Source organism: Python bivittatus, unplaced genomic scaffold (genome assembly GCF_059951505.1).
Source record: "Python bivittatus isolate LINGU-HERP-01145 unplaced genomic scaffold, Pbiv_v1 ctg000310_np1212, whole genome shotgun sequence".
NCBI lineage: Eukaryota > Metazoa > Chordata > Lepidosauria > Squamata > Pythonidae > Python > Python bivittatus.
In genome coordinates, this window is record NW_028277054.1 from 12,582,513 (window position 1) to 12,633,489 (window position 50,977).

General features: G+C 44.1%; 1 protein-coding gene across 4 annotated transcripts; it reads right to left on the reverse strand.

Annotated features, from left to right (window-relative positions):
• Positions 1-2,639: 2,639 nt before the first annotated feature.
• SESN2 (sestrin 2) lies at positions 2,640-39,347 on the reverse strand. Of its 4 annotated transcripts, none has more exons than XM_088140137.1 (10): positions 38,920-39,347; positions 20,655-20,720; positions 16,197-16,394; positions 15,028-15,210; positions 12,916-13,128; positions 11,711-11,861; positions 11,398-11,516; positions 10,849-11,039; positions 8,953-9,097; positions 2,640-7,289 (listed from the first exon to the last, which is right to left on the reverse strand). In XM_088140137.1, the coding sequence occupies exons 1-10, from the start codon at positions 39,007-39,009 to the stop codon at positions 7,203-7,205; spliced, it is 1,443 nt and encodes a 480-aa protein (XP_087996263.1). In that variant the 5' UTR covers positions 39,010-39,347; the 3' UTR covers positions 2,640-7,202. The 4 variants fall into 4 exon arrangements, with proteins under 4 accessions (XP_087996263.1, XP_007438474.2, XP_007438473.2 ...); XM_007438412.4 differs by lacking the exon at positions 38,920-39,347 and adding an exon at positions 37,933-38,750 and having other exon boundaries at positions 11,398-11,513; XM_007438411.4 differs by lacking the exon at positions 38,920-39,347 and adding an exon at positions 37,933-38,743.
• Between the last annotated feature and the right edge of the window lie 11,630 nt (positions 39,348-50,977).

Below are 50,977 nucleotides of genomic sequence, written 5' to 3' on the forward strand. Positions count from 1 at the left end.
CCCTGTTAATTAGGATCAACTAAATAGGTTACCGAACAGACAACAAAGTTTGTGGGATTCCTTTAGCAGCAATGAAAACAGCAAAAACACTCTCTTTTGTCAAAGAAGTCCCAAGGTGGCCCATAGGGTCATTACAGATATGATGAACATGATTGCAGAATTAAAATCAAAATGTAATTCCTCTGACATTTAAGATTGCATTGCCCAGAATAGGATCACAGTCCCCAAAGAAGTGATGCAGAACCAACTTCAGGTTTCAAGGAGGCCTGCAGTCCTTTTCTGTAGGAGCATCAACTTACCAGTTGCCTTTGAAGTTGGTGACAATGCTCAGTAGCAGACGCTGGGCCAGATGCTATATGTCAATGTTTCTCAACGTTGTGAACTTTAAGATGGGTGGACTTCAACTCCCAGAGTTCCCCAGCCAGCCATGCTGGCTGGGGAACTCTGGGAGTTGAAGTCCACCCATCTTAAAGTTCACAACGTTGAGAAATACGGCTATGGGTTATCGGGGGGAAAGCTAAGAATGGAAGATTGGTGCATGCATTCCTTGCCCTAATGTCGCTAGAGAAACCTGCAGCTGACATGGGAGTGGCTGGGAGAATGAGAAGGGTCCAAATCAAGGCAAGAGCAATTCGTGCGGGATTGTGGGGTGGGGGGAGAGGTTGCTTTGCTGGGTCTTTGGCAGCTGCTTAAGAAGCCTGGGTCCCGATGCCTGGTCTGAAATGGTCTGTGAGCCACAGAACCCTTGTGCATTATCTCAGTCCTGCAGGATGCTTTTCAGATACAGGTTTGCAGTAGGGATAAACCGGCAGCAGGCAATGCCCATCTCAAGTGCCTTCTAGTTGGAACATGAATCCCCTGCTTTAGCTTGGCTCTTATCTCTAGCTCATCAGCTGCTGCTCTTTCTTCATAGCACTGAGGTCTTCTGCCTCTGCCTGTCTCTCTCTGCTGCTCATCACTGATAATGCTCCTCATCCTAGCAGCACCACACTGGTGTCTTGATTAAGTCCTGCAACCAGCAAGACTGGCCAGTCTTAAATACTGACTCTCCCGGGTGCATTTTCTGGATCGGCCTCTTGGGGGGGTGGGGTCACAGCCCCAAAGCAATGAAAGATTTCTTCTTGCTGCTAGAAACATAGATCATGCCAAGGCCTCTCTGCTTTAACCATTGTTGAATCATAGTGGGCTGGGTTCATGCATTGTGCTGAGTTGTAAGCTGCGGTTTGCAAAGCATAATGCTCATGTTTGTAAGTTTGAAACCTTGTAAATAGAAAAGCACGATTTAAAATATTTGCAATAATTAAAACCAAGCCACAGTGCGGCCGAATGGGTCATGTAATCCCAGATCCCAGTCTGTATTCCAGGCAATCCAAAAAGGAGACGACTAGTCAGTTGCATAATGGATATTATGCAAAAGCAGCTTTCAATTCAGCTACGTGACAAAGATAACCAAAGAGTGCCTGGTCTGGTTCACACTTCACTTTAAGCCATGATTTGCCTATAGTTGTTTGAATAAGTGGCAGGGTTCACAGAACATGTTAAACATGCCATAAGCTGTGGTTTACAAGCCAGAACAACCAGGTTCCATTATGACGCCTGACTAGGAAAAAGCAAGGTCCACTCTGTCTTCCTATTCACTGAATTCAAGAAGATGTACTCCCAGATAACAATTTTGCTTTTTTAAAAAAGAACCAACCACAAAGGCCCCAGTCATAGACAGGATGCTGTGATAAAATACCACACAGACTGGCTGATGTCAATAAGGGAGCAGTGACATGCCTGTTCATGTAGATCAGTGTTTCTCAACCTTAGCCACTTTAAGATGTGTGGACTTCATCTCCCAGAATTCCCCAGCCAGCATGGCTGGCTGGGGAATTCTGGGAGATGAAGTCCACACATCTTAAAGCGGCTAAGGTTGAGAAACACTGATGTAGAGTCAAGCAGCCAAGTTGAATGTATCAAGCATAGCTGTTATGGAGAGAAGGCTCTTGAATTAATCCATCCAAAATCACTGGGCTAGAGCAAGAACCATGGCTGATGTCCCACCCAGAATGCCGAGCTCCACACACTTGCCTTACTCTGATCAAAAAAGGCCATTCTTGGGCTCTAAACCCCAGCTTTTCTCAATGAAGCCCACACTGTCAGGAACGTCATTCAGAACTGGTCTTTGGTAACCAAAAAGACAATTTTATTTCTCCAAAAACAAACAACACATTGAACCAGAGTCACGACGACGATACAGTAAATACATTAACAACAAACAACGTAACTTAGTGCGGAGCAATGGTTGAATTCGGGGGACGGGGGCTGCCAGATCCGTAGATTCTCGGGTGATTCTACGATGGGTAGGAGAGAGAAGAGGGGGGCCATCTGGGAGCAGGACTGGAGAAGAGGCTACCAGATGGCGAGGGATCCATCAAGGATCATTTCACAGAGCTGGCACCAACGTGAAATGTGGTGGCACTCTCAGGCAAAAGCTTCAGACATTGTGTTCTCTCTGCCGCACGTACACACAATTGTACCATTTCAAGGCAAGTGGGCAAAATGTCCATCAGAAAGAGGCAAAAGAGAATATCACTTGGACGCTCAGGGGCAGCAGACCTTTTGTTAAGCCTGAAGTGACAACGTAAAAAGGAGGATTGAAAAAAAAAAGAGGAAAGAGCTGAGTTCTGCCCAGTCTAATCCTAGAAAATGAGACAGCCTTTGCATTTCACAGTGCATTTGCCCCTTGGATGCACAATACAAGTAGTCCTCGGCTTATGACCATTTGTTTAACGACCATCCAAAGTTACAACACTGGAAAAAGAGATGACCAGTCCTCACACTTACGACAGTTGTAGCGTCCCCGTGGTCACGTGATCACTATTTGGGCACTTGACAACCAGCATGTATTTACGATGGTTGCAGCATCCCGGGGTTACATGATCACCATTTTCAACCTTCCCAGGGGCCTTCTGACAAGCAAAGTTGATGGGGGAAGTCAGATTCACTTAACGACTGCGGTGATTTGCTTAACGACTGAGGCAAAAAAGGTTGTAAAATCGGGCACGACTCACTTAACCATCATATCACTTAGTGATGGAAGCCCCGGTCCCAGTTGTGGTCATAAGTTGAGGACTACCTGTACTGCCACAAGTCAAGGAGAAGAAAAGTATGCTGTACAGGAGCCTTAATTCTGAAGAGAAGTTATGGGGGAGCTCTGCTGGCAAAGTTATTTCAAATACATCCCACTGCAGAAAAGGGGTATAGCTCAGCCTTAAATCCTGCAGAAATTATGATATTTCACAGAGTCCAGCCCTTGTGACCAAAAGATACTTTCAGAAACTTGCTTTGCAGTGCAGGATAGGTAACAACTATTAAATGCCAGGCAGTCCAAATAACACTGAAGTGGAGTCAACCAAAGAATTAAATATAATAAACCCCCAAGCACTTTTGTCTCAGTTTAAGGAGTAAGTTTCAACTAGTTGGAAACATTCTTTTACACTCTTCTCAAGAGAAGACCTGTGCAGAAAGTTTGCAAATGTTAAGTCCATGGCTCTTGTGAGTTCACAAGAAAATATACGAAGTAAACACAATATATATATGGTATACCAAACTGGAATTTCTGAAAGGAAGCCTGCAATGTGTACCCCAAATGCCTGAAAAGCCCTGTTGGTGGCATCTGACTAGCCTGTCTTATAAGATAGGTTCCACAAATGAATCCTATGTACCATTGCTTTGGCTTAAAACAAAACAAGGCACCGGCAAACACTATTCTGGGTTCTCTGGGTACACTGGCTTCAGGGATAATTGTTCCTGGGACTTAGCATAAACCGTAACACTTTGGACTGCTGTCATGGAGGACTTCTGAGACACACTCCTGGTATAGGGATCTGGCCAATGGAAAAAGTAATGCAGATTGCATCTCTCACCCAAGCAAACTCTGCACCAAGGAGGTACCAGAAGAAGCTGTTTTGGCTATTAAGCTCACCCCCCGCCCCCAACTATACAGTCTAGCTGGAGCAACCTTTGGCCAAGCCTGCAACAGTTAAATTTAGCTCTTGTAACCCGAGTTGTTTGCTCCAAAATGAATCTTATGTGTATTTCAGAAATGCCTGGAAAGGTTCAAATTTTCCTGGGAACCCAACTTCATCATAGTTACTATTTGAAGCTGGTTATTGCTGAGCAGTAGTTACAAGGGGGGAAGGAGGGGGCAGATTCTTGCTTGTTGTGTATGACTTCAAGGCTTAATACCAGTCTAAAACTTAGATTTGAATCCCAAGATTTCAAAGAAAAAGGAATTGGCAAACTAGTGGTGAGGAACTTGTGGTTCTCCAGATGTTGGCTTATGACTTCTATAATTTCCAACTTTTAGGCCACAAGGGCTAAAGCGCACAGATGTTAGCAACCCATAATACCTAAAGGAGTTCCCCTCTCCTGTACTAAGTATACAGAGTGAGCAAAAAGGCATCGCTGAAGTATTCCAGGATTTAGTAGAAGTTTTCACATGGGAACACACTGAAATGTAATACTGGAGAAAAAATTTAAAAAGGAGCCAGGCGCCAGAATCTAACGGACATGTAAGGAGACTTCTAGTCTTCCAGCTGTTGGACTCCAACTCCTACCAGCTCCTGCCAGCATGCCCAAATGCCAAGTCCATGGGAGTTAGGATAAAAATATTTTAAACCCTCACATCCCTAGATGCTAACATTTGAAATGACGGACATTTAATTCCTTCTCAAAGTAGAAAGAGTAAGCAATAGCGGGAAGGAGAAATTGCTTGACAGAAGTAACAAGCTCAAATCATGTTTTCTTTCAGCTTAGTGAGCAACTCTCTTTTGAGCAGGCCTGATAGATTTGCCCAGAGAAATGAGTTAAATAAAACTATGGACCCTCTGTAATATTGCTTGAGGCAAGGGTAGGGGTACAGGAGGGAATGAAAGAAACATAGTTTGAATCTTCCCCACCCTGCTCTCTAGTTGCCAATACCCTGATGAATATCATAAGGGCACGATGTTTAGGTCCATTTGACCATAGCAGAAGCCCCTGTGTTATCTACGTCGGGCAAGATTTGCTGTGCTGCTGTTGAGGGATCACATTTTTGCATCTGACCGTTCCAACATTAAGGCCCTGTTCCTCCCACACACAAGAGAGGGGTCAGCACTTCAAGAAACAGCAGAATCCAATCAATGAGATATAGGGAGTTAGCAGATCAGTGGAGAGTTCACATGATCAGGCTGATCAGCACAAAGCTATGTTCTGTGAGCACAAGTGGGTTGATGCGAGGTCAGTCTCCCATCTGGCTGCCAAAACAGACAAAGGTCTAGGGCCTCAGACAAAAACAGCTTCTCTAGGCATCTCTGTTCTTTTTATTGCTTCCCCCTCCTCCAGCCAAACAGGGCAGGGCAAGGCAGAAAGGGCTGAGGACAAATAAAAGCTCATTCTACTCTGATTGGGGTAGTACTGAACCCAATTGGGCCCTGTGGATTTTTAAACATTTTTGTTACAATGGAAAGAGGAGGGGAACACCACTAGCAAATGTCAGTGGTGGTTAGGGGACAACAAATATGGGGACTCACCACCTGACCATGTCCTCAGTGATCGTATGCTGCTAGCTCAGGCGGATGAGTCAATTGCTCAAGGCAGTGGTGACTTGGGCTGGCTTGTTGTATGAACAAGGTCTAAAAATTCCCTGCAAATAAAACACCAGCACGCAGGAGAAAGAAACTAAACCAAGCTTCTTTCATGCTAAATTATTTTATTACAGAGGGTAGGTTTAAAAAAAAGTAGGAAAAAGTTTAAATTGCACTTCTGGCACCTATCATCTGAAATGATACAGACCACTTCTCAAGTCTAGTGTCTCATTTCACTGCATGAATAGATCAGGTGAAGATCTTTCAACAATATCTCTTCCAGCCACCAAATTTCTAAGTTGTCTGGACTATGCCATTACTATCTCATCGAAAAGGAGATGGGCTTTACAGGTGGGTGGAGACATTCCCATTTCTAAAGCCAACAATGCAAGCTTTCAGAATAGCAGGGAGCAGACTGTAAAGAAGATAAGAGTTTCACAATGTCCAAAGCTCAAACACTTGAGCAAGAGCAGATAATGGGATCTGTTGATCAGCCAAACAACACAGCATTACATCAGGAACGGATCTTCTTAAAAAGGGACAAGAAAAAAAAGAGGACAGAAGCAGATGTCCTCGGGGGATTGAGGGGGATTGGGAACAGAGATTCCTATACTTTAAGCTAGTTTTTTGATCTGGGAAATCAATCCCATGTTAAGATAGTCTTCTCTCTCATTGGAGGGTGGGAACAATAGGAGGAGAGAATATTCCAGACAACCTAACAACAAACCCACATTCTTTTTCTAGTTTGACCTCATCTGCAAGCTACCACTCACTCTGTGGCTGAGAGATTTCCACATTCCCAAGGAGAACATTTGAAGTACAGTCATCTTGGGATCTGAAGTTTAGAAAGAAGAAATGTAGTGTAATCACCAGTTACACTAGTGACCAGTTTGTTTTAAATCCAGCACATCCATTGCCATCACCACACACCCAGGGCACATCTCTGTCCCCTACTCTTAAGAGAGCTTCAGGGGTTACCCGCTTGAAATGTTCAAAGTCCTACATTCAAAGTTCTGCAGCAAGTTGAGACCAAAGAGAAAGAGCAATGCCGTGTCCATAGCAGAGGGATCTCTTTGGTGATCTTTGCCTCAGCTGGTTCAGGACCACCTTCATTGCAAAAGACATAGACAGGACACTGGGTATTCATTGCACGATTCACCAAAATGCTGCCTACGCCAACTTTGGTGCACATCAAGCCGATCATCAAGAGACATCAGCATGGAACCCAATGACTTTCCCAAATTTTCCAAGAGTAGCTGGCCACCTCAGCATCAAGCTTCGAAACCATGGGCCACCATTGGCAAAACCAAGAAACCCCAGACGGAAACCAGGTGACGATGGGAGAGAAGTTGGTTTCCTTCACACATCAAGGGAACAGTTCACTCTGAACCCACCTCTGCCTCAGTGTCACTTTTGGCAGAGCTGCTGAAAAGACCATCCCCACACAAACACTTCCAAAAACAGCCACAGGTAGAAGGGTGAGGTAACTCGATTTTTTCACAAGACATTCCAGAAACAAGTCTTTGGAAGAAAGCTCCCTTGTCCAGGAGCAAGGCTGCCTCGCACAAGAACAGGGGGAGTCAAGTCCAGTCAGGTCATGTAGCGGGTGATGGCACGCAGGGCGTATAATAGGGCCGCCTGCATGCGGGCCTCCAAAAGAAGCAGATTGACGTGCACCTGAAAGACAAGGAGAGGCATGATGGAAAGCTGTGTGAGATTTGCAACAACCAGAGACCAAACAAGGCCTGGCACCAAACCTTGGCATCCCAGAACACTGCTGAGATCTCAAAGGGATCCACTGCTAACTCTTGACCTAGCATGCCCTTTGTTTGGTCCTTGTTTTATTTTCTTTTAGGGATTACAGCTGAGTGCTTTGCAGCTCCATTTCTAAATTTTGACATGTCCCTACGGCACGGGTAAGCCAAGTCTTGGCAGTTGAAGATTGCATTTAACCTTTGGGAGGAGCTCAAAGATCGCACAGGGCTCGGCCGATGATGCAACTTAATGGGTGGGGCCCAGATGTTTATTCTCCTGGGTTTGCAGGTGGACTTTAAAGCCTGTCTTTTTGTTGTCGTTATTCTGCTGCATTATGCGTACGTTAGGCTTATACTTCAATTGTTATGTGCTTCCTGCCCTAAAAGATCAGAAAATCATGCCCTTCTGAGAAATTGAAATCTTTTGCTCAAAGCCCTGCAGAAATCCAGAGTACTGTTGTTGCTAAGTAGGAAAAAGGCCACCAAATATAGACACACACCCCCAATCTAGATTTTTTAAAGATATTTCTTTATTAAATCGATTTATATAGCCGCCCATCTCATCACAGGCAACTCTGGGCAGCGTACAACAAAACTAAAAACAGTAAAATCCATTAAAAATATATAAAAATAAAACAGAGACTAAAAGGAAGTTAAAAATAAGGGAGCCACCTCACTAATTCCCTTTATTTATTAAATACTTATCCCATCTTTATTAGTTTTATAAATAACTCAAGGCAGCAAACATACCTAGCACTCCTTCCTCCTCCTATTTTCTACACAACAACGACAACCCTGTGAGGTGAGTTGGGCTGAGAGAGAGGGACTGGCCCAAAGTCACCCAGCCAGCTTTCGTGCCTAAGGCAGGACTCAAACTCAAAGTCTCCCACTTTCTAGCCTGCTGCCTTCACCACTAGACCAAACTGACTCCTCCTATCGCTCCAATCTTCCTTCTTCTCTTCTTTTCCCTGTCCAAAACAGGGCCGGTTCTGTGCCATCTTTTGCTAGCCATAAGTAAGAACTCTTGCCAAGAGCCAATATGATATCATTAATGTATGAATGTCTTTCATATAGCTATAGGGAAATGGTATAATACTAACACACCAGATGGAGACCAAAGGAAACCAAGTCCCCATCTCAGCCCTCAAGCTCACAAGGTGACAATTGGCCAGTTCCTATTTCTTAGTGGCTGGTTTCCAACAACTAACTAAGCTTCAGTTGGCTTGTTGAATCTACCATGGGCAGGTTTCATAGGACATGCTCAACCAGTGTTTTTCAAACTTGGCAACTTTAAGATGGGTGGACTTCAACTCCCAGAATTCCCCAGCCAGCATGGCTGGCTGGGGAATTCTGGGAGTTGAAGTCCACCCATCTTAAAGTTGCCAAGTTTGAAAAACACTGTGTTAAACCATAAACTGGGATTTACATACTGCAGTGGCTGAGTTCATCTAGCAGGCTAAGCCAAAAAGCAAAGAAAGCACATTCTCATTTCATGTGACATGCTAACCCAAGGTGGGTCAATCAGCGATTCGAGTGTGGAAGCCACCAAAGCAAAACAACCCCGAGCCCAGTGCAACTTGGTTTACCTTTTCCGAATGTTTGAAGTGTCTCCAGAAATGAGTGTACATTCTTTTAGTGGTTTTTTCTGGGTAGCAGGCTACGGTTTTGATATAGATTTTCAGGCTACGCTCCAAAAGCTGGTTCACTTCCCTGTAATCATAGTCATCATACCTGCAAAGAGATGAGACATGGGCTTTACAATTGATCTGCAAGCCCAGATGATCAACCTTTTACAACCCCAACACCTTTTAGGTATGCTGGGCTATAACGCACAAGGCCCTTGATCGTTGGCTGAGATGCATGGGGGACCCAGCCTGTTGTCTTCTGCAAGACACCGTGTTGGGGAAGGCTGGGTGGGCAGCAGAATTCTAAATCAGCATTCAGCAGTCATTTTTTTTAGGTTGAGTACTGTCTTCCTTGGAAACGGTCAACTGGAAGCAGAGCATCAATACCAGGTGAAATGTAAGGAAGCAACGGTACCACTTATTTTCTGTATTTACACCTCTGTTTTTCTCTCTTGCATTTTCTGAACCATCTTCTCATCTATCTTCTTGTGCAGGAAGCATGGAGAAATTGCTTGCAGAGGACTTCTGAAAGTAATTCAGGAGTCTAGTTCAAGAGCCCTAGAGCTGTGGATTGCCCATGCCAGTTCTATTATCTTGGATAAAGAAGTTCCTGCCAAGCCCAACCACAAGATTTTTTTTTAACCTTGTAGTGCCAGAGCTTGAACTGGGAGCTTCTTCATGCAAAGCAGATGGCCAAGAGAAGTGGTTAGGAGAAATTGTGCCTTTAATCCCAGCAAGCCAACAATTGCGTCATTCCTCTTTCTTTCTTTAAGGCAAGGGGTGGGGGGCAAGGGTTGGTTTTTTGTTTTGTTTTTTGTGTGTGTGTGTGTGTTTTTGGAGGGGGTAGCGAAGGGTGACATGTGATTTCTTTTTAAGTTGAAAAATAAAAATTAGATCTCTAAGGAGCTGTAACCTGTGACGCAGAGGCATCAATGGAATGGGTGAGGCTGAATTTTTGGTCCATGGGGCTTCCTAGGAAAACAGGCTCATTAAAACTAGCAAAGGTTTAATTAAAGAAGGAGAAAAATATAGTCCAAAATCAGTGATTCTTCATTACATTTTAGTGGGCTGATCTAGGGAGCCTTCTGAAACTATAACAAATGGAGGAGGAGACTGTATGAGGTCCACTGGCTGCTTAGTCCTTGCTGTAAGGGAATTCCTCAGTTCACACATATGCAATAAGAAGACAAGTTTTCCCACATCCTTTGAGCGTGTGTTACTTCCTACCTTCCATAAATTAGATGACTCAGTCCTTTAGTCACACCAATTGCCATGGTCCTTGCATAGCCATCCACTCTAGACTCACCTGGCCAAACCGCACACAATTGTTTTTCCCCAGGCAATTAGTTTGACAGGACAAGGATGCTCAGCCAGTTGTTCACTTGCAGTGCCAAGCCATGGTTTTGAGTTACACACTGAACTTTGGACTCACAGCTTCAGTCCATCTCTTGCACACTCTGCTTGCTCAGTTATTTCCTGCTCTGAGGCAAACCTTCTACTGCTTTGTACATACTGGCAAACAATAGCTCAGCCAGTTGGATGAGGATGGCTGAACCAGCAAATAATGATTTAAAACCAGAAAGTAACTAGCTATGCAGAGCAGGGGAGAAGAGAAGGGAAGTTGTAGACCCAAACTCCTCTCCCTAGACAGCCATGGCTTGCCACTACAGGTAGAGCAGGCTCTCTGGTTTCCAAGGGTTAATCAGCCAGTTAGAAAAAAAGGACGGACACTGGTAATTGGTTCATGGAAAAGCAAGGCAAAGGGAAAAGTCTGGACATAGTTTACCAAAATCCACCAAATGTGAAGAAAAAGAATTGCAGGAGGGATCGAAAAAATAAGACGCTCAATCAACCTACCGAATGCCAAAGACACAGTGGACGTAATTCCAAATAGCCCTCCGGAGCATGGACGTGTCGACCCCACTGTGCATAGCTATGGTGTTATAGGTCAGATTGTAGACCACCTGGAATTTCTCATCCAGCAGTTGTCCCACATCAGGATACAGGCGGTTGATAAGCGAGTAGCCATGATCTTCCCACGTATAGTCCTGTAGAAGGTGAAATAAAGGTTGGATCCACAAACTGCACTAAACCAAGGTTAGTTTTACAGAAAAGGTAACATCTCCTTCAAGCCAATACCATCCAGGAAGTCACTATGGCTAGATTTATACCCAAAGCTAAACTATAAACCACAGTGTGCAAACTATTGTGCTAAGCCATGGTTTATAACCTGGTTCACATCTAGTATTAAACCATGAACCATAGTTCATAAAACCAAAGGCTGGATTCCACATAACATATTAAGCGAAAACGAAATGATCCACCTTTTGATTAGTGTGTGTCGTGGGATTTTTGAGAGTGTTGGGGACAGGGATAAGCACGCATCCAAAGCGTGACTCATGGTACCTGGGCTCGGAAAGTGGGAGGCGTCTGCTCTCCTCTCCTAGTGAAATCCTTGTAGCCAAACTCTGGATCCTCCACAAAGCACAGGACATTGGGGGGCAGGGAGTGTTCAGCAGTGTCTACTGGAGAAAGGAGCCAAAACAAACACACATAAACCATGATGTGATGCCACCAAAAAGGCTTGGTTGGGCTTTTGAGGAGTTGGATGAAGCTTACAGACCAGAAGTTCTCCAAGCCATTCTCCACCAGATTGTTTGACTAAAGGTCTGGATCGGTGGAAGTCTCAGCTCTCTTCAGGAGCTTGGCCCTGCCTCACCTGAGGGAGTCACAAGCAGGCTCTCTCTTTTTTCCATCTCAAAGCGGGTCTCCATCTCCTCCTGGGTGACGCCTTCCTCCTCCAGCTGGCACTCCTGTAGCAGTTTCATCCTCTCCATCAGCACTTCCACATCCTCCATAGCATCTGTACTCTGAAAAAGTGAGGACAGGGAGGTCATTTCAGGCACCGATCCATGGCAGATGGACCCACAGGCCTTGCTTCACAATTCTGGGGCACAGCTGCATGACTATGTTCTGCCTGTACCATCTCTTAAACTCTTCTACCACTGGTTAAACCCTGATGGGGATGAGTAGGGGGGAAACAAGCAGACTGGTCCCAACAATCCACATTCTGCCTTCTCTGTAAGAATGCATCCTTCTTCTCTAAACCTTATGCCATACTCTTTGGACCTCCCCGCTCAAAAAAAAACAAAACAAAACCCACAAAACAACCCCACCCACCCCCGAACTGCTTCACCAAGAAATTCTTGCAAGTTTGCCCAGCGCCTAAGCAAAGACCAACCAGGACTTTTCAGAGTTCCCTTTCTCTCTAACCACCAGATAATAGTAAATTACTGAGTTTCTGCCAATTGCTTTTGCCTTGCACTTCACTCAGAGTTCATCTTGGCTTTGCAAATGATAAAGACTCTCCCTTTAAGCACAACTTGGCAGGTGGGGTTTACATGCTGTGCTAAGCCATAACTTGGTGGATTCTACGTGAGTTCTGCGAACTCCAGTCTTGTGCCTGAATCCAGCCCCCAGACAGCAGAAGACAGAAGAAGCCTATCCATTTGCGGCATCTTATTATTTATTGGTTTGGTCGATTGTTGTTGTGGAAAAAAAGCAGGTTGTCAGTCAAGGGTGGTAGGCTGGGCTGAGAGGGAATGACTGGCTCCAAATCACTTTCAGTGGCTGGAAATGAGGTTGAACCTTGGTCTCCCCAGTCATTAATCTCATATCATCACTAACTACACTATGGTGTGACTGTTCTGGTAGAAGGACGAGGAGGAGGAGAAGTAGTCGTGGAAAAATCAGCAATATTGTCCAGCTTCCCGGGAAAAGGCATTGTGACTGCATACTTCAGCTTCGCTTTGGAAGATGGTCTGTTCTCCCCCAACCCTTTTGGGCCAGTTTTTCTTCAATTTTAAGAGCTCCCTAATGCATTGTAAAAAAAGAAGAGGACCCCATTCCCCACAATCAGCTTACACTGGAACTGTTCGTCCCATCTTCCGAGCTGGGGCTGCTATCGCAACTGCGTGGCGAAGGTGGTCGGAAGATGTGTCCTGCTTCCTGGTCAATCTCTAGGTTGATGCCGCAGCCAAACACGAAGGAGGCCAGCGAGTGGTAGTGGGTCAGAAGGACCAGGGCCTGGATGAGTTCGGCTAGAGACCAACTGTTTTCCCCTGTTTTTAGCAGTGCCTGGAAAAAACAAACCCAAAGATCTCTCAGCTCTAGGCATCAGAGACAAGACCACGGTCCTCCTCTAAAGCTAGAAATGGAGGCGGTGACAGGCAGCCTAACCCTAACCTGAGTCATGGTTGCTTCACTCAGTAAACTCTGCAAATACTGTCCGTGACTTGTCAATAAACCATAGTTAATCCATTCCTTAGCATGCCGTGTGAATTGAGGAATGTTAAAATAAAGTAAGATAAAGAGCCTTTTTATACTGAACCAAACATTGATCTGTTAAGACTCCATTTGAGGCCTGAGGTAGGGATCCTCTGCTTCCCAAGAGTGACCTCAGGCTGCGTGAGCTGGAGGAGGTTCTGCCATTTCAGCGACAGATTTCTGTCTTCATCCTTCCTACTTGACAGAGGCCATAGCCAGAGAAAAGCCAGTCTGGTCTAGTGGTGAAGGCACCCGGCTAGAAAGCAGGAGATGGTGAGTTCTAGTCCCCATCTAGCTGGGGGACTTTGGGCCAGTCCTCCTCTCTCTCAGCTCAACTCACCTCACAGGGTTGTTGTTGTGGGGAAAATAGGAGGAGGAAGGAGTATTAGGCATGTTCACCGCCTTGAGTTATTTATAAACATAAGAAAGGCAGGATAAAAAAATCTTAAAAGAAAAAAAAGATTGTAACTCAGAATAAATTGCAATTCCAATACAGTCCTTGGCCCATTCCCAATGATATATTTGCATTATCCTGGTTCTGCTGGCCAAATAATCATGGCTTCTTTGGACAATTTCTGGTTTGTTTTCCTTTTATTTAAGCTTCTCTTCTCTTCTAAGCATCTCTGGATTGTTGAGAAGCTTGAACAAGACATGAAGACAAGCCAGGAATAGGCCAGGAAATCATAAATTATCCTAACTGCAGATTGCAGTAAATCACAGCTATGAGCAGGAAGCTAGCAGCAAAACATAATTTCAAAGTGAGGTTTACTGCCTCATCCAAACCATGGTTTATTTACTAATTCTATTTACCTTTCACAATAAAGCAAACCACATTATGGTTTTAATGCTATGTGGATACTACTTTCAGTTTATTTGATTACAGTCCAAGGCCAATTTAAAAAAATGCATCAAATACCGCAGATAAAGACAGAGGAGGAGTGAAGATAGTGATGGATCAATCACCCTAATGCAGCATTTCTCAACCTTGGGAACTTGATGTATGGACTTCAATTCCCAGAATTCCCCAGCCTGGCTGGCTAGGGAATTCTGGGAGTTGAAGTCCACACATCTTCAAGTTCCCAAGGTTGAGAAACACTGCCCTATGTGTAGTGTATCAATTCAGGCCACGGAGAAAAGAAAAATCTCCTATGTAAGACATGTAAAATGTTTAAAAAATATTTAGGGATACTCCAGGAGAAGAGGTAAATTGCATTATGAAGGAGACGGGAAACTCTGTTCCATTGGACTGGATATCTTGGTCCATATCCTCTGCTTAAATTTGGCCAAAGTTTTATCAAGGCTGAAAGTGAATATTGCCGGAAGCAAAATGAAACAGTATTCCCAAATCATGATTTGTTTGTCTCCTTAGGGAAGAAACAAAGCTATCTACAAAGGTCAAATGAACCACGGAAGTTCCCCAAATGATTTGCTTCAACCAGAATCTAAGGCGCACCAACTATTGAGATGGCTCCCCCCTTGAGCAACACTATAATTTAGTTTATTTGGTTTTGTCTTAGTATGTCACATGAACCCAGGCACTATGGATTGTAAATGATAGTTTATGGCTTAGTGTTGAAAGAACCAAGCTGCTATGCATGCTTAACAAACTGGTTTTAAAAAAAGATGGGAAAATGGAATGTTTGCTATCTTTCAACGGCATGAAACAAAAATAACTTCTCCAACCCACTTTCCACAACTCTGGCAACTCACCTCAATGTGCTCCTTGGTGATCAGCCAAGGCCGGTGGGCTAGAATCTTGTTGATTTCATTCAGGTTCCTGAGTTTCTGCGGGGCATATTGCAAACCCCGCAGCCAGGCTGGATCCCCTCCTACCTGCAGAAACTCCCCCATATGGAAGCCAACCAGGTAGGAACACTGATGCCTGGCAACTGCCTGAAATAAAAGGAAAACACTGTAAAGGAACTCCAAAGCGCAACCTGCGAGGATCTAATGCAGAGGTGCAAAATGTGCAGAGATACCATGACAGGGATGAAGTCAGAGGCTGGTGGAGCCCAGTTACTTTTCACGTTCCCTGGTGGGCAGGGCTCAATCTCCAGAAGAAGGGAGAGATGCATAGGAATCAGCTTTACACCAAGACCGTTGGCTACTACTCCGCCCAGTCTACTGCTACCCACGCTAACAGCAGGAATTGAAATGGGGGTCTTTCTTCAGCTCTGTTTGGAAATCCTGGGGAATGAAAGCCAGGCATTTGCAAACATGCACTGTCCCACTGAGTCACAGCCTTTTCCCTAAAAATAAAGCCTCCAGTCCTCATGGTTTGAGGAAGGAAGGAAGGAAGGAAGGAAGGAAGGAAGGAAGGAAGGAAGGAAGGAAGGAAGGAAGGAAGGAAGGAAGGAAGGAAGGAAGGAAGGAAGGAAGGAAGGAAGGAAGGAAGGAAGGAAGGAAGGAAGGAAGGAAGGAAGGAAGGAAGGAAGGAAGGAAGGAAGGAAGGAAGGAAGGAAGATTTAAACCAGTGTTTCTCAACCTTGGCCACTTTAAGATGTGTGGACTTCAACTCCCAGAATTCCCCAGCCAGCATGGCTGGCTGGGGAATTCTGGGAGTTGAAGTCCACACATCTTAAAGTGGCCAAGGTTAAGAAACACTGGTTCAAACAGCAGAATAGGAAAATGCTTTATGCAAAATCAGACCGCTGTTCAATCCAGCTGATTTATTTTTGTTTATTTATCCACCACAATCGTATCTCACCTTTTGCCTGGGAGCAAAAGCTAGCATGGACAGTGATTTCTATCCACAATAACCACCCGGTAAGCGGGGGAGTTATGTTGAGATTATCACCCACCCAGTTTCCCAAGGAGCTGCTTGCAACCGCCTGCAGCCCAGGTTTGAATCTAGGTCCCCGTTCTGCTGGCCCACTCACCATGATCGCGATGTAGTGGCGCTTGTGGTAAGGCAGGGGCCCATCCATCCGCAGCAAGAGGTACTGAGTCTTCCAGAAGCTTGTCAGGTACTCTGGATGCAGCCCCATCACCATGGTGATGTTATCCACTCTGCCCGTCGAAACGAAGGCTTCCACGAAGAGGCGTCGCTGGGTGCTCTCAACTCCTTCTTGTAAGATCTATAGTGAGGAGAAGGACCGAGGAGCAGGGGAGGGAGAGAATAACTCAGCTGTGCAGAGCATATTCCAGACTGCCAAAGCACCTCAACATATACAGACAATGGGCAAGCTTGTCAACAACAACCCTGCAAGGTAGAACATCATCATAACCTCTCTACTGCTGGGGGAGTGGGAGAGGAAAATAGTTTACTTGCCGAAAGATCCCTTGGGATGAATTTTGCTAGCTCAAATGGGGGAAAGGGAGAAAAGGGTGAGAGACAGTTTGGAATAGTGAAGGCACCAGGCTAGAAACCAGGAGATGGTGAGTCCCGCCTTAGGCTCAAAGCCAGCTGGGTGACCTTGGGCCAGTCCCTCTCTCTCAGCCCTAGGAAGGAGGCAAGGGCAAATCACTTCGGAAATCTTGCCAAGAAAACTGCAGGGACCTGTCCAGATACTTGCCAAGGATCAACACTGATTTGAGGGGAGGGGAGGGGAGGGGAGGGGAGGGGAGAGGAGAGGAGACTCTTCTTCAAGATCTATCCAGAGGAAGCCCACCATGGGGTGAAGATGGCAGCTTGGTGCACACATCCTTAGGCGAGTAAGGGAAAGGTTTTATGGATCCCAGAATGCTCAGCAGGACTTAGATCTGGTTTGCACTTGGGTCGAAGACCACCATGAAATCCCACGAGGATGGACTAGGAACAAAAAATCCCATGGAGTGGTCATGGCCAACCACTTCCTGACGCCTGCCGAGAATCTGAATGTGCCCATGTTGCCACCAGGAGCCTTTAACTTTCAACTGCTTGGGGATGAGCAACAAGTGTCAAATTTGAACCTGTTTGTACAGCTCTTGCTTTTAGTTCTTTGTGATTTAAATGACAAGTCACACAATTTCCTCAGTTATCTTCACACTCCTGATGAAGTAAGACTACTGATTGAGATTAACCCTGCAGCATACTAACATACTCATTGACAGGAGCCACACAATTCACCAAACCATGGTTTGTCTAGTCAGGGTTTGTTGCATCAGCCACAATTGGCTTAAGCCATAAAGCATAGTTTACAAACTACTATGATTAAAATTGCACACTAACCCAAAACCAAGCATCCCCTTTTAACTTTGTGCAATGTGTGAACCTAACTGTGGCTTTAAACCAGCCTTCAAATTTGCCCAATAAATAAATATATATATAAATATATTCAATTTGGAGTGAATATAAGGCAGAGCAGGGTGCTGGATTTCTCTTGGATAATTTGCAATTTTCTTTATACCTAATTATCTAACAATAGCAACCAAACTGCAGTTGCAGAAACAAAACATGGTGGGGGGGAGAAACAGGAGAGGGTTTTTATATGGAAAGATCTTCAAACTTAAGTTTATTTATCTGCAGCACTAACTTTCCATAGCCTCTCAGCTATTTACAAAAATCGGGATGCTGATCAACCGTTCCAGAGTAGCTTGACCCTGAAATTGTTCTTCCTTCTTCCTGTTTTGAAAACAAGATAATGCTCTCTATCCAGTTCTTTTCAAGCATGAATGCCCAAGCTATAGCTGCCCAGAGCCCCTTCAAAGTCATTACTGAACTGTCATGGTTTATTGTAAAAAAAAAAAAAAAGGGGGGGGGTCATTAAATATCCTGGAAGTAATCATATGAACTGAGTGGAACGTGGGTGTAATTAAATTAAAATTAAATCTGCCTTTTTGGAGCATACCCCACTGGACGCTTTTTGCCACTGCTGTTCTAAATGGACAGAGTTCAAGACCAAACTTCTTCTTCTTTTCTAAGGCTCCAATATCCAGCAGCTGAAGCCCAGTGCAAAGGACACGGACTCAATGTGTTCAATCCAGGAATTTCTTTTTAAGGGTCAACACTGATTTGCGCAGAGAGGGAACGAGTAAAGGCTAATTCTGGCTATCCCCCAGGAGCTTGTTTAATTTCAAGGGGAGCTACTTTTCGGCTGCCTTGAAAAACAATGTGGACGTCAGACATCCTTGCTGATCTTCTGCCAGTTGCCTAGAAGTCAGCCAGGAGATCAGTTGCTGACCTACCCCCTTTATCAGGGCATCATTTAAGCCAACTTTTAAGAAGAAGGGGGAGAGCAGCAAAGAAAGTTAGCCATTCCCCACTGCAACAGAAATGCTCAGCCATCACTGTACGCTCAGTTTCCACGCTGGGGGGGGGGGGAGGCGGGACAAAGCAGCCAAAATTGCAGGGCAGGGGGGTCTCAAACCCCAGCTGACTACGGCAAAATTCTGCCTACTGAAGTCTTTGGAAGCCCAGACTCCCTCTGCAAGTCGCATTGCCAAACTGTCCAGGAACATGAGGATCCCCTTTCCATGGCTGACAGCGATGAGTTCCGCAGGAAAGGGGGCAGAGGCGCTGGCTTTGAACCAGGGGGAACGGGGAGGGCCGGCTGCCGGCAGAGGGGAAAATCGATGGCAGGATCAAGAAGAGCGGAGCCTTCCCGCTGGGTGAGCTGCCCTGCCAGAGGAGAAAGTCCTCTGGCTTGAAAGGGAAGGAGCCGTGGAATTTAGCAAGCAGGGTGGGAGGCGCAGGAGAGCCAGCCAGCCAGCCGGAAGAGGCAGCCATGGCTGGCTTTCTGATAAGTTGTTTGTGCACACAGGGAGGGAAGGTCATTTGATAAATACAAAGATGACGACACCGCAGGGCAACGCTATCACACCTCTCCCTCCCTCCCTCTCTCTCATCCCACAAGCCAAAAAATAATAAGGAAGCCAAGGTCTTAGCCGCTGCAATGAGCAAACATCACGCATATCCTATGTTGCGAGATGCCCAGCTTACTGGCGAATTAACACCTCGCAACGCTGCCCCATCAACAACTTTATTGCAACACTGGCCTATGTTCGCAGAAGGGGGAAAACAAACCAACTGAACCAACGATTGCTTTGGCCAAGCACCCTCGGTTTGAAACAGGAGCTTCTGTTTGCCAGCTTGAGCTCATACCGTTGGAAGTGGGGCACTCCCCAAGCGCTTTGGCGATAGGGAGCAAACGAGATTTCCTCCTGCAGGGAACTGGACAGAATAGCTCATTCCAAATGCCAAGCCCCTAGTCTGGTTTACCCAGGACTCTGTTAACCAGCATTCCCAGCAATGGACTGGAGAAATTCAGAGTCTAGTCCTCACCTGATGGTGGAGTGCACTGGGAGATTAGGGCTACTTTCATTCTCTTAGCCCAATTCCCCAGGCTGGCTGGGGAATTCTGGGAGTTGAAGTCCACCGGTCTTAAAGTTGCCACGGTTGAGAAACACTATCTTAGTCCAATCTGTTCTTGGGGTTGTGAAGATAACAGGTGAGCCCTGCATACCCTTGGGAGCATCTTCTCAGAAAAAGGGGAGAAACTTGGAAAAATTCAGGAAGGTGGCTTATAAGCTTTGGGAGCCTATCCAATTCAATAAACTTTGACAGCACGGCTGAGTGAGAGATTGATGCACTCATATACAACAAAAGATTTCAGGCTATCTCAGAAGGTCTCAACAAACACATTGGGTTTTTAGCATGTAATATTACAGCAGTTAATTGAGAAGGTACTTGTAATCTGTCTCACATGTAACCTGCATCTGCGTAACAACCTCCCTTCCCCCCCCCCCCGTTTCCAGTTTAAATCCTACATTGGTTTAACCACTCTCTGCATCGGATGAAGTGAGCTGTCATTCAAGAAAGTGGATGGCTTTTAATAAATTTGTCAGTCAGAAAAGGTGCTACCAAATGCCTTCTGAGGCTGGCTACCCTAGACTAAGATGGATTTCCTCCTTCAACTTCAATAAGCCATGAGTAAACTAACCATGGCTTAGGGGTTAGATGAACCCAGTTGCTCTGCTCTGTATCGTTCACTGCAGTTTATTCTGCAAACCATGGTTAGCCAAGCCATAATTTAGTATGATGCACACGTGAAGTATGCCTATTCTCCAAGCGTTTCGTAGTCTCCGGGAGAAGGACGTGGCTGGACTTGCAGGAACTTGGAACAGCCAAGAAATAAACTGCAACGTTTTGTTGCAGATCTTATTGCATGCCAAGCTCTTTTCCTGCAAACCCATCCATGCCCACTCCTTCCCAGCAAGGGAGAAGCCTCTTCTCCTCCAAATACATCCCCCATCCCCAACCTCTGCCCTATCAAGCAAAGTAACTTTGAAAAGGTGTGCCTTAGAACAGATTATCCTGGCCTCCAGGGAGAGGAGAGGAGAGGAGAGGAGAGGAGAGGAGAGGAGAGGAGGGGAGAGGAGAGGGAAATTTGCAAGCTGTGCGTGCCTTACTGCCTTACCTCTTCCACCGGGATGAAGGAACTGGGGCCTCTTCCCAGCTGCTGGGGGATTTTTATCCCTCTATCCTGGGAATAAAAGAAAGGATGTTAAAGACACTCCCATCCTGAACATACCCATTGCTCTCAAGGCTTTAAAGGAGAGGCTCCCCACCCTCCTCTCTCGCCAGGATGCAAGGAGGAGGAAGACAAAGCCACAAGGCCAAAGGCAGGGTGGGGGGGCAGAGAGAAAGTGAGGGAGATGCCTAGCCAGGAGCAAACCTTACACCGATTCTCAGGAAAGTTCTGCTGATAAATCTTTCCTAGCCTCCTCCCCTGGCAGAACCGCTTTCAGCAAGAACCCGGAGGAATTTCATCAGAGGCACCTGCCCAAAACTGGTTAGCCCACAGAAGGACCTACTCAAGTTGCAGCCAGGCGCACGGCAGCAGCGAGGCTGAGGACCAACTCCCCAAATAGCAAGCCCCAACATTACCTCTACTGCTTCCCCCTGCCAAGGAACAGGATTCCTTGCTATTGGGTGAAACAGCCATGCCATGCAATAGAACTAAAGCTTACATCAGCAGGAGATGCCGATCATTTCGTTTCGCTCCCCACCCCCTGCCCCAGACAAGCTGGAGATCTTTAACCTAGTTTCTCTTTCTTATTCCACAGAGCTGACAGTGCCAATTTAAAAAAAAAAAAAAAAACCCTCCAGGCTATTAGACTATCAAGGCCGCTGATCCTAGCCATCTCTGGGTGAATTCCATGATTAGGTAAACAGAAAGCAGATGTTTCTTTCTTAGAAACACCTACCTCCCTGCTCTACCAACTCAATGTGGGGCACCAATTCCACCGTAGGCTATACAGACTGGCAGCTCCAGGATATTTTACCCAAGACGCCTGCAAAAATTCTACGCTGCATGAGTGGGATGTGTATGATACCTCTAAATTGGAGGAGAAGGCTACATAAATCCAGAGTTAGGCCACTTTTGCAGCAATGCAGTACAGATAGTCCTCAACTTATGACCATTCGTTTAACAACCATTCAAAGTTACGGCGGTGCTGAAAAAAGCAACTTACGACTGGTCCTTGCACTTATGACTGTCACAGCATCCCCGCAGTCACATGATCAAAATTCGGGCTCTTGGCAACCAGCATGTATTTATGGTGGTTGCAGCCTCCCGGGGTCACATGATTGCCACTTGCAACCTTTCCAGGGGGCTTCTGACAAGCAAAGTCAATGGGGAAAGCTGGGTTCACTTAATGACCGTGGCAAAAAAGATCGTAAAATTAGGCGCAACTCACTTAATGAGCACATTGCTTAACAACAGAAATTCCAGTCCCAATTGTGATTGTGAGCTGAGGACTACCTGTATGGATGGATGGATGGGTGGATGGATGGACTGATTTATACAGACTTATCCCCGCCCATCTCCCTGCAATGGGGGACTCTGGGCGGTTTACATCAAGTTAAAACAATAAATACATGATTAAAATTTATAAAAAGACAAACACATCTACACAGATGGAAAGAAGAGGGGGGGAAAGTCCAAGAGACTGATGGAAGCCACCTTAGGCCTCTAGGGGGCTAGCCAACCCCATTTCTGACAACCTCCCTCCCCGCCCCAGGCCAGATGGCAGAGCCAGGTCTTCAAATCCCTCCAAAAGGCTGGGAGTGAGGGGGCCTGTCTCACCTCCAGGGGCAAGATGTTCCAAAGGGCGGGGGCTAACTGCTGGTTCACTGTGGCTGGTGCAATTTTCTTCCTGCCATGCTTAAAGGGAGTTCTTCTCCGTCACAGTATTCAGTGTTTCTCAATCTCAGCAATGTGTGGGCTCCAACTCCCAGAATTCCCCAGCCAGCAAGAAGAAAACAGGGCACGGTCCCAGCAAAGGCTCTAGCAATGCCCTTGCAGAGGGCCTCTTCTGAATCTGGTGGGGGCAATTTCCAGAACAGTATACCAAGTTTTGAAGGCCCTTCCTTTGAAACTCAAGCGTCTCACCCCAGAAGGCTGGCTTGCTTCTCTCTCATTTCCTCCCTGAACTGGGAGGAAGAGAGCGGCTTTCTACTCACACAGCTGAACTGGGTCTTTGGCAAAGACCAAGGGAAGGAACCGTCACTGTCCTTCCCTAGACATGGGAGCAGAATGAGGCTGTTCGTGGTGGAAATTCAGGGGCCAATCTAAGCACCCCCAGCCTGGAGACCCTTCAAAATTAATTTTACCAGGATCTTAAAAAAAAAATTAAAAAAATATATAAATCAGCACACCCTTCCTCTATCCTCTCTGCTGGAGACATTTTACACAACCCCAATACTCAACCGAAGGGGAGAAATGCAACACCCCTACAGACCCCTCTATTACTTTTAAGACTGCAATTTGTATTTCAGCATCTTCATCGGATGTGCTTAGCTGTGAGACAGAAGTTACGAAACAGGTATGGTTCACTCCAGGGGCTTTTGTGGTATAAGCTATTTCTCTGGAATTTTTTTTTTTTTTTTACTATGGAAAAATACAGAAGGAAACCCTTCTGTACCACTGTAGAATGCTTTCTATTTGCCAGTGAAAATTTACACTTGCGCACAGACTGCTGGGGTTAGGGATAACTAATTTCTCTGTTTCAAATCTTCATAATTCTAAAAAAGAAAATCTTCATTAAGATTTTGCAGCAGCCAAATGTCACAGGTCATTGAGCAATTGCTATGATAAAGTCAGCCGAATGCTTAATTCAGTGTTTCTCAACCGTAGCAACTTGAAGATGTGTGGACTTCAACTCCCAGAATTCCCCAGCCAGCCATGCTGGCTGGGGAATTCTGGGAGTTGAAGTCCACACATCTTCAAGTTGCCACGGTTGAGAAACACTGGTTTAATTGATACAACTAGATTATGATTGGGATGGGCAAATTATGACTGGGATTGGGAAATAAAATTGAGATGTAATTCTGAGTTCAAGATTTTAAAATATCAGCCACTCTTATTGTGCAACTGTTCATTCTGCTTTGTGGATAACATGAGGGTAACCAAGAAGGGGGAGGTTCAAGAGAACTTTCTCATTAGAGACACCTCTTATAGGTTACATGCAAATGGTTGCCCCAGATTTTTCAAACCATCACAGGCTGAACAAGCTATAATGCCTTGGTTCGTACTAATAGGGGATAGGCAACCTGTTGGTCTCCAGATGTCTGGGACTATCACAGCCTCTGTTGGTTGTTTGGTTTTCACACTAAAATCAAAACAAGACAATTAAATCGTGGCTTGAGCGTTACATTCAAAGCAGACTACAGAAAAGTTAACTCATAAAAGATAGAAACATAAGTGATGTCACTGGCCTTCCTTTGTCCCTGTGGGAAGTCCATTCTCCTACACGAAGTTGGGGCAGAACTAAAATTGGAACTGGTTCACCTCTTCTTAACCAAAAGGCTAGATCAACCCTCCCTTATAGAACTGTTTCCCTAAGCATGTCTCTTCAAAGAATGAGCGTTTTTATGCACTCAGCAACCGCAGCTTCCCATCTCTTACCACAGTGAATCTTTCAAGAAGAAAATTATATCCAGCAATGATATGTCAAGTCGATCAGCTTGAGGGCTTGTTAAGCCTCTTTTGATGTGGCTCTGTAGCAAACAAGATCCAACCAAGGGACACGATCAACCTTGTGATTTCTTATGCAAACTTTATCTTTTTTTTCTCTCTCTCTTATAGTTGTTTTTAAAGTCTTACAGCACTATAAAAAGGTAAAGGTAAGCAGTCACAGAAGCTTTTACAGCACTGTGAGATACCAGCTTAGTGCACTGTGTGCAACCAGCCACTGTAGTTTGTACATTTATGGTGTATCACTTAGGACAGGGTTCCTCAACCTCAGCAACTTTAAGATGGGTGGACTCCAACTCCCAGAATTCCCCAACCCATCTTAAAGTTGCTGAGGTTGAGGGACCCTGACTTAGAACAGTGTTTCTCGTGGTCCTAGGACCCCTGGGGGTCCCCCAAAACCCTCTCAGGGGTCCTCAAAATCAAAATTATTTGCCAGACTTTGTTGAAAAATAATAAAATATTAAAATCCCACCAAACCATTGTGAATATTGATCAATATAACCCATACAAACAAAAGGTCTTTTGGGGTCTTCCATACTTTTTAAAAGTGGGAAGGGGTCCTGAGAGAAAAAAAGTTTAAACACTGACTTAGAATATTGTGCAGACCCCTGCTCCTGATTTAGTCAACGAATCATGATGAAGAATAATTATGCTTCACGTGAATCCAGCCTGCAAGAAATTTAAAACAGCTACCCCTTCGGAAACTATCTTAAAAAACTGGTACTCAAAGGCACAAGTTCTATTTGGAAACCAAAATCTCACAGAGACACACCTGTTTGGCTGGTATCCATGTTGAGTGTAAAGGGAACTCAGATATGTAATGTGTGAAGCTATACTCCTCTTACAGATGTCATAATATACCTAAGTAATGCTGAAAGCGTCAGAAGAGCTCTCTTGGAAACTGAGAGATGGACCAGGACCCTCTTTTGCTCCTCATCCCATGAAGCAAAGATCTCAAATCCACATTTTTACCCACTCATGGTTCACTAAGAAGATAAAAGCTACCTGTGTCAACAATCTACAGAAATGCTGACTCTTGGATCGCATTCATATGAAAAATGGAGACCAGCCAGAAACCCACAGCCAGAAGCCCAGGCAAGACTTTCTGGAAGACCAGCTTTTACCACGTTTCTTCTCCCCCCACCCCCCAGCAACACACATATCTGAAGTGAGCAAGTGTGACTCCAATGGAAAATTAAGCCTCCAGAACCGCTGACTCTGCAGATGTCTTTTCCAGCCAGCCCGAGAGTGAGCGAGTGAGAGCAAGCGCACACGTGATACTGCAAGATGGATAAAGGGGCAACAGCCAAGCAGCTGGCACACGCTGCCAAATTGCTAGTTCAAGAGTATTCTTCTGTCACCAGGTGCTATGGCGAAGTATACCTGTATTTTAAAATCAGGGTTTAAAATGGAGAGAGTGTTTCAAAAGATAAATCACCACAGTGGGTTACATCATATCATATTACATTGCACATTATGTTATATAAATGTAATACCACACTCACAAAACTCTTCTGCTTTAAATAACCAACCTCTACCAATAAGGAATGGGTCTGTTGTACTTAAAGAACCAGTATGTTTCACTTAAAGCTGTAAGTATGATTTTGTATTCTAAAAATGGAGGATCAGGCACTGGACTGTTGCCCAAGTAAATTTAACTAAACTAATTAGGACTTTTGAAATTGTGGTTTGCTGATCAAGTTGCAGTCATCTTGTTCTTGCATAACATTAAGCTGTAATGGTGATTTTACAGATTCTGTTGAGCTAACAGTCAGTTGCATTATGGGCTAGTTTTATGAGTGAACCAGGCTGTTATACATTTCTTAAACACAGCATGGTTGTTTTGGAGATTAATAAAATATCTTCATATTGTTCAGAACCACGCAAACTTTTTCACATTTAATACAAGTCGGCATTCATACCCAGGCCTAGGGGAGGCTATGGGGGAAAGGATGACATGTGCATCATGACATCATTGTACAAATAATGCAGTTTGTGCCAATCACATCACTTGCACAATATCATAACATGCATGTCATCAACAGAGCTTCTACTGGATACCTACGTGCAGGCCAGGTTCACCTATCATCTTATTCCACAGTGAGGCTTCCTGAGTTTTGGCTTAGTGTGTTGTGTGAATCCAGATATTATGGTCTGTTGTGAAAGCCTCATTAACTTGGCTTATTCAGCAATCATGGTTAAATAGGCGACACATGAGCATAAAGTGCAAAACAGTTTTCACACGCCAACAGACTTAACATCCTGCTAATTAAAGTATATTCTAGCCTGCTTAAAGTTTCTTGAATGCCAAAAAGCTTGTTTGTGGGAACTCTATTTTGAGACTAAAATCTTGACTTTGGGTCTATTTCTAGCAAAACATTCCTGTTTGCTTCCAATGTTGCCCTAAAAAGCTATGTCCTGTATATATCTTTAAATGAAGAGGTGATAAATATTACTCTACCAGTTTAGCCCTACTTTGCTTCCTAGTAGCTATCCTCAGAGGAAAAGATGGTCAGAGAGAATCTTAAACATTACATTGAAAACAATTAAACTGGGCATAGCACATTCCAGAGTAATTCAACTGACAGGATATTCCATTAGAAATCTCCAACCATCAATGCCACTTGCCCCAATGGCTTAAGCTGCTGTTGACTGTGGAACAAAGACTATATCTTGCAAGCTTTAAAAATAATTTCCTGACGTAGGATAAGTGACACTTCCCAGACTGTGGACTTCGTTTTAATAGATTAAAATGTCTGTTGCAGGGGCCATTTCAACAGACAGAACTACAAGCGTTAAGAGTGTATTTCTGCAAACAGCAGCAAATATTAGAACCCTGAGCACTTAATCAGCATTATTTTAGTGTTTGGCAGACCTCTCCTTTCCCGGACAAGATTTAAAGGCAACTATACCACACCTTAATTTCAAACTTGGCAGCAGACTGCCCCCTCCCCTTTATGTTTTAAATATGATTGTTTCACACCCCAAAGATGTTGTTTTATCTTTGATGTTTTATTGCTAGTTGACAGTTGATTTCACATGTCACTCAAAACAAGAATCTGGTTGCATAGTTTGGATTTGCATGATGTATCAGGCTGAAACAAGATTTACAGTACCTAAGGCACAAATCAAAGGAGATCCCAATTCAACCTCATCCTCAAGGTTTCTGATCCCCTACAACTGCACTAGTTTTATGGGAACAATGACTCCAGAATATAGGTATATAAGCAGTTTTAAACACATTTCAACTGCAACCAGTGAGAGTTATTCCCTCTCTCCCAGTCCACAAAAGAGTTGGTGATATGCCTTGTGACCCTAAAGTTGCTCATCCCAGCTGGCTATGTGGCCATCAGGTTATCACTCATGAAGCCAAATCATACCCCACACTGAGCTGGATTTCACCCTTGGGATACCAGTTGCTAACCTCTTATATGGCACTTGGTCCCACTGGATAGGGAGAGAGAGAGACTGGCCTCCTGCATTACAGTGACGAGTCAACACAAGTCCTCCCATTTATTCCTTTTCTTTAAGGATGGACAAGATCTATATATACCAGATACTATCACATACATGACAGCAACTTGGGAAGTCAAGACAGCCTTCCTCAACTTAGTGTACTGGTCCGCAACCACATCATCCCCATCCCAACATATCTGGAAAGTTAATTTTCTAGAGGGCACCAGATTGCAGAACATGGACATGAATTGGTTGACTCCCAATTACTGATATTTAAGTCTGCAAGCCAGCTCAAGGTAAGCAGATAGCAGCTGCTTCCCAGGACCTTTGGAGGTCAATCACCATCCTCACTGCATTTCAGCTTCTTCTAAAGAATAGAGGAAGAAGCCCTGGAGTCCTGCGTCTGCCCACGTTTCCCATCCCTATACAACCTCTTTCTATCAAGAGACAAAAGAAAGTTGAAATTTACCCAGTCTGACTCCAGAATAACTCCACTCCCCACCAGATAATTCTCCTAACAGAAGATCACTCAGCTGGTAGAGATACTGGAACCAAAGAAGAACCTCCAATAATAACTCTATCTGCAGATCCAACATCCCTCACATCACAGAGGTGAAGATCCATAACCACTTCTTGAAGTCCCATAAAATCAGGGATCTCTGGGTTATATCTCCCCAACAAACCAAAAATCAACAACCTAGGCCAAACCTGGCTTACTAGGAAAGGGAGAAGGTTCATAACTCAAATAATCATGAGTGGAGGTTCCTATGATTTGCTTCATTACTCCCTCTCACAAATGTCAGCCAACACAAAACATGCATTAATAGGTTAACCCAGAATTCTTGGGAGAAAGATGATGTATTCCCCATAACCACCACCAGGCTAGTACCACCATGAGGTACAGACGCTCAGGGGCAGCAGTGGTAATATCCAAGTTGTTCCTCTGGAATTCCTTAGCTGTTGTCCTGCTGTTGGAGGGCAGTTATAAATGCTACACCACCTGCCCTGGATTGCCTCAACTGGAGTTATATTCCACCACCATGGTTGGAATAAGATTCTGCCCTCAGCCCAGCTGGAGTCTGTTCACAGAAGAGGGAAAAGTTATCTCTCTGTCCTTCAGTATACAACAAAAAATCTTGAAAGCCACTCCTGTTCTTTGTCCCCTGTTGAAGATGGGTGTAAACTTGTATAATTCAACAGAGTTGATAATAATTAAGCTTGCTCTGAACTCTAATGATTTCAGTACCTTTGATAACAGAGTTCAAAATCTTCCCAATGCCCAGCTTTATCATTATTAGCAGTTTGATGGTAACACTAAGAGCTGAAACTTTAATACATCAGGTCAGGTTAAAAAAATGGCAAACCAGTTATTACTTGCTCCATCTCTCCTTCCTTAAGAAACAAAGAGATTCATCTAGACACTTTTGATAGGTGAAAAATGACATAAACATTGTCTTCTACAATTAAATATAATTTCTGCTTTCACCTATACAAAGGCTCAGGTCATGCTATATCAAAAATAAACAGCCCCACTGACATTGACACCAAGGTTTAAGGCTTAGCAATGGAAGTTCAGTCAACAAACCATAGTTACACCAATCATGGTTTACTGCAATGTGTGCATCTAGCTCCACATTCTGCTTGAAGGTAGCACAACCCAACTGAGCTTCAACACAACACAACCCCCTTCATTATAGAAACTGTGTGGCAAGGTGCCCAGGGCATATGAAAATACATCTACAGTATAATTAAGGCTTATTAAAAACTAATCTATCATCACAACCACCTCCTCCGGCTATAATATCTATCCAGAAGTAGAGAAGAATTATTTCAGTGAGATCTAATCTGCCATCAGGCAATCACCCATCTCAGTCTGCAAATTTAACATGGGGCTCCCTCCTCTCCCAACCCCCAAAGAGCTGGTATCAGGTACCCAAGTAACCAGGCAAGTGCCAAGATGCTGACTAGGTGAGGTGACGATACCAAAGTGCCACTTGTCCTTAGTCAGAACTTGGCAGCCACATTCCTGATAAGCAAGTCAGGAAAAGTTAAGCAAATTACAAGCCAGGCTTCAAAACAAGGTTATTATATCGTCACTAACTCTGAAGGCCAAGAAGGTTTTCCCAACCTATTGGAGACAAGGCAGCCAAAGCACACGATGAGTCAGCTGTTTAGATCTACATTTTCATCACTGTAACTTCTGGCTTCTACTTAAGGAAGGAAGGAAGGAAGGAAGGAAGGAAGGAAGGAAGGAAGGAAGGAAGGAAGGAAGGAAGGAAGGTCCATCCTAAAAGGTGCCTTAATGCTAAAGCCAGATTATGAAATGTCTCACCATGTAAATATGTTGCTCATCAAAATGGCAGAAATTAATTCATATAGAAACATCAGTGTTTCTCAACCTTGGCAACTTTAAGCTGCGTGGACTTTGACATGCTGGCTGGGGAATTCTGGGAGTCGAAGTCCATGCAGCTTAAAGTTGCCAAGGTTCAGAAACACTGATATAGATCCATCTTATCTGTTTTAATTGTATCAAAACTAGAGCCATCAAATCTGGACTGCAGTCATCTGGACCATCACTAGATGTCAGCAAAAAGATATAGAAAAGGGGCTACTGTCTAGTGTCTGTCTGGATTTTTGCAGTTCAGATCAGGTAGTCGTAATCAAAGCATGACAAAATCACCCTCTTAGCTGGGTTGAACACAGCTGGTTTTTCCATCGCTAGAGCTCTGCCTCTAGATCATGGGGCTCTGGTAATTATTTTTATTATTTTAACATAAGTTCTGCAGCCTGAAAAAGTTTGAAAGCCCCTGGCTTAGGAATTCCCTGTTGCTACTCTTAACAAATTTACTCAGTGTTGAGCATTGGAAGTTACCTGACACAAAATCAGGCTATTTCTCCATTTATTTTGGAACCGCTGAGGCCATGTATTGCTCTAAACCAGTGTTTCTCAACCTTGACAACTTTAAGATGCGTTGATTTTAACTCCCAGAATTCTGGGTGGGGAATTCATGCTGGCTGGGGACTTCTGGAAGTTGAAGTCCACACATTCTAAAATTGCCAAGGTTGAGAAACACAGGTGTAGAAGAAGGTTGCTATACAGGAAACAAGGCTTTTATGTTTTATATTTTGAGTTTCTGATGTGTTTTGGCTTTCCCCAGCTGACTCAGTTTGAACATTTAAACATCCTCATGTGACACCTGGCATTTTAATTCCATTTATTTTATAAGCCCCCTCCAAAAAACCAAAACCCCCAGAGTGAGATTGTTTCATAATATGTCTAATAGCTGGCTCTCATAATAATAATAATAATAATACTTGCATGCTGCCCAACTCTCAACAACTCTGGGCAGTTCACAACAATCAAAGAAATTACAATAAAATCAATAAAATATAAAAGGTAAAGATAAAAGATGGCAAGTGTGATGGAGCGAGGGGTCTCACTCTCCTGGATGAAAGACCCCAAGCAGACTTTTCCATTCCAAACCAGAGAGCAATTAGATTGGCTTTTCACCCACCCAGTTAAACTATAATGTGGTTTGTTGGCTTTTAGCATCACATGTTCTGAAATCCCAGTCACTGGATTTATAAACTATAGTTTATAGCTTAGCATTAGGTGTGAACCAATCCAATTATGGCACAGTCAACAAACCATAAGTGAACCAATCATTGTATAAACCTTGCTATTGGGGTTTGTTTGGCTTTTGGTTTAGAGCAGTGCATAAAAAGCACAACTCAGAGGCCACAGATGGTCTGTCAACCTGGCTTCTGGGAGAGTTCAGGCAGCTTTAAAGAGCAAAATGGGTTCCTTGAAGATGCTTAAACTCTCCCCCAACATGGAGTGTCAAATCTGGGTGCAGACCCTGAGCTGATGGAAGTTGCATGTCCCTGATTTAGAACAATGTGGTTTATGACTTTGCATGGTGTGTAAACCAGAGTAAGATGAAGTACCTAATTACATCATTTGGATGATGACATCATTAGGGGCATGAAGTCACCGGCTCCACATTGCCCTACTGCAGATGTCCATGATTTTAGACTAGTTTTGCCCATCTGGAGTAGATGTGGAGATCACCAAGCTAGGAACCACTTTTCCTCCACGTGGCTGTGACACCCATTACAGACACCAAGATTTAGGACCAGCTGCTGCTTTCAACAGCATTATCAAGGAGAGGGGGAGGTGGGGGGAGATAACAACAAGGCATTGCCAAAGGTGCTCCTGAAAACACTGAATCCCCAATTCTGCATTGAAGGATCTAAGAAATCAGGTGGTTTTTGTTTTTGTTTTTTTGCAAAGAATAGATCCTGTTGCATGCAAGCTAACAAACCCCCTTTTATATCATCAGCTTGCAGGCAGACTTGCCTTACCCATCCCATACAGAATTAGGCTCAGTAACTTCCACAAAAAATAGCCTTACAGCTCAAAATATATTGGTCTCAGGGATTTGTCAAAGGAACGCTTCTATCAGAGCAAATGTGGGCAGCCTGCAGTACAGATACCAACGACCTGCTAAACTAGAATTGCGAAGACTTCTTACTGCAGTTATCTGGGGCTTGCGGGACAGATAAGCATTCAAACCAATAATCAACCTAGATGGATAATCAAGCCCAATCTCTTGTAGACTTTTGATTGGGTTAATAAATGACTAACAATGCTATTTATGTGCTGAGCCTGGCTAATAAACATTTGTGAGCATACAAGTTTAATAAATCATCATCATCATCTTTGGTGGACTTCATTTGCAAAGCTACCAGAAATCTGTAGCAGGTAACACAACCCTTAAAAACAACAGATGGTGATTGTTTCTACTGCCCACCCCTCAAAATAGCTGAGCTATTGATAAAGATTTCTGATTAGAAATGCAACCCTAAACCCAGCCACCGTTGCTGGACAAAGTTGATTTTTTTCTCTCTGAATAAATATGCAGTTTCCACAGTGAACCAAAACCAGACAGTCCCATATAAAGTTGCAAGGACATACCTATTTGGATTCTTTGATTTTTATATACACCAGGCTTCGGGCAACATCCTCCTTTCCCCTATTTTAGAATGCCTCTTTGCTGGTCTTTCAAAAGCTCTTGAAGACCAAACTGTCTTGAGAACCTTCCTCTGATTTGAGGTGACCTTGCCATCTCTTTTAATCTACCTTCCTAATACTGTTGTCATGCGATTTTTTTTTATTTTTGTGTTGGATATGTTGTATATTGTATTTTTTCTGTCTAAGCCACCAAGAGTTAGTTTGATTGCAGTGGCATAAAAATATGTTTAATAAATACATACAACAGAGCCAGTTTGGTGTAGTGGTTAAGGCATCAGGCTAGAAACCAGGAGATGGTGAATTCTAGTCCCGCCTAGGCACAAAGCCAGCTGGGTGACCTTGGGCCAGTCCCTCTCTCTCAGCCCTAGGAAGCAGGCAATGGTCCACCACTTCCAAAATCTTGCCAGGAAAACAGCAGGGACTAGTCCAGACAGTTGCCAGGAGTCAAGACTGACTCAAAGGCCCACACATTCATTTGAGAGCCAGTTTGCTGTAGTGGTTAAGGCATCAGGCTGGAAACCAGGAGACCGTGAGTTCCTTAGGCACAAAGCCAGCTGGGTGACCTTGGGCTAGTCCCTCTCTCTCAGCCCTAGGAAGCAGGCAATGGCAAACCACTTCTGAAACCTTGCCAAGAAAACTGCAGGGATTTGTCCAGGTAGTTGCCAGGAGTCAAGACTGACTCGAAGGCAGCCTCCCCCCCCCCCCCAAAAATACATACATAACATCAGTAAATCTGTTTGGAGATCATAATGGATAAAGGCAACTGCAGTCATCTAAGACATAGCTTGCTGCAACTTCTCCCCCGCATCCCATAGCCAAATATTGCCTTGGTCATAGCAGCTTCTTCCTGTACTACCTTCTGGAATTGCACATCTCTAGAGCTTGCAATGTATAGTAATGTTCACAGAAGTTCTTGCTTTCTCTGATTAATTCTGCACTTGCCCTACTTTTTAGGCCAAAATCAGGAGTCTGGAGGCACCTTTCCAGACTAACAAATTTTATTAAAAGGCATAAGTTTTTGGGAGCTGTAGCTTATACCTTTAAATAAAATCTGTCAGTCTGAAAAAGTGCTACAGAGTCCTGATTTTTGGCTAACATAGTAACTAACATGGCTCTCCTCTTACAATGTTTCCAGACTAGAATGCAGTCAACTCCACGCCCGATTCAACAGCCAGGATTTGAAAGTCGCCTTAATGATGCGTGAGGGCCACTGCCAAGAATGTTCAAGTCAGATATATATTGAAAAGAAAAGAAACATCTCTCCATTCAGTGGAAAGGTATCTAAATAATCTGGCAAAGCCAGTGCAAACTGAATAATTCATTCATTCTCAGCTAGATGGTTTGACTATGATTTAATAAACGAACAACAATTTTCTGGATTTATAATACAAAGTAAGCCATAAAGCACTGTTTAAAAACCACAGTGGTTGGTCTCACACAACATGCCAGGCCAAAACACAAGCAAATTGTGTGATGACTTAATGTAATGTGTGAACCTAGCTTGTAAGTGACACTTCAATAAATAGCACCAAATTATCCTGAAACTGGTGCATCTTCTTCAGTGTCATCCTGTGCCAAAATCTGGTATGTTCACATGACAGTGTATCCACCAATTAGCCATAATGTTATGCAAACCAGCTTCTGTAATAACCTTATAATTCAGTGTATTGTGCAAACCCAAAATACTGAGTTAATTCAATACACCATGGCAGCTCAGCTAACTAGGCTGTGTACAAGGTGTCTTCCTGTACCTTCAACTTAAAAAAAAAGGGAGAATAATCCTCAGCTTTCCAGAAATTATTGATCTCCATCAACTCCAGCTTGTGGGACTAAGAATCAGGGATGCTGGGAGATACAAGTTGTCCAGGCCAGTGAAAGAGGAGCAAGAACACTTTTACCATCTAGTCTTCATTACAACAGAGATATAGTGGTGGATTATTTATCTAAAAGATAAATGTTCAAAGGTTTCATACCAACAAGTTAAAACCCGCCCCATGCCCATTCCTGAGCTTAATTTGGGTCTGATACCACAAACCACGTCGTGCTATTCAATGACCTGGTCACACATCCGGCTAAACCATTCACAGCCCAGATTTTAGGAGCTGGGTGTGCTGTGCAAGGTTTAGGCAATCCTGCTGGAGCATGAATGCAGCTACTGCTGCTCGTTCCTCAGCTTTTCTCCCAACCTTATCGTCATGTCATGACCTGAAGAGTCCTGGGACTTCACTGTCCCAAAATGCCTGGAGGGAGAGGATGAAGAAGGCTGGATTGAAGCAAGGTTCATGGCTTTATGTTTTATTGCAGTTTTGTCGTTGTGAGCTGCCCAGAGTTGTGCTCCAAGATGGGTGATCGTACAAGTCTTTTAAATCAATCAATCAATCAATCAATCTCCCAAGGGACTCTATTCTGCTGTTCTGAAGACTCTTCCCTTTCTGCATGCAGAAGACCAGCATATTGGCACTCTACTTCCTTCAAATCCCCTTCAACCCCCCCTTTTTTTTGGCAAAGCCTTAATACCAAATGTTTCACTGTGGCCTGGTACATGGACCAGCTACTACATGTCTTACTCAAAGAAACACGCACAGGCTGCTTCCCTGTTTACTCTTACCCATACTTCCTTCCCTTTCTTCTGTTATTTCCTTAGGTTGCATTTTACCTCCTCAGGGCAAGAAGCAATCTAAGCACGCACACGTGTGTGCATGGACACAGTTTGTCTTCCATGCATGTACATTAACGCTCCAGGCTTTGCGTTGCTCCTGCATGCGTGTGATGCCACAAGCCAAAAAGCACATCATGCAGAAAAAACCCGCGGACTCGGAGGCTGTCTTCGCACAACACACAACGTCAGGATTTGGTGGACTAAATCACAATTGCCCAGACTCATCTAAAAATGAAGCCCTAAACCATGATTTGCAAATCATGACCACTGGGTTCATGTAACACCAGAGTCCATATCCAACCAACCACATCCGTCAAGCATTTGGCAGTTGGGTGAACACAGCTACAATGGGATTTCCTTTTTAAAACTCTGTCTCCAGATCATGCGGAGTCACGATTCCCAACGTTCCTCATGGGTGGGTCCTTACAGGCATTATAACACCCTTAGACAAGCTACGCAAATTACCTGATTTGCATCCTTGGTGCAATGACATCACAGCATGCCTGATACCAATCACGTCATTTATTTGTTCATTCATTTGATTTATATGGGTGCCCATCTCAAAATCATGACTCTGGGCAGCTAACAATATTAAAAGAAAATATAAAAACATTTAAAAAACACACAGAGAGAAAAATAGAAAAACACCCATAGAAATAACAGCCGGGAAAAAAACACTCATCCATCACAAATCAACACAACCAGCGTACAGACTCAGCCACGCCTCCTGACCCCCAAGCCTGGTGACACAACTGCTTTTCTCCTGACACAACTGCTGAAAAACAAAATGATGAGGCAGTGTGTGATTTTAACTCTTGTATTTGTTGGCTGGGTTCACACAGCATGCTTACCCAGAGCACTTATCAACCCAGCAACTGCATACACACAACATGTGAAGCTTCATTAGAGATAATCTTTGTTGGTTGCCTTACAAGTGTTAGTGCATTGTGCATCATAGGACATGGAGTTGGTTTGTTTCTATAAACAGGAAAGCCAGAAAATGGTTTAATAAACTAGGCTAATTGTGTTGTGTGAACCCATGTTCTATATCTGCTTCCTTGTAAGCCCCCTTTAAAGCTCTATAGAGCCAGACAGAAAAAGATAGGAGAGAAATGAAATTAATCAGTGCATGAAAACAGCCAAAGTTGGGGGGGGGAGTTGGGGGGGGTTGAGGTTATTCATATCATCTTCCCACCTTGGAGCGCACAGAGGGGCAACAAAAATAACTACGTATTCAATTCAACCAAGGGGAGTCAGTTTTATGTACTTGCTAAAAGTGCTGGACCAAAACAGTAAGTTTCTGGATCTCAATGAATAAGTTTGGGCCACCGTGTTTTCTTCCAACACAGTCGTCCTCAGCTGATTGCTCCTGCCGTATAAAAATGGACACTGTCTGAAGCTACTGGAGGAAAAGCAGGCTGTCCATTTAATACATAAATATAGAGCGGGGGGGGGGGGAGATGAGAAATTAAGGACCCCAGTCTGTGCCCGCAGCTGTGTGATGATGGGGAGGGCTCCTCAGAAGTCTCTTCATCTGTTTGGAGTCTGAAAGAAGGGGGTGGAGAATGCCTTGGGCTCCCTCCCCAGAGGCCTAACGGGCAAAGCCACAATCTGTAGGGGTGTGTCTCTCAGTTGCACAAGTGCCAAAGAAGAGCCAACCAGGGCTTTAAGATGTACCAAGGCACTTCTCAACTCTTACAGGAGGGAAACTGAAGCCAAGCCACCAGGAGCCCCTTTGGAATCGGCATGAAAAATGCTGAATATTTCCTTCTTTACTCTTACTGCTACTACTGGCTTATAAGCATACACCGAAATTGGGGAGTGGGGTGGGGAAGACACCTGCCTGCTATTCTTTAATTCCCTTTTTCAAGCTTGCTGAGAGAATAGCCATGCTGTTAGATCTGGACCTTGGTGCCAAATACTGGGAGGTGGGGGGGGGCAAACATCCAAAAGGTAGCAGATTACGGGGGTAACAAACATGCCTGGAATTATTGTCTGGGTCAGTAGAAAGATGCCATGCCCAACAGTAGATCACACCAGCTTTTATTACTTTTTCATTTCAAGCAAGAATTGTTTGGATGGACAAGGCTATGATCATTGACAGATATAATACTTATTTAACAGTTCATCTGACTTCTACAGTAAAATATAAAACCTAAGGATAAAAATAGTTTTTCAGAATAAAATAGCCAACATCATCACAGTAGCTGCATATTTCATAATTGAATGGACAAGTGTGTGTGTGTGTGGGGGGGGGGCTTCCTTTAAAAGCATTAAATCAAGGACCTCAATTAAATTATCCAGTTGCATCACTGTTTGGAAGCTCCACTCTGAAACTTAGCTTATGCAGCAGTTTAAATAAGTACCTGGGTGGTGCCCTAAAGGGCAAGGCATAGGAGCCCTCTTTACACACCCCCTTAACCTACTCACTGAATTCACCCATTATCTGGGTTTCCACAAGAATACCAAACTGTAAACTCATCACGGGGCCTGGGTCCACACAACACATTAAGCAAGGAAAAACTAACCAAAGTGAAAACTAACGAAGCTCAGCACGGAGTACTCACGCGGGGACCCGTGTGAACAAAGCCGTTTTGGGAGCGTGCCTGACACGAGCCGAACAAATTGGTTGCCCAAGGGCAGAGGCACAGCGCGGCTTTAGGAAAAGCTCGCCCGGACTGGCCGTCTCTCGTGTTTATAAGGACGGTCTTTAAAGCACCCACACGCCCCTCGGTCCGCGTGTAGGACATGCCCGTGCATGTACGCCCAGCGATCGCCCTCTAAAACCTAACCAAAGAGAAACTTCTGGCGTCCTTCAGCAGCGACGCGCTAAAAGGAATCGCTACGCCGCTCGGTCGATGATCACCCCACATCGTCCGACCCAGATCCAGTCTTCCGCAAGCACAGACCCGACTTTTATTCGGAATCGGGGCTGGGAAGGTGAGAGCGCGAAACCCAGCACGCTTCACTTCGCTGGAAGTGGGGTAAGAGACGCGGGGCTTCTGGCGTAGAATTGGATGAAGAAAGATTCCCGTCCCGAAGAAAGTGAAATTTAAGGAGCCCCAATACTCGTGCGGGGAGATAGGAGCGGGGCTCCTCATCCCCAGGAGACCCGGGTGGCTGACGAAGCCTTTGCAAGCCAACCGCTCGCGGTTGTATTGTTTGCCATCCCGAGAAAAGGAGGGAAGAGCACGGGGTCCGCTCCTACCGAGTTGGATCGCGGCAGCGCCCGCCCGTTTGTATTCCCAGTCTTTCCCACAAGCCACCCCCTTCTCCACCCCGCTTGTTTTTCATACTCCCCTTTCTCCGGCTGATGCAACTACATTCTAATGCATGTTCTTCGGAAGGACACCAGAGCTACCACCCCTTTACGCAATTCTGCAGCAGGAGCAGCAGCAACTGGAGCGCACGCCCCCGCCCTCTCCCATTCCCCCGAAAATGGCAAAGGACCCGGGGGGGGGGGGGGGGAGATCCAGGTCGCAGCCAGAGACTCAAAAAGCAAAACGGGACCGCCGAGATCGGTAGACGCCGCGCATCTTCCTCTCTTACTTTACCTTCTTACGCCTCAAAGTTTCGCAGCCCTCGCACGGCAAATAGCCTTCGACTCCGGCAGGGTCGCAACTCTCCGAGTCGGCAACGATCATGGTGTCGTTTAACGCGCTCGGGCAGGCACGAGAGAGAAAACGAGCGGGTGGGTGGCCGCCTCCCGTCCCTTCCCTTCCCTTCCCCAAACTGGAGAGCTGCTCCGGCGTAATTAGCCGCGTTAGGAAGGTCCCCCGGGGGGATGTCAAGCGTCACCAGCCGAGAGAACGTCCGAAAGTGGCAGCGTTCTAGAACGTCCAGGTGCATCGGGATTCTAGAACGCTCGGGCGGCTTTCCGGGGGCCGGAGTCAAACTCTTCTCGCAACGCGCCTGCTACGGAGGCATTCCAGCGGGGGAAGCACCAGGCGCCCCGCGTCCCACCAGCCGCTTCTTTCATACTGTCGAGAAGCGGCAGGGAGGTGCTAAGATCATTCCGAGGAAGCGTCGGCACCCGCCCTGCAGCCAATCACTCCGCAGCAGGCGGGGTTCTTTCTATAGTTAGGCATCACCCCTCCGACCTTCTGCACCAATGGCAGCAGCGCGCTTGGAGTCACGGGAAATGTAGTTTCCACTCCAATTGTTTATCTCTTAAGGGATTTCTCGCGCGCGCGCCCTCACACGTACCCTGAACGCTGGTGAGGAGGGAATGCGGGTGACTGTTTGCTTCTGCGGGGCAGATCCGCTGGACGTTCGTCTTCACAGCGCAAGGATTCTTCGCTTAGCGTCGGTCGGCCTGCCGAGATATTCTACAGAAATAAAAGAAATTGGTCCTACGTTAGGAGATCAGGTTTAAGGGTAGTTGGAAAATGTGCATTTACTTTAGTTGTAATGCAGAGCCCAAACCTCAGCGTGTTTATTCAAAGCAACCCGCCCCCCACGAAGAAACGTGAGTCCAAACATTGTTTCGATGTAATTTAAGAAGGCTTTGCTTGCTTTTTTTTTTAATTTATTTTGAAAAACAACAATGGGAGAGAAGGGAATTCATAATCACAGCCTGGAAGATTAATAGATTTAGAATGTCATGGTTAAAATGTTGTACAGGAATATTTCCTACCTGGAGTTCAGTGGAAGACTTTAGATCAATTACTTTTTCTCAGTCAACCTACCTTACCTGGTGATTGTGGAGATAAAATTAATAGAGCTACTCATGCAGGCTGCCTTGGGCTCCCCAAGTGATGGTGGGGGGAATAGATCCAATCAATAAATAAGATACAACCCAACTTTTGTACTATTTCTATTCAAAGGATCTAACAATCTGGTTAAAATGTTCAGCACAAAATTTCCTAAACCCACTGAAATATCATTGTTAAATTTATGGAACAGGGCTGTAATCTACACCAGTTCATTGTGTGTTAAGTACACTGAATCCCATTCAGCTGGCAAAATGCAACAAAAAGAGTGTTGTGGCACCTTCATGATTAATTCTGCAAGCAATCTTGTATACTAAAACTGCCAGGATGGAATATGCTGGACAAACTCCGTCAAAGAACAAGAAAAACAATTATGCAGGGCAAATCAATTAACCTGGTGCTCCAGTAGATACCATAATCACTCTCATTTTGGGAAAAAAAAAATCTAGAGTTCACTTAAAATCTTAATGGAAAATAATATGTGGAATTACTCAACATTAAGGTCCATTTAGGATAATGGGACTTACACCTTAATATGCACATCTTGGATTGCAGCTGTAATTTGGGGTAATATATCCAAGAGTGCACGCTTTCACATTTTGTAAATGAAATGTAATTCAGAAACAAGTCTGATTATATTCAACAGGACTTCCATTCTGCCCATGGAGGAATACTGTAGTGTGAAACAAGAATGTTTGCAAATGTGTTTACTGTTGACAGAATAAACATGTCTAGGTTTGTGCTCTTACTCTCCTCTGTGAACCAGAAGAGGTAAGGCAGCACTATCATAAATACACAAGGAAGAATCTTGTACACAAGCTTGCACTCGTTAGGCAACACTACCATAAATATACAAAAAAGAATCTCACTGAACTATATAAGAATTGCTTCTGGGGAAGGAAAACAAAAACAAAAAGATGTCTTGCAGTGATCCAAGTTATTGACACGTGCAAGAAGAATCTGGCATCTCTATGTCATCTGTGCCAAGTTTAAAATCTGGTCAACAGATATTAAAATGTCATCTGAAGGCATTTAAAGACAACAAAGGTGAAATGTAAGCTGCCAGCGGGGAGTCATTAAGCAACCCTCTTTAACAGAAAACAACCTCCTCTTCTTCCTTCATCCTAGTGTCTCCCCACAGGTGCAGGGTCCGCTTTTTGGAGCAATGAACACCATGAACACCATTTAAACACCGTTTAAAAGAAAGTAACATCAATAGCCTAATGAGTGCAAGCAAGCCTCGTTGACTTTGATGGGATTTATTTGCAATAATGGTTGCATTATACGCTGGTCTAAGATTGTAATAAAGCATATACTATACTATATTAAATAATTTAATTGCAAATCTTCAAGCATTTGGGGAAAACACACCTTCAAGGTGTCAGCTATAAGATTTCAATATTTGAGTGCAGGATAATATAGAAAACGTTTATTATGTCTATGCTATAGTTCGCTCAATAAATTGTCTGGATTTGCACAACAATAGACTAATCACACGGGCTGGGTGCATGCTAGCACCCACTCTGGATGGCAATTTGTGGTTTGGTGTGTTGTGTGAACTCAGTCTTATTCTTAATACAGAATCATTCTAAACCACAAAAGCAACCTTTATGGGAAGAGGCTAACATTTACTCCAGGGAAGTCCACACAAACCTATGAAAATGGTCTTCACATTTTGCTTTGATTACATTGTATCACAAATCAATGTAAGAGTTGCAGGTAAAATGGATTATTCTATCCCTGTTGGTCATGCCTTGGTGACCTTCAGGCTAGACTCCATCATAAGTGCCCTGGAAAAATAAGTGGACGTTACTGGTATAGAATCAAGGGGCCTGGTTGGGTTGGGTGTTCACTTGGTCTACATTAGCTGCTGACTTGCTCCCAACTGAAAATGCCACCCATTACTTTAAAACCCACAGAGTGTGGTACCAGCGTTCAAAGATCTCTTCATCCTATGGTAAGCCTATTTCACACATTGGGATCTTTCTGTGACACGCTACCCTTGAAGATACAGCTGGCAGTGATGAAACAGGGCCTTTTTAGTAGCGGCCCTCATATTATGAAAATCCTATGGGGTCTGCTTACTGCAGGCTATCTAATGGGACATTTATTCCATTGGGTCTCATTCTCTTTTAACCAATCACCAGCATTCTTCCTTATCATTATATTTTAATTGTCAGGGAGGGAGTTCACACTTGCCGTTTTGTCTTTTCAAAATAGCTTTGGCTTTATTGTGCAGCTATTGCATTGGATCTGCTTTTGTTTTGTAAACTGTTTTGAAGGACTCCGGTGGCAGATTGCTTAACAGGAGAAATAAAAATAAACCTAAATGTACAAGCCTTAAATTGTACGGCTTGATTTTAAGTGGAGGTATGCAAGACTGCCTTCTGCTGAGTTCAGGGTGACTTCTATTGCACTATGACCCAATGTGTAACTACTCACAGGTAAACCCAGTAGGACAGGCTGCCTATTAAGTGCATATTGGAATTGCTGTTTTATTCAGCTGAGGTGCAATTCAGTGGACTCTTACTTAGCAATCAGCACTTGCTAAGGTGCTTACTTCTGAGTAAGCATGCAAAGGGATTGAGTGTAACTCTGGCCGCAGCTCAACTCTCTGCTACCGCTATTGCTTTTCACATGAGTTAATTGTCTTCCCATATTTCATTGCTATGACTAAGTTGTGAACAGAAATGTTTCGTGAGTGACAAACAAGATAGATGTCTCTTCTTCCGTTCCGTTTCTGAGATGAGCTAAGGAAACAAACATAGACAGATCATATGTGTGTGCATGTTGGGGCACTCTTGTCTCTGGAATGTGCAAAACAAGTGCAGTGGAGCAAAATCCACAAAGGGATAAAGAATATGAAGGAAGAAAGGGGTCAAAGATTCTTCTTCTTCAAATAATATTTGTTCATGGTAGGCAGGGAGTGCTAATCCCAACTCATAAATTTCGTCTTCAAGATAAAGAATGCTTAAAAAAGCCCACATTTCTGCAATTACAGGAAACAAGTAATCTCCTTATAAACAAGTTATGTTCTTGATTTCTATCACTGTTTATGAATCACAGCTTGGCCTTAAAAAGGTCCTTCAGGGAGAGGGACAATTTCATCATCTTCAGTTCCATCTCTTATGAATAAATTGAGGATAAGAGATGACTAGCCTTAAACTCAAAGGATGGAATGAATTCATGCAATAATCATTCTAAGATCCAGTTGGGACAGTCACGGTTCGGACAACCTGCCTGCAATGAAAATAAGATAAAACTAGATTGACCTTCTTATGCGGGGAATTCCACAGTTGTGCTGAATGCCATAGAAAAGTTACCGAACATTGGGAGAAGGTATTTTATGGTTTTCCAGGGGGAGAAAAGCCCCTCACATATTTAATTTATTTCCGGTCCTAAAGAACTCTGGGTGGGTAACTACAAGATAAAGTGCACAGTACAAAAAGACAAGAAAAATGTGAAACACATTATTACAAGGCACCAAGAACAATGAAGGGCCAAAAGCACACTCAGTCAAGATGGTCTTAACTTGTTGGTGAAATTCAGGCAGGGTTGGGCCATCAATACTTGCAGGGAGCATATTCCATAGAGAGGGAGATATCCCTGACAAGGCTGGTTGCTGGTCCACACTCCATGAACCTCACAAGGAGGGGGCCCTTTACAAGTCTTCTGTAAGTGTCTGGGTCCTAGCAACGTGCTGTTTGATATATCCTGGGGGTGTATTTTATTGGGCTTGGAAGTATATTGGTAGCCAATTTAGCAACTCCGGAATTGGGATTATGCTGTGCGGGTGAGGTATTTCCACCAGTAATCCAGCTGCCACATTTTGCACCAGCTGTGTTATAAAGCTAATCCATGAGTTCTGGACCATTCATGGCTTTGACATCACTGGTTAAAACCAGGTTTCACTGGTTAAACATCACTTGAACATTTGCTGGTTTTTCTCCTCTCCCTCCCCCACTTTTTAACCCTCTAAACTAATGAGGTTTTGGTAACTCAAATATGTCAGTCAGCTTAAATATATTGTTTTAATAGGTATGTTGGAAAAATAGGGTGTTTTTTTCTGGAATATAATTGGATTGGCAAAAGATTAAACAAAATACAATCATCTGTTTTTTATTAGCTAGTGACTCATCAGATAGAAACTATCCTGAAGGAAAGAGATGTTTGGATATTTACAGATAGATTAAAAGGTAATTGTGAGCTGCTAAAACAAATTTAATTCTAAATAGGTACAGATAGGTATAGTAAGGCATTTCTAATAAGGTTAAGAAATCAATAGTCGTTTTTTAAAAGGCACGAAGAAGCCATAACTGAAAAGCTATGTTTAATTTTCACCATCTGTACTCAAGGAGGATGTGTTCAAATGAAAAGGAGCACAACATGAGAATTTCCCAATTTAAGCTTATTCCTCGCTCATCCCACCCTTTAGTAATTAATAGAAGATACTGGGGGCGGGGACATTTTAGGTGGGGTACTCCGTGGAGGAGAATGGGGCACTTGAACCACACTGTTGGGATGGTAATGCTGACCTTGGCTAAGCTTGGCTAAGTTAATACTTGGATGGGGGAGTTGGGGGCTATCCGCAAAGACCAGGGCTGTAAGTTAGACTAAGAAGATGAGAATACATCTGGAGGAAGACAGTGGCAAAACACATTCAAATCATTGCTAAGGGACTGAGATGGACACACAACTGGGCTCAACCTTTACATTTCTACAGCAGATGGCAGGATTTGCTTTCAAACATGTCTTTTGTAGGGGCAAAGAACTTCAGTGAAATTCTCAGAAGTGGAAAGCAATACTCTTGCACTTCCTTAACAACAAGGTGGTCAAGGGGTGTGTGAATGCCTTCTCTTTCATTGGACAAGTCTCTCCCTGGCAGACTGCTGCTTTCTTTGCATCCCATGTTTCTATCTGATCCAAAGACATCAGGAGCAAAACCCTCCCCAGGGCATTTTGAAATTGGAATGTGAAAGCTGGAAGGGGATTCTCAAGTGGATGGAAAGAGGTGCATGTAACAGAAGACAAGAGCAACAATGGCCTTCTCTCTGTCACCTCTCATAATGAAATCAGTTCCAAAACATTCAGGAGAAATCTTCAAGCAGCTAGAAAAACAGAAGCCTCTTTTGCAGAGGTACAAAACATTGAGACATTGCAAAGTGTGTTTTGATATATTTTGTAGGAGAAATGTGGGAAAAGATTGAGGAGATTGAGGAGAAGGAAGAGGAGGATTGAAAGATTGAGTATGTGCAGAGGAAAAGAGAGACAAAAAACAGAAACTGGCCTACAGATAAATTCATGATGGGGTCAAAAAAAGAGAGAAGCACCATAGGCAATGTTTGTGAAATAAGTAAGTGAACATAGGACTGTAGCTGTGTGACTCAGTCTGGTGCCAAAATACTGCAAAGTCAGCTCCACATATTTCAATGGAACAATTCTAATATGCAGGGCTTTCATCTACAGGCTGCAACAATCAAGATGGCATCAAATAAAACTAACTCTTTGGTAACATCTTGTGATCATCTGGAATTTTGCACATCAGTTATTGAAGCCCTAAATGGGAGTGTGTGTTGGCTCAGCCTGCTATCTCATACCCACTTGCTTGAAGGAGAGTCCCATTGAATAAAATCAGTTATTTTCCCACAAACATGAGTTACACATCTCTCTCCAAGCGGCGCAAAACTCTTTTGTCTTTTTCCAAATAAGGGTGGATGCAACAGTTCCATTTTAATTCCAGGAAAACTTGGTTAGAGGAAGCAACAATGAAGCCCTGCTTAAGTCTGACTTTTGTCTTTCCTGACTATTCTGACATAGCGTTACCACGTCTAGGCTGCCAAATCCCAGATGACCATTATATGGCCACAAAGAGTGAGAATTTGCTCTATCTCTTTGCTGCTAAGTAGTGGTTATGTGGATTGTTGCAGCCCCGACACCTATTTTAGCTTGTGCTTCATTTCAGCAGGAGAAAGGGATTTTTAATCAGGGGCAAGAAGCCCGGCTAACAAGTTCTGCTTTATGGTTCTACAGCTCCACGCAGCACAGTCCATAAAGCAGAAGGAGCTGCAACTGGCATTCCAAGGCCTGCCCAGCAACAGCCTTGCTCTGTATGAATCAAGCAAGTCTGCCAATTAGAGCAAGTTGTCCTTGGATCTTGCCGTCCTGCTTTGCGACACAGCCAATGAGTGAGCAGTTGGGAGAAGAGGAGGGCAGATGTAGACTCAAGGTTTATGGAGAAAGGTGGCTCTTCCTCCAATCTGGGCAAATCACAGTGCAAAGGGATAGTGGAATGTGTGCGTGTGTGTGTACAAAGGGGAGGAAATTGTGGTTTAGCTGAAGCTGACTCGTCCCAACCCATGTTGAGTTATTACAGTGATGGCAAGGGCAGAAGAGAAGGTTTATCTCTCCTCCCCCCAGCTTCTCTCTCTCTCTCTCTCTCTCTCTCTCACACACACACACACACACACACACACACACCCCTACCTAAGAGCTATTTTTAACAAGATTTCACCATTGCTCAACTGTGGCTCAATAAAGATTTACCAACATAGCTGGAAAAAGAACTTGTTCCACCAGTTGCTGTTGTTGTGAACTGTCTCAGGGAGCTGGTCGTCAAGCAAGGCTGAATTATTGCAGGGGGAAAAATGGGGTCTGCTGGCACAGATAGATTGTGGACTATGTATTTATCCTGACCATACAGCTTTTAGTACACACTCACCTACCCATTCTAATGGGATCTTTTATCCTTTTGGTTGGAATACTATACAAACATGTGGATACACACACATGCGTGCACACACACACACAAAGAGGTGGCAAGGGATAGCCAACCTTGGCTGATCTTGAAAAAGTGAAGCAGGGTTGCAGCTCATTTCAACTTGGATAGGAGATGACAAAGAAGTCCCACATGTGTGGTCAAAACTAGAGGGAAGCTGAAAAATGTCCCGAAAGGAGCCATGGAAAACCGCTTCCATACAATTGTCAAGGAAACTACATGGACATACCCATAAAGTTATCAGATGCCAAGTTCAGCTTGATAGGCTTCACTTGATTATGTATGCACACACACACAGACAGATATAGATACAGACTGGAAACACTTTGGAAGAAATAAGGGTTCACCAAGCTGATATCAGAGACCACTTGAGAAACGAAGCCCTCAATTACAAGTTGTCCAGAAGCAGAAGCCAGAACAATGGCATCTAATTAACATGCATCATGCTTAGCCATAAAGTAGTTTCTTTGGTTCTGACTTCGAGCAGTCTAACCCAGCTATTTCTCACTATTTTCCCAACCTTCCCATAATCCTTTACACCAGCTCTTTATTTGGCAAACCATGGGTTATGGTTTAGCTTGATATAGGAACCAAGGAACTATTAGAAAGAGGAACACTAAATTTATAAGACAGCCTTCCTTGACTGATGTATGCCATAAGTGATGTTCAGCAGCTCCCATAATCCTCAACCAGCCTGTTCAATTCACAACAGCTCCCTTTAAGCTGGTATCCTCCAGGAGTGCTGCTTGACAACTCCCATCATGCAGAGTTAGTAATGCCCACTGATCATGCTCACTAGAGATATTCTGATGTCTGAGGTCCCAAGCTGGGGAAGGCTGTTTAAGAAACCATTCTCAGAAACTGATTCAAAATTAAAGAGATGTTTGCACATTGACAAACACATCAATTTTTTCCGCACAGACTTACGTTAGTAGTACATTACTATACATATTCTTTTCTTTTAAAATAAAATGTAGCTTGTTAAATTTCAGGTGGCCAGCTGCACAAAAGCTTAGTAGTCATTTCACAGCTCCTCCACTACAACCACACACTGCATGCTTGAATCAAGTCTAAAAAGACACATAACCTTACAGAAGAGCTGGCCCATTATAAATATCAGCTTCTTAGAAGTGAAACGCCTCAGATCTAAAATGGAAAGGACGATCTGATTTCCACTTCCATCCCATTCATCCAAGTAAACAGCCAAGCATCTGATATAGGCCCTTCCATCTTGCCCTGGCCCCTGCTTCCAGGGTCAGCCTGCTCTGTACAATGGACCTGGGTCTGCAGGAGACTGGTCCTTGCTAAGGATCAGGTGTCCAAAAAAAAAAAAGCATCTAGACTGACTGGAACCAAATACTCCCTAACAGGCAGTTTAGCCTTTTATCTTCTCTATTCAAACAGTAGGAAAGCGGAGCATTATTAATAACTAAGTATTAGAAATGGGCCTACAAGTAACCCATGCCACGACTCAGGGTGGGTATGATTTGGCAGTATCTGATTTTTCCAGCCAACAGCTTGGCTGTTGCTTTCTGTACCAACTGCAGCCTCTGAGCTGCCTTCAAAGGCAGCCCCGTGTACAGCATACTGCAGTAGTCCAGTCATGCTGGCTGACCTTGCAATAGCCTGTCCTCCATGGATTGAAAAGGCAACAGGGCATTTCTTTGGTTAAGTTAACAATATTCTTGAAAAAACAATGCCTTACATTTCTAAAGCCTTCTTAACAGCCGTGGAGAGCAAGTTCCCTATTCTGGTCCTATTCATTGAATGCATTAATGTTCCACGAGCTACCAAAGATATCTCCACCTTCCCATTATACATTTTTGAAAGCTTTATCACAGCTTGCTTTGGCCCTGGAATTCCCAGGCGACCTCCATCATCCTCAGATCACAAGGGGTCAACCCTGGCTGCTGAAAATTCTGGGAATGGCAGTACAAGTGTATTCAAAAAGAGCCACATGGAGAAGGATGCAGGCAGTGCAGAAAATCCACATTGGAATATATGCCTTAATATTCACACACACAGACATTTTGCACACACACATCATCAAGGCCCACCTGCCCGCCTCAGAAATCAAAGGCCTAGGAAAGGGGCTGGATAGAAAAGCATTCAGAACAAGAGGGAACCTAAGGAAGAAACAATTGGGACAAGACTTAGCCTTGCTCCAGATGTGCTGGACTAGGAAACCAATCATCCTTAACCAGCCTGGCTGGGGACCTTGGGACCTGTAGTCCCACACCTCTGAAACAGGCCAGGCTAGGTAAAAGCAAGAACATAAAGATATTTGGAGTAGCTAGTTCCCAAGTGTACATCTTATAGGGACATTTTGCTTCTGGAGATTCTGTAGAAGGAGCTAAATTCTGAAGAATTGACATTCCTGTTATTACTCTCCCTTATACACTTTTTAACACAGCAACTTGGGTTGTTGAACCTTAAAGGCAGAGTATAAATAAGTGACATAAAATGAGCAAATAAAATTTAAAAAATGCTAGAAGGGGAGTATCTGAAGTGCTAAATGCCAGTTGTCCCTGTCAAATAAAGGTAGCTGAAATGTACACAACTATGTAACATTGGTGGTTCATACAGCTGCCTTACTTAGGAAACACAGTGGCTGCATTCACACGAATTTTGACCTGTTTACTCAAGCTATTCATATTCTGTATTCACACCACTAACTGTCCATATAGGCAGGGTTTACACAACACACTAAGCCACAAATAAATCTAACCAAGTTTGGCATGTGCAAAACAGCTGATAGATCTTTAACTCAGCTTTAAGTAGCTGAACATATTGCATAAACTCAGCCATTGAATAGTTGCTATTTTCTGCTCTACATGGAAACACTGCAGAAAAAGTTTCCAGGTCTGGCTCTGGAGAGACTTACTTAAAATAAATGAGGGTGGGGGAAAATAAACTTTTTTTTTTTTTTACAATTGTTCTCATCTATTTCCTTATCAATTTATTATGTTCTTGACTGTGAGTTCTTGGCTAAACCATGCAAACGGAGAAACTGGAGCAGACCGTTTAGTATGTTAAAAATATGAGAGCTTTCCTTTAAAAAATAAAAGAAACTTCTACAATGGGTACTGGCAATGAATACACGCAGCATATTAGCAATACCTAATAAAGTGTGTATATATATTCTATATAATTCTGCTGAGAATGGTCCAAGAGCGTCTGTTTTTTATCATTTCAGTTCCAACCCCCAGGTTGTGTCACACCTGAAACAAGGATCGGGGAGCGACCGTTGGCTGAGCACCTTTTGGCCTTGAGCAACTTCTCAGAAGGAAGCAAAGAAAAAGGGAAGCACAGCTTTCAGATAGTTGCTACTTTGGAACCATTTTTTTAAAATATTCCATCTAGAATACAAAGTTAATGTCAGTCAGGATCTGCTAATGAAAACAACCAAGCTCTTTTCAGAGTGGTGTTTTAGGATTTAGTACATTTTGTTATTTCTGTTCTCTTTAGCCCAGTGTTGCTCAACCTTGGCAACTTTAAGGGGTGTGGACTTCCACTCCCAGAATTCCCCAGCCAGCATGGCTGGCTGGGGAATTCTGGGAGTGGAAGTCCATACCTCTTAAAGTTGCCACGGTTGAGCAACACTGCTTTAACCTGCAACCTATTGCAGCCTTATCTGTACGCATCACTCCCATCTCTTTGAAAGGACAACATTGGGACAGCCTCATCAGTAGGACAAGCATCTTATGCAGCTCCAACCTGAGAGCTTCTGAAGGATGTCTGTTTTTCAAACCATTTTAGGAAAGACCAGGGGGATGGGACATAGAAATCAGTACCCTGGCGTCCATTGCTCCTTGGATCTGACCTCAGAGGCTGACCTGCTTCAGAGGGCCTGGAGGGCCCATGGTTCCTGCCAGGTTAGACCTCAGCATTGCGCAGAACGGCCACTCTGTAGAATTAAGGGGCACTATATTCCCTTAAAGATTACTCCCATATTGTCAGGTTCAGCCCAAAGAACTCCAAGAGACAATGCAAATACAGTTCTGTTACGTTTATTAGCTACAACCTCCAGACAGAAAATCTCCCCACACTGAACCCTAGTTCCCAAGCCAGCCAGCCAGCCAGCCACAACACCGTGAATTCCTTAGGGAGGTGCCAGCCTCATCT

What these genes read in the sequence shown, in the direction of transcription:
- SESN2 (XM_007438411.4), bottom strand. Translation starts at nt 38,115, where the DNA reads ATGTCCTACACGCGGACCGAGGGGCGTGTGGGTGCTTTAAAGACCGTC. An exon ending in GCCACTACATCGCGATCATG is followed by an intron (nt 15,211 to 16,196) that starts GTGAGTGGGCCA and finishes CTTTTATTTCAG; the next exon opens with GCAGTTGCCAGGCATCAGTG. An exon ending in CACTGTGTCTTTGGCATTCG is followed by an intron (nt 9,098 to 10,848) that starts GTAGGTTGATTG and finishes ATCTCTTTGCAG; the next exon opens with GTATGATGACTATGATTACA.